General features: G+C 35.1%; 2 protein-coding genes and 1 pseudogene across 2 annotated transcripts; 1 reads left to right on the top strand and 2 right to left on the bottom strand.

The window, feature by feature from the left end:
- Window positions 1–30,209: 30,209 nt before the first annotated feature.
- Window positions 30,210–34,377, bottom strand: LOC149774658 (uncharacterized; annotated as a pseudogene).
- LOC149774656 (uncharacterized) lies at window positions 33,730–70,810 on the bottom strand. Its single transcript, XM_089944751.1, has 7 exons — window positions 69,625–70,810; window positions 67,630–67,839; window positions 65,968–66,081; window positions 59,404–59,502; window positions 49,072–49,177; window positions 43,416–43,591; window positions 33,730–35,326 (listed from the first exon to the last, which is right to left on the bottom strand). The coding sequence occupies exons 2-6, from the start codon at window positions 67,693–67,695 to the stop codon at window positions 43,443–43,445; spliced, it is 534 nt and encodes a 177-aa protein (XP_089800877.1). The 5' UTR covers window positions 67,696–67,839; window positions 69,625–70,810; the 3' UTR covers window positions 33,730–35,326; window positions 43,416–43,442.
- On the top strand, window positions 52,322–53,959 carry LOC149774657 (uncharacterized). Its single transcript, XM_089944755.1, has one exon. It carries the CDS (start codon window positions 52,667–52,669, stop codon window positions 53,633–53,635), a length of 969 nt encoding a protein of 322 aa, XP_089800881.1. The 5' UTR covers window positions 52,322–52,666; the 3' UTR covers window positions 53,636–53,959.
- Window positions 70,811–72,089: the final 1,279 nt, after the last annotated feature.

The raw sequence follows: 72,089 nt of genomic DNA, 5'->3' as shown, positions 1-72,089 counted from the left end.
TACTCATACTAAAATTATATACTCTGCATACATGTAATCATACTAAATGCATATATTGTGGATAAAATGTACTTATGCTAATGCATATACTATTCATATATGCAATGATACTAAATGCATATGCTGTGCATACATGTACATATGCTAAATGCATGTACTGCGCGTACATGTAATTATACTAAATGTATATACTGCACATACATGTAATCATACTAAATACATATACTTTGCATACATGCAATCATCCTAAATGCATATACTTTGCATACATGTAATCATACTAAATACATATACTTTGCATACATGTAGTCATCCTAAATGCATATACTGTGGATACATGTAATCCTACTTATTTCACTTTTAGCATATACAAATCGGATTGTCCTGCTGGGGACTCAACCTGTTTTCATTTAATAGCCATGGTAGATTGCCTGGTGTTTCTGTACTCGAAATGGAAGGTTTTCTCTCGCAAATTGCACAACTCGATGGCTGATAGAGGAGAGCTTGATCACGTGACTGATATAAATCACTTGACTTTAAACAACCTTAGTACTAGCGTCCTCACGTTGCTTGTTTCTTCGCTATGGTACCGATGGTTTTCCAGCGTCTCCAGGTAAATAGGATAATCAGTCTAATTTGTATAGAGAACCAATTATCTATATAATTGATGGTGGGTCGATATCATCTGACTAGTTCTCTACAGTTTTGTTTCCACGCCGTGGCGACGATGACTGACCAGAGAGGCCAGGAAACTCGGGCAGTCGGTTTCATTTGCATAGAGAAAAATCATTTACCACCTTTTGTTATTGCCTACATCGAGATGGGCTCTACATTCTAAAGCCTCGTTACGTTTTAGTGGCATCACAACGTGAACGAATCTTTTTTATTGTGTATCCCATAATACTGGGTTTACTTTGATTGGTAGCATTGACCGGCTTTGCGCTGACCTATTACAATAGCGTGTATGTATTTTGACCTGCACTTTACGTCAGATTCAACGATTTTCACGTTGTCATCGATAAATAACTTGGAAAGAATGAAGAAATTAAAATCAGTAAATGAATACAGGATTATATAAATATAATCCTTGATTCGATGATAAAAAGATAAAGATGATTTAATGGAATTGTGTGTGTGGGAATATGATAATTCAAAGGATCAATTGCACACACACACACACACACACACACACACATAAATAAATATAAAGAGAACAAATCATATGGGGATTAAATGTCCTTTCAAGTGCACTGGATCCCGTTTGTCAGGGATTGATGAAGATAAAGGCAATAAACTTAGTACAAGCAGTACAAGTCTAGTATGTAATTGGCATGAGCGCTTCAGACTGTCAATGAGTCTTTTTCAAAGACAAATGCAAAACATAGACAAGACAAACAAATAAAACGGAAACATCATTGTATTTGCACAACTTTACATGACTTTGACTTGTTGTGGATGCTGGAAGATATTTTATATTGACCCAGAGATCGACATGTTATATTATGTAAATTTATGTATGCGCAAATTATATCCCGGATATTTCATTGTCATAGTAGTAATTATAGGTTATTGGGTGACTAATAAGAAAGTTTAGAGAATTATTTCAAAGAAAATGTGTCGGCTGCAACAAGATAATTTTATTTGTGAGTGGCTGACTTTTTCTAGTCTTCTTGGTTTAAATCGCTTGGTTTCAATGTTCTAAGGCGGCGTATCCAGTAAGATTCCTTTTCATTCCTGGTTTCGGAACTCCAGTTGGAGTTGTGAGCAATTGCAATAAGTGTTATGTCACTGAAAGTGTGGCCACGGGAGGAGAAGTGTTACGCGACTGGTCTTCTATTCAGAATTTTTGTTATCCAATCAGATCTATGAAGGTTGATCCTTTTGTGTAGCTTTTCAGTTTCTCCGACATATTGGATGCTACAAATCTTACATGTAATGACATAAATTGCATTAAACAAAACTTGCAAAACAGAGAATGTAATTTATATCATCACATGTAAGATCTATAGCATCCAGTATGTCGGAAAAACTGAAAAGCTATATGTGCGTCAGTGTGACTATTGTTTCAATTTATTCTCAAGCTCATTGTCAATCAGAAATAATATTTGATTTGGAAGCAATCGCTCACAACCCGCCGCTTGATTGTTTCATCAACATGTGACATTTAGCCACATATTTCAATGATCAGTACACAAAGAATAAGTCGTCACTTATACAGAAGGTCATTTTATATTATAGAAGTACACGCACTTCATTACGTGCCTCTAAGGCTTATAATGAGGCGAAAGATTTTATATGAAAGGATCATATTTCCAGCATAAAAGATTATTGTTCATCCAAACAAAACGGTTGATTTTGAGATTCCTATCTGTTTGATCTGTTAATATGGGTATGTTCGACCCATGGACACTGAAGATCTTATCGCGGATACACGTCGGTGAAGATTATTGTCCTAGGTTATCTTAAAATACTGAAATTTACTTTAATTACATTACTTTGTGTATATTTTGTAAAGATGTTTACATTGTTAGTGTAGTAGGCAAGTACGAAAGAGAGATAGAGATAGGCATTGACTATATATACTATGATATATTTAATGATTTTAGATCTAATCTCTCTCTCTCTCTCTCTCTCTCTCTCTCTCTTGCGTAGACAAACAAGCAGTAAGAAAGAGAAGGAGACAGGGGTAAAGAGATTTATATTCGACAATTTAATACCAGCTTGTACATTTTAAGTATAAACTGTGTTTCATTTATTACATCAATAACACCAAGTACAGTTTCTAATTATAGCGTGCATACGTGTAAGTAAATAACTATACGTAATGGTTCCTATTGAAAGTGTATGTACGGGGACGTCTTGAACAGCAGGTATTGTTTCTGGTTTAAAGTATGTATGCCAATATAGAAATAACACCACGTAAAGGTTCATATTTAAGGTTTCTGTACGAGGACATCAGTAACACCAATTTGTTGTTCCTTTTTAAAGTATCTGTACCGGGACATTAAAAACACCAAATAAACTCTGTGTACCATAACATCAATAACACCGGGTCAATTGTGTGTACGCTGACACCAAGTAGCAGTTCCAGGAAAAGTTTAATATTTGAAGTCTCTGTACGGGGACATCAGTAACACCATATTTTGTAATCCTACTGAAAAGACAAGAGGGTGAAGACAATAAATGGTGTAACGGTTTTGACTGTTTAGTACTTTTTGTCTCGTTCACCCTTTGATGCAACAACCCCAGACACTATTGTCATTTCATTAGTTAAGTTACACATTATGCAATATCCTGGATCAAAAGTATGGCAGGATCAGACCTTTGTATGCCCTATTTCCACATTAATTCAAGATGCAAAATTAAAAGTAAAATATATAGCAGCAAACAGAATATTTTTGTTTCATTTTTCATTTCTCCCGTGAATTTGCAGTTTGTATGGGTGCCACTGATGATTTTGCGACAATATCCTCTCCATGTTGCCTGTTCTCCATTGCTCTTTTGGACTTCTGCAAAGTCCATGCCTGTCCACTATTTGATGTTATCTTCTAATTTCCTCTTCTGTCTGCATTGTTTTCTTTCTCTTCTCAATTTTCCCTTTAGGATTGTATTTGACAGGCTAAATGAGCATGAGACGTGACCATCCGATCCAATTTTGCGTTTCTGAACGGTGGTGAGCTTCATATGGTCTACTTACACCTTGGATTGTAATGGTCATCTCCTCATTAGAGACGTGATCTCAGTACAATGTTTTCCAGGATCCGTCGATAACATAACATCTCATCTCTAAGGCATTCATCCTAGCCACTGCTGTTGTTGTCTGCAAAGTCTTGGTAAGAACCTCAGGCTGTGAACCCACAACAGATGCGATAGCATCTAGGTACTTTAAACTTGTCCCTTACCATGTCAGCTTCTGTCCATTTCCTTTTGGGTGATACTCGGGCTGCTAATCATTAGCTTTGTCTACTCAGCGCTGATCTCCATCCCATGCCTTAGTGATGCATGGTTGACACGGTTCAATAAAAAGTTTCCAGTTATTGTTCATCTTCTGCAAAGACCATCAATATCATCAGCGAAGCGCATGTTGGTTATTCTTCTAACCCCAAGACATATACTGCCCTCAGGGTCTTTCAATGCATCTGGCATGATAATTTCCAGGTGAATGTTGAAGACGGCGGGTGAAAGATGGCACCAGTGTCTGACTGACTGGCTCTGAACCAATTTCCTATCTGGTCAATGACGAGAACTGCACTAGTCACCTTGTCATAAAGGTTTTCAATGCTGATGAAATATTTGCATTTATGTTGTATATCCGCACGGTGGCCATCAAGTCTGCTTGCCATGTCGAAAGCCCCCTTATAGTTAACGAAGACTTGTCTTCATTGACAATAACTAACCTAGGTCTACGGAAATACTTCACGATGTTGGAGATGTGAATTTTGACATTGGGTCTGACATTTCATTTTTTTTTATAGTTGTAGTCTCTAACGTACAGGCTAAGATATCATCAACACGTTGCTATTTGTGTGACTTGAGTCATACCCAGTTTATCATTCCTTAATGTTATTGACAAGATACTCTTTATTCGTTTAGTTGACAATATTGGGGAAGCTCGGGCAGAAAACGACTATATCACTCCAACGTCTTGTAGATACTGTTAACAGTAGTCAGTAGGACTGCGATATGTTAAGGTAGACAACGTGTCTTATGACCTATTCCGATTCATAAAAGAGTTGTGTCCCTTTAAAGGCGTCCTCAACGAATTTCCTTATTGCAGTTTGTTGTCCGGAAGAAAATAACGTTCGCCAGACAAATGCATATAAATTGATCAGATTGTAAGTTTTAGTCCAAGAAAGTGTGAAATTTGAAGATGAATATATAGATTCAATGATATCACATACATTTATAGAACTGAATAAATCTATGTTATAATGAAATAATCATTGTCATCGAATGGTCATACAATCTGTATTAGCAAAAGTGCGGCATGTGAAAAATAGTCTCATTCAATTACGACACACAATTAATATTAATAAAAGCTTGGAATGTTAAGAAAACATGTACTCATTCAATGACCACACACAAATAGTTTTAATTAAAGTGTGGTATGTGAAGAGAAAATGGAGTCATTTAATGCCACACACAAGTAGTGTTAAATAAAGCTTGGAATGTTAAGAGAACACGTACTCATTCAACTGACCACACACAAGTAGTATTATTAAAAGTGTGGTATGTGAAGAGAAAATGGATTCAGTCAGTTGATTAGAAAGAAGCGACATATGGTGAAAGAAACGTCACTAATGATCACCTAAAATAACTTGTATAATTTCCATATATCCCGACACAACAGCGAACTCTTACATATACAGTATACACCTGGGATTTGCAAACAAATCTTCTCAGAAGACACAAACTAAATGTGGAATACATAACTATTTCAAACGCACGAAAATGTGTCCTAGAAGAAATACAGAAGTAAAGAAATTACTGTCAGAATAATACTAGAAATTGACGTTCTGCATTTATGTACTCAAATTATCTTGAAATTCGTTAACTTGCGAACTAGTTACTGCGGAAAAATAATTCTAGAATAATAGCTGAATTAATTATAGAAGTAAGTGATCTAAAATTGAAGTAGATACCCATGTCTTGCAATATTGACTCTTAAACCTGACCGTTGCACACTGCAGTACATACCCAAGGAATCTGGGTTTCAGACGCTCTGTTGTCTTGATGCTTCTGCACCGGTTTGATGGCTACAGATTCGCACTTTCCTGGGCCTTAGCTGGAAAACCGTTGAAAGTTGGAAGACTGTTCGAAAAGCGTTGAATATTTTAGAACTTGGAAATTTGTTGGAAAATCCTAACTCGTCTTTAGGCTAGAAATCAGTACAAAAATAATAATTCTTTGCAACTAAAAATATATATTTACTGAAAATGTATCCAAAATCCGTTGCTGAATCGTAGCGTGGTAATTCAAATCGCCGTATCTGTGTAGTATACTGAACCAGTACTGTGCATGCTCAGTAAGTTATAAACAGCAATTACGGCGAACTACGAAGGCAACACGCAGTCATGGATTAAACGAAGTCCGATATTTTCTATAAGAATACGGTAGATGACATGTATCAAATATCATCTCCGGTAATCAAACATGATCTCCGCAATAGCTTCCAGTCTATAAAACGTCTTCTTATCATGTCAAACTTGCAAATGCGTTCATTGAAATCGTCAGTAGGCCACACGTACGCTGCTGTCGGGCTTTGTTGCGCATCTAAGGTTTCCGTCACCAATATTGGCTCAAAACGTAGACAGAATCGGACTGATTGACGAAAATAAAATATTGCAATGCTTGTCATATGAAAAGCGGCAATTGTCACCAGAACGTTCTGTTCAAAATAATACTAATTTTGGACACATGCGATTCTATCCCTGTGTTTTCATTACTCGCGATACGTCGGCCTATTCTGCGTAGCTTTGAAAAGATGCAATGCTAACGCATCGAGCTATGACAATGAAACTAACTCCTTCTGTCAACATTTCAGCCGAAGAACTAGGTCAATTCAACGTAATAAGGCAACTAAATTACAAGAGATATTAAGCAAACTAAACCGATCTTATAAATCAATTAGTAAAAGTTCAACATTTTATAAAAGACGCTATTATGTTGAAGAGAGACAACAATTAATTGGATGTAATGTGTTAACAATGTCTCGTTTATGGAAAACAAATTACTAAAGAATTTCAAAACAGACTATAAACTCGATAATTTCTTGAGAATCCGTTTTAGAGGCAAGTTGACAAGTTGGATAGCAGACGATAAAGTAGGTGTGGGACAAATTCTTGCAAAATTAGAAACTTGGATTATTATGCAGTATTGCTCTACGGTAAATATTACTCTCTTTTTAATAATGTATTTATTTGTATGATTCTAAAAAATAATTATTAAATAGGTTTTTCTTGGTTACAAGATCATGAAGGTTATGGAGTGGATCTTCATTTTAATATTTAGAGATCACATCTCCATATGCATTTAGAATGGAAATGTGTGATAATGTTTGTACACTTTATGAATATTACTTTCATAATTAAAAGACAATCTTTCTTTCTTGACACAAAATGGAATTTCGATCGAAACAACAAATCGTCCAATGTTTCCAGACATGACGTAGTCTGACACGGTAATACATGTACACATATTGTATGTAATCAACTGATAGTTCCAGTGACCCTTATTAGTCTTAATGGTAACTTGTTTTGAATCCTATCTGAAAAATATATATGCTAAAATCATCTTATGTGTAGTGTACAAATGTGGTGATCTTAAACGTCCTATATTATAGTGTTTCAAGAACTGCCATCAATTACTGTAAAGACTAGAAAAACTTCTTATGTTACAATATTTTGCTTTGTGTCGATTTTAATGCTGCTTTCGAATGCATATGCCAGGCATTTTTCAATCGTATTTAATCACCACTGAAAATCAGACACACAGAATAATGAATGATGCAATACAATGTTGTCATGCTTTTAAATATCCTTAGATGGTCATTTTTTCTTCTTCAAACGCTCATGTTTTGTCACACTGCCGTATGTAAATAAATTCATGTTTTGTCCCACTGCCGTATGTAAATAAATTCATGTTTTGTCTCACTAGCGTATGTATATAATTGAATAGTCGGCCCACCTATATGTTTATTTTAGCAAGTGAAGAAACAAAAATCATAATTCCGATGTTTGTACTTGTATTGAAACTGCCTAAGGCATATTCATTGTTCATTAGTGTGTTTTAAGGTTGACATGCAAACTGTGGTCACTATATTGTACTGTATGACTACAAATAAGCATAGCATTATTTGTACTTTGTAATTCATTGTAACTAGTACCAATACTTCCATTGGTAATTACAGATAGGTACAATATATATAATTAACTGCTACTAGAACAAGCATATTAATTGTTTTAATTCTTCTTGAGTTGCAGGTATTCACCATAATAAAAGTCTTTCTTTTTATAATTCATCCATTAAAGAGGTAGTTATAATGTTATTGTTACTCATCCACAACAACAGAGTATGCTTGGATACAGGTGGTTATAATGTTGAGGTTGTTCATTCAGAAGTTTGAATATGCTTGGATACAGGTGGTTATAATGTTGAGGTTGTTCATTCAGAAGTTTGAGTATGCTTGGATACAGGTGGTTCTAATGTTGAGGTTGTTCATTCAGAAGTTTGAGTATGCTTGGATACAGGTGGTTCTAATGTTGAGGTTGTTCGTTCAGAAGTTTGATTATGCTTGGATACAGGTGGTTATAATGTTGAGGTTATTCATCCAAAACATTAGTATATGTCTGAATAAAGGTGGCTGTACCGTTGATGTTATTCATTCAGAAGTCTGAGTATGTTTGCATACTGGTATTTATAATGTTGAGGTTATTCATCCAAAACATTAGTATATGTCTGAATAAAGGTGGCTGTAACGTTAGTAGTATATGGGGCCACCCTAGCGACAATGGGAATTAGCATTACAGAACCCCTTGGGCCACTCTAGCGACAAGGGAAATTTAACATGGAGAAAAACCCTGGGTCACTCTAGCGACAAGGGGAATTGAACATGGAAATTGAACATGGGAATGTCACCTGGGGATCAGTGGGAATTAAACATTGGTAACGTCATAGGTTTATAGGGTCAAAACCTTTTATAGGGTGAAATGTATTTGTAGGGACAAAGGGTTGATAGGGACAAACATAGACATACAGAAACAAACAAATACACATTGAAACACACAGAAAAGAGGACAGAAATATTCTAAAGAAATACTCACAGATAGAATAGAGACTCGATAAAGAAAAGTCTGTTGTATGGGTTCAAAACATTTATTCAAGTACATATATACATGGGCTCTCTGGCCTGTGCTTTGGTCTAAGCACTATCCATTAAATACATAAACATTTGAACATAAAAGAAACATATTTACTAGTTGTTTAGTTATTGACTCTAGTAAACTAATGTTTAAAATTAACGTTCACTCCTTTCTAAAATCACTTCATATGCAACGAATTTACATTAAATGTTCGTTTATAAGAAAAAGTTAAAACAAAACAAGTAACAAACAATCAAATAAGAGAAAGTTCGTGTTTGTCTCTCTATCCGTTACACACGTTGTTTAAAATCTGGTCAGCTACCACTTGTGTCCCAGCATAGATGTTTCCGATCTCGTATTCCCTGTCAGTTGTAAATCTGCTGTTACGTCCAATGTGCTAGGTACACTTATCGGTAAGCAGATCAAGAGCAGTGATCGTCTTCTTCCCATGGAGGTACAACATATGCCATATGAATAGTCACTTTTCCATCGGTGATGTCAAATTTTTCTCTCACTGACCGCACGTCTTCAATAGCCCTCAAAAGTTTGGAAGAAGTTATTTCTGCAGGTGTGCTAAATCCGAGACATACAGGCGAGTTCAAACTGTCGTGATACATAGATAGGCTCAAACGACCTTCATCTTTGACTTGGCAATGACATTTGAGTTCCTCTAACAGTGAGTCAAGTAGATCCGTAATGAAACCTGATACTTCCTCGGCTGGAACGTCAGACGCGAAGTCTTTAAATTTCACCGTGTAGGTGTAAGTTGTCGTTCTAAATTTTCTCGAGGTCGCTGTCTGGGTCATTTGGATGCTAAAATACTCCTTTAGGTCTATTGAATCCTTTCCCTTCTTGAACGCACTTTGCTGTGATGGTATGGTGGTGAAAGAGGTCAATGATGTTTGTTCCTTCTCTTTTTTCTTCTGCGTAGAATTATTCATCTTTCTCGTCGCTTGTCCTCGCAATGAAGTGTCGTTCTTGGAAGTCGTCCCTTTTTATACTGGGTGATATCAGCATGTCCATAAGGCAAAGTTTTGTGGTCTGGAAGACTCACTGGTTGCACGTAGTTTGTCATGGCATTAGTACATAACAACTAAGATGTGGTATTGCATTGGTGATGTGATCGTGAGGCATAGAATCACACCCGAGTTTCTCGTTGGACTTGAGTCTTACGCTCTATACTTGCTGTTTGAAAGGATTCATTTTTGTCGATTGGTCTTGGTAGTGACAATGAACTATTGGTCTTGGACGTTGTCCCTTTTTATATGCTGACCAATATCGATGTGACCGTACGGCAACGTAAAGTGATTGGGAAGTCTCACTCGCTTCTGGTACACGATTTGATAGATTTCTTCCAGGGGTCGACTGACGATGTGGTGAGTGGGTAAACGTACAATCTTGTTCGGTTGGTGAGTGGTCACTTTAAAGTTTCCATCCTCTCCCGATTGCAAGGCTTCTTTCAATACCCCAAAGTTGACCACTCGACTGGTACGATAATTCAGAGTCAGTCCTTTCACTTTGCACTCCGTGTGCACTTCTCCTTGTTTGTCCCGGTATTGGTAGCCGTAATATTTAGGACCGCCACTCGCGAAACTTAGAATCTTGTCGTCGGGGTGTTCGTCTGTCCAGGCTCCTAAACGGTTTTCTTCGATGTTAGGGTGTTGCTGACCCGGTCGATCGATGTAGATGCAACTGTCCGTGTCAAAGTAGAGGACGCGTTCCCCTAACAGTTCTAAAGCTTCGTACAATTTTAAGCGAGCATGAACTGTCACGTAAGCCGCAATGATGACATTTCCAAAAGGGTCGTCTTGTACAAAGTCCAGATCTTCTTCGTAATTTACCAAGATCAAATTCTCTCGAACGACGTCCACGTGTTTCATGTATTTGGTTTTGTCGTGAATCATCTGGAAGTAGCGGGAAGGTTCTGTCAAATATTCCGTCTTGGGTAAACACGGTCGCTGTGCCATTTTACCCACACAAGCAATTTAACATCACTTTGGCAAACGATCGCCTGCCTTCGTTTTTCTCGATGTGGTCTAAAGAGATGCCTTCTTGTTCATAGTATTTCTCTTTGAATTGTATTTGGTCTTCGGGAGTGTGACACCAGGAAGGATAGCCGCTGGCTTCTTGTTTCAGTTTCAAAAAGGCATCCACGTAGTCAGCGAAAATGCCTTTCTGACTGGGATCACCCTTGTGGTATTGTTGTGTCTTGGGAAAGTGGCAAATTTCGTACACTTCTAACAGTTGGTATCCTATGTCCAGAGCTTTGAACAATTCTACGCTGACCCAGGTTCCCGTCAAGGCACGTTCTTCCTGGGTGTGCTGACAAGGTTGGTCTTGGTTGCACGTTTCGGCACAAGTACGGCACAATGGAAACATCAGTTTGCCTTGACAATGGTGAGGTAAGACGGGATGGTATAGGTTCGTGGGAGGCAAAACTTTACACTTGATCAAGCCTTCGTATTGTCGAATGTTTTTCAGGTCGATGTGTTCCGTCAGCAATTGCGGGTGCCCTACAGGAAAGCGACAATATTTGCACACGTAGGGATACAGCGAACACACGTCCAAGTATTTGATTTCTTCTCCTTTCTCTTCGTCGGCTTGGTACAGCAAACAGGTGGCATTGATCCTTCCTCCTTAAAAACTATCCCTCGGGTTCAGCAGGTCCATAAACTGGTAACTTTCCACGGCACGTTTAAACTCGGGATCGGTTTTCATACGGTGATCGTACTCGTGTTCCCACATTTCCACCACTTGTTATCCTTCCTGTTCCAACTTTAGGCGCCGCTGACAAGTGTCCTGGTACAAGTCTTCCATGGTTCGTTGTAAAAACTGATTTTTAGTGCTACGATCAGGGTAACAGACGGGACATCCGTGAAATAAGCAACCGTTAAACTCGTACACGATCTTTGGGTTTTCTAAGTCCCAGCCATCTACCGAATACGTTCCGATGGTCTTTACACCCCCTCCGTTGCGGGCATGCTGAATCCATTTGTTTTCCTTGTCGCACAAGTATTGTAACCAACGTAGGGCTTTGACCGAGTATTGACGTTTGACAAAGTTGGTCGTTTGAGGGCTGATGACAGCCACGGTGTTTTCAGGCATGAATCGTTGTCGATACACTAAGGAACACGCTTTGGCAATGGTGCAAGCTTCTTTCAAAGGATCGACCACTCCGTGTTCCATGAACAGTTCTCGAAATTTTCCACAGCAACGCCGTAAAATGTCCACGTCGGAACGACAATACGTTAGCATTTCTTCCTGAAAGTCGAAAGGGTCCGAGGCGTGAGCCTGGTACCAAGCGTAGAAAGCTTCTCGTTGTTCGGTACGCATGTTGTCGGGGTCGTAATAGTGAGCCTCAGGTAAATGGGGTAGAACGGCGTGTTGATTGGCTTCCGTATTGAAAAAGTGTGGAAAGTACCCTTTAGCCATTTCTGTCATTCCAAACGTTTTAGGCATTCGACTCAAAGGCATGGCCAAATAGCTCATCGAATCTTTAAACTGTACTTGTGCCACTTGCATGAAAATGATTTTGGCTCCGTTCAAAGTCACTTTAGGACGTTCGGTGCCATGTTCCGTATAGTATCTGAAAAGAAACTGTCCATCGTATCCGGAGAAATTGTGAGCCATCGCCGTGGCATGACGATGACAATCTCCGTAACGTTCGATGTCCTCTTGGCTCCACGTCTTGTCGATGGGGTCTAAGACCCATCGAGCGAAATCGGCTAGCGTGCTCGGTCCTCTAAAGATTTTTTCACGTCCTCCAGGAATCTTGCTGCAGTGAGGGCAATGACTGAAGATAGGTTCTTGAATGCACTTCTCGCACGCTCGATGAGCCACGTAGAAATTAGGAATGTGAATGCCAGTCTCTTGCATGCATTCGAAATCGAAAAAGATGAAATTGATTTTCTTCTTGTGACCATCCTCTTTCTCTGGTTGGGGTTGGTATTTTTGCACGTAGCATTGGTGTTTCAAGTCCACGATGTGATGACAAATGTGACATTTTTTTTCCTGAACGTACGTGTGCCTTGGTACTATTGGTACGTATGCCTTGTCCACACGTAGGGCACAATCTCAGGAGTTGACAAGCACATTTCTGCTGTGAACCTTGCGTCTTCAGATGTTGTTGGTAACAGGCAGGGCTGACAAACGTGCGCAGACAAGCAGGACAATGCAATGGTTTTTGCCCTTCGCTCAGACAGGGTGGAGAGGCCAAACATCCTCGGCATTTCGATCCACAATGTTTGTGTTGCTCTCGATTATTATAACCACGGTCACATTTCTCACAGTAATATCTGTATCCCAGGAATCCGGGGATGGCGGTAATGGTATCGAAATGTTCATCGTGATAATAGACATGAATGTATTTTCCGTCCTTAAAGTCTTGGCCTCGAAACAACAGAGGTCCGCGCACTTCTTGAGGGTGCACTTTCAAGGTGTATCGTGGAGCTAGGGCATCTTGCAATTTTTGCATCTCAGGAATGCCACAGGGTGTGTCTTTGGACAGTCCGGCTTGTTATAACAGGAGTTCTGCTTCATTTCGTTGTTTACTGTGAGAAATGTGACCGTGGTTATAATAATCGAGAATTCGTCTTACACATTAAAATATTTATGTATTTATATTTTGGGGGTACGGAGGTGGATAAGGACTAGACCATAAAGGTCAAGGTTGTTTTCACAGAAAGGATAGAAGATGGCCTGAGTTTCTCGCGACATTTGTCGGTGACGGTAATCTTGAATATATCAGTTTGAAGATTCTACCAGATAACTAATTTGAAAATAAAATGTTAAAGAAGCAGTTTGAATCAACTCAATTTAATGTTGCTATATATTCCATGGACGGGAATCAGCACAAGTTAATATAACTATATATACCATGAAAAGAAATCAACACCATATTGTATTGCCGTATATGCAAAGAAGGGAATCAACACCAACTACTATTGCTATATATGCGATGAATGGAAATAAGCACCAGTTAGTATTGTTAGATATGTCATGAATGGGAATAAACACCAGTTATTATTGTTAGATATGTCATGAATGGGAATAAGCACCAGTTAGTATTGTTAGATATGCCATGAATGGGAATAAACACAGTTATTATTGTTAGATATGTCATGAATGTGAATAAACACCAGAGTGTATTGCTGTATATGCCAAGAAGGGGAGCAAACACAAGCAAATAATGCTTATATTGGTCATGTATGGGAATCAACGCCAGCTACTGTTGCTGTACGTGTCATGAATGGGAATCAATACCAGTTATTGGGCAATGTATGGGCATCAACACCGTATATGCAAAGAATGGGAGCAAACACTATCTACTATTGTTTATATAGGCCAGGTATGGGAATCAACACCAACTACTATTGCTATATATGCGATGAATGGGAATAAACACCAGTTACTATAGTTAGATATGCCATAAATGGGAATAAATGCCAGTTTATATATATATATATGCCATGAATGGAAATAAACACCAATTGCTATTGCTTTATATGCCATCACTGGGAATAAACACCAGTTGTTAACATTTCATTTTATGTTTGAGGCTAACATCTAGACGTAAGATAAAACCAAAAGTAAACAAGAAGGTGCAAAAGTAATGCCTTTAAACCAGGGTTCGTGATGACGGGGATCAAAAGTAATGCCTTTAAACCAGGGTTCGTGATGACGGGGATCAAAAGTAATGCCTTTAAACCAGGGTTCGTGATGACGGGGATCAAAAGTAATGCCTTTAAACCAGGGTTCGTGATGACGGGGATCAAAAGTAATGCCTTTAAACCAGGGTTCGTGATGACGGGGATCAAAAGTAATGCCTTTAAACCAGGGTTCGTGATGAATGGGATCAAAAGTAATGCCTTTAAACCAGGGTTCGTGATGACGGGGATCAAAAGTAATGCCTTTAAACCAGGGTTCGTGATGACGGGGATCAAAAGTAATGCCTTTAAACCAGGGTTCGTGATGACGGAGATCAAAAGTAATGCCTTTAAACCAGGGTTCGTGATGACGGGGATCAAAAGTAAAGCCTTTAAACCAGGGTTCGTGATGACGGGGATCAAAAGTAATGCCTTTAAACCAGGGTTCGTGATGACGGGGATCAAAAGTAATGTATTTAAACCAGGGTTCGTGATGACGGGGATCAAAAGTAATGCCTTTAAACCAGGGTTCGTGATGACGGGGATCAAAAGTAATGCCTTTAAACCAGGGTTCGTGATGACGGGGATCAAAAGTAATGCCTTTAAGGTGGCGCTATACAGTTTCGCATTTTGCATAGGGTTAGGAATTTAAAGAAAAAGAATGTCCCCGGCTTTCCTCACTGGTTATACTGGCTATTTAAAAAAGACCTTTTATATCTTAGGTATAATGCAAAGAACCTTTAATTCCCTTTATTTTGGTGTATGATTGATGGGTGTACTATGGGTTATAGAGTATACAGCTTGGCCTTACTTCAAATGTGCATCTTTCAAAAAAGTGCTAGCTCTACTTGGTCATTTTCACTTCCTGAACTTCAGAGGTCATTTGTATAAAAAAGAGCCGATAACTTTTTTTACATTTTATATATTTGGTAATTCATTCATTGCACTTTCAGAAGGTGGTATTGTCTAGTCTGGCAAAATTTATTTTCCCTATTTTAATAGCTGCTATGTATAGTGTACTTTAGACTAATTCAGACTGATTTTTTAACACAAGGGAGCAGTCATTTTAGTTAGCAGTGTGCTTAAATCATGTAAAATTTCCAAAAGGACAATATCCAAAGAAATATCATCCACATTACATTAATGTAGCATAGAGGTATGCAAACATTCTCTCCACTGTGCATGTTTTAAATGCGAACTACTTCACCTTACATACGTCACTCTCTCAAAAGTACATATTATCTGGTGAGCGCCACCATAAAGAAGATGTAGGTATTATTTTTTATGATTTAATTATGTTTATATGGCTGAAACATTTAAGTCGCAAGTATCAAAACAATCCTTATGAATAATTCTCCTGCTTTTTTCCCCACAGAACAGTATTTATGAGTGTCAGAGTCTCTAACAAGTCCAGCCTCCCCCCCCCCCATGATAAAAGTGAGCTATTTTAAGAATGCATATTACATTTTGTAAACATAGCAACCAATGTTATGCTGAATGACAGGAACATGAAACTAGCCAGAATTATTTCTGAGATATCAACAATGAATTTTACAATTAGAAAAGGGAGGTAACTCATCAGCTTCATAAAGGTCAAAGGTCAAAATGTAAAATATTTGCCTATTGTTTAATATGGAAGAAGCGAATTCACTTTCTCTTCATTTATTTTTTTATTTCATTGCAAATAAATGAAAAGAAACATTTTCAACATATATTTCTGTCACTTATTGCAACAGTTTTAAATTTAAGTTGACTCTATTCCTATATTCTAAGTCTTCTAATTTCCCCATACTTAAGGTCACTACTCACACAAACATACCTCATGGCAAATTATGTAAGCAAGAGAAAAATGATCATAATTAGCTTATTTTCATGCTTAAATGCAATATGAATGTACCATTTTATTCAGAACATCATGCATAATTATATGAAAATAAAAAAAAATAATTACAAACATTTTTTTATTTTCTTTAAGGTGGCGCTATACAGTTTCGCATTTTGCTAAGGGTTAGGAATTTAAAGAAAAAGAATGTCCCCGGCTTTCCTCACTGGTTATACTGGCTATTTAAAAAAGACCTTGTATATCTTAGGTATAATGCAAAGAACCTTTAATTCCCTTTATTTTGGTGTATGATTGATGGGTGTACTATGGGTTATAGAGTATACAGCTTGGCCTTACTTCAAATGTGCACCTTTCAAAAAAGTGCTAGCTCTACTTGGTCATTTTCACTTCCTGAACTTCAGAGGTCATTTGTATAAAAAAGAGCCGATAACTTTTTTCACATTTTATATATTTGGTAATTCATTCATTGTACTTTCAGAAGCTGGTATTGTCTAGTCTGGCAAAATTCATTTTCCCTATTTTAATAGCTGCTATGTATAGTGTACTTTAGACTAATTCAGACTGATTTTTTAACACAAGGGAGCAGTCATTTTAGTTAGCAGTGTGCTTAAATCATGTAAAATTTCCAAAAGTACAATATCCAAAAGAAATATCATCCACATTACATTAATGTAGCATAGAGGTATGCAAACATTCTCTCCACTGTGCATGTTTTAAATGCGAACTACTTCACCTTACATACGTCACTCTCTCAAAAGTACATATTATCTGGTGAGCGCCACCTAAACCAGGGTTCGTGATGACTGGGATCAAAAGTAATGCCTTTAAACGAGGGTTCGTGATGACGGGGATCAAAAGTAATGCCTTTAAACCAGGGTTCGTGATGACGGGGATCAAAAGTAATGCCTTTAAACCAGGGTTCGTGATGACGGGGATGTGAATAAGGTCAATACCTGGGATCACAAAAATTAAACTGTCATTAATATTATGCGAATGAAATCGTTTTGAAAATAAAAATTATACTACGTGAAAATCACTGCGGAACTATTCCGTTAGACTTGTAAATATATGAGAATATTTTCTTAATTTAAACTCTCTGACAGACATTTCTGTCTGCCTATGGCCAAAATGAGTTTTCGAGACATGTATTAGATGCTTTCACTGTATATAGCTGTTTATGAGAACAATATGGGGAGTAAAACATGGACATACAGTTATTTTGGTAACAAAGTTTAAATTAAAGTTTTAATTCGTATAGAAATTTTATTTTAATTTAGAATGGGTGATGATTAAAAGATTAATATAAGAAAAGCTAAAGTTTCCTGAACGACATATCGCTTATGTTTAGTCAATAGAATAAACTTATATTAAAGACAAGGTGCTCTGAATGACTTTTCCATTCTTGTGTAAATTCCATTTCAAAATAGTTTGGCTTTAAATAAATATCATGTTTTTGTTAATTAATTTACCTCAAAACTTGTATTTGTAGAATCGACAGAGATACCCATCTATTAAAAATATTTACTTGGTTCTGAGCAATTTGAGTAGAACAAAAATTCCATCATCTTCCCGTCCACTCAAACTTTGTTTTATTTTTCATTTTTTAAAGGTTGCTTATTGCTAGAAGTATGCCTCAATATTGATTATTGATTGTCAGGTAAACGCTGATATCATGGTGCTCGCAGATGTATATGGAAATTTCATGTACCGTAGTACATGTGTCGTCTATACTCGTCAAACGAATGAAGGTTGCTCAATTGGCTCAGCTGTATCAGTACTCACTCGCACAGTATGAAAATAGCTCAGATATATCTGTACTCACCTATACATAATGAAAGTCACTCGATCATGTCTGTATTCACCCACACAATAAGAATGTGGCTCTCTTATATCTGTACTCACCCACACAATATACGCGTGGCTCAGTTATATCTGTACTCACGCACACAGTATGGATGTGGCTCAATTATATCTGTACTCACCCACACAATATGAATGTGGCTGTTATATCTGTACTCACTCACACAGGACTGAAAACTTGGTTTGGGCGCTGTGTTTTCCATTTCTGCCTTATAATTAATTTTAGAGAAAATTTCTGCCTTGTCATTATCTGAGACAAAATTTCTATATTATTATAATTAGACAATATTTATGCTAGTATGGCCCTGCCATCTGAGCATATTAATAAAATGGCCTAATGTTAATACTGGAAGAGAGATAATCTAAGTTTAAAAAATAGACAAATTTTTTCCTCTCGTGTATAAGTAAATTACTTCTTCATGTGTTACTAATGAAATATTTAGTTTTCGACCTATTTCTTTTTTTTCTGTTCCTTTTATTATCGTTGCTCTCTTCATGGGTATTTTTTCATCAAAAACACAAACATTACCAGTATTTACTGTTGTCTCTATATTAGACGTATTTACTGTTATATGTCTATTAGCACTATGTACTGTTATCTTTGTATTAGCAAATATGTACTGTTATCTTTGTATTAGCAAATATGTACTGTTATCTTTGTATTAGCAAATATGTACTGTTGTCTTTGTATTAGCAAATATGTACTGTTGTCTTTGTATTAGCAAATATGTACTGTTATCTTTGTATTAGCAAATATGTACTGTTATCTTTGTATTAGCAAATATGTACTGTTATCTTTGTATTAGCAAATATGTACTGTTATCTTTGTATTAGCAAATATGTACTGTTGTCTTTGTATTAGCAAATATGTACTGTTGTTTTTGTATTAGCAGCACGAACTGTTGTTATCTTTATATTAGCAGTATACAGGGTTATCTTTGTATTAGCAATATGTACTGCTGCTTGGTGCACTTGCCGCTAATAAAATGCTCCATAATTTTGTTAATTATTTCAGATAAAATCTCAAAAAAATTTACAATAATGTCTTTCTTTCGTTTATAACAGTTTTTATATATCTTAAATCCACTACCAGCTGTTTCAGTTTCTATTTTGATTGATAGAGACTTATTTTTCCATATTCGTGACATGAAATTCTAAATTAGTACGTTTACAGTTTTAATTAAGACTTCGTCAGGAATGATAATTAATCATAACTTGTTTACGTTCAGTCATTTATGTACTATTATCATTTTCTTTGATAAGACTTGTACTATTGCCCCTTTCTTTGGTAAGACTTGTGCTATTGCCCTTTCTTTGATAAGACTTGTACTATTGCCCTTTTTATTTGATAAGACCTGTACTATTGCCCTTTTCTTCGATAAGACCTGTACTATTGCCCTTTTCTTTGATAAGACTTGTACCATTGCCATTTTCTTTGATAAGACTTGTACCATTGCCATTTTCTTTGATAAGACTTGTACTATTGCCCTTTTCTTTGAAAAACGTTTTTAAAAATATTTTCAGGCATATCCTTCAACTCACTAAATGATTCAATTTTATTTTCACCCTTGTTTATACGAAGTCGCATGCTCACTCATAACGTTATGTCTAATTTATTTTCCAAACTTTTTATGAAATGTTAAATTTTATCCTCATCAATATGAATTTTATTTTTGTTTTCTCGTATGATTGTATCGCTACCAAAAACGTATTGTACTTGTCTAACATATTCGCACGCGTATTTTTCTGTCACACTAACCTTGGTCCTAAGTTCTTAAACGCTGTTATTAATCTAATCCTGCTCCAACGATTATCAGCAGAAATTTGATTATCGTTTCCAGTGTTGACGCTACTCCTCTGCCCGGGACCACCATACGAAGATACGAAAAAACAGTTAGCACTCCATAACAAATGTATGCCGCTTTTGAGTAGTAAAATTTTTGTGTGTGATAATTATAATACACCATTAGCTCGTTTCTGCCACGCTCTGGTATAACAAGTGATATATGATTAAAGGCTAACACATTTTTCATTTTCATTATATAGAATGTACTGCAGTAGATTTGAGCTATTTCATAAAGAATTGAGTTATATCTATTTCACTTCTTGTCTCTACTCCTGTGGCGAAGTGGAAATTTTCATGTTTGACTAAAATTCCAGAATGTTTTTGAAATTGGATCATATTTAATATATTTTTCCCTTTCCTCCTTTTTCAAAGTCTCTAACATTTTTAAAAATAATATTATTTCTATTCGTTTTTCTATCCCTGAAAGTTTTCATTTTTTTAAATATGCAGTCAGTTGCAGCCACAAGTTTTGTGACTTTGTCATAATATTTGAATAAATAATATTAATAATATCGGACGTAATACAAATATCTATAAATGCTCTAGATTTAGATTTTTTGTCTTTCATTTATGAATAAAGCTGTTAAAAGCACTCTGGCCAGAACACCTGAATATATTTTTCTTAGGTTTTGCTGGTCAAATTGATCTATGTCTAAAACACATGCAATTCTTTCATTAGTATACTCTTGATTGTTTAGCTTTTTATAACATTTATCATCATCCTTCTGGTCTAGTTCAAATCACCTGCCAGTGATTTCCTTCAGCTCCTTATTAAAACTTATAACTATCCTTCTGACCAATGTCATGTCTGTAATTTTCTTGAGCTCCTTAATAAATCTTATAACTATCCTCCTGACCAATGTCGTGTATGTAATTTTCTTGAGCTCCTTAATACATTTTATAACTATCCTCCTCACCAATGTCATGTCTGTGATTTGCTTTAGCTCCTTTATAAATCTTATAACTATCCTCCTCACCAATGTCATGTCTGTGATCTTCTTGAGCTCCTTCTAAAACATATCATTACCATCCTTGCCAAATTCAAATGTCATACCATTGACTTCCTTTAGATCGTTGTAAAATGTATCATTATATTCCAGGCCCAGTTCAAATGACATGCCATTGACTTCCTTTACATAGATGTAAAAAGTATCATTATATTCCAGGCCCAGTTCAAATGTCATACCATTCACTTCCTTTAGATCGTTGTAAAATTTATCATTACATTCCAGGCCCAGTTCAAATGTCATACCATTGACTTCCTTTAGATCGTTGTAAAATGTATCATTACATTCCAGGCCCAGTTCAAATGTCATACCATTGACTTTCCTTTAGATCGTTGTAAAATGTATCATTACATTCCAGGCCCAGTTCAAATGTCATACCATTGACTTCTTTTAGATTGTTGTAAAATGTATCATTATATTCCAGGACCAGTTCAATCGTCATACCATTGACTTCCATTAGATCGTTGTAAAATGTATCATTATATTCCAGGCCCAGTTCAAATGTCAAACCATTGACTTATTTTTGATCATTGTAAAATGTATCATTATATTCCAGGCCCAATTCAAATGTCATACCATTGACTTCCTTTAGGTCATTGTAAAATGTATCATTAAATTCCAGGCCAGTTCAAATGTCAAACCATTGACTTCCTTTTGATCGTTGTAAAATGTATCATTACATTCCAGGCCCAGTTCAAATGTCATACTATTGCCTTCCTTTAGATCGTTTTCAAATGTATCATTATATCCCAGGCTCAGTTCAAATTCCACACCATTAACTTCCTTTAGATCGTTGTAAAATGTATCATTACATTCCAGGCCCAGTTCAAATGTCATGTCAGTGATTATGTCTACAGCAGCTAGAGCATGTATATGCTTTGCTGTTGTTGTTGTTGTTGTTGTAGTGTTTAACGCCATTTTTAAGCACACGATAGGCTATACATGGCGGCCAGTATTAATGGTGGAGGAAGAACCCGGGAAAACCCGGAAAGAACCACCGACCCACGAGAAGCTACTGGCAAGCTTTCTCACATACCGACAATGGCTGAATCCGAGACTCGAACCCACGCAGGCAGAGGTGAGATGGCAGTGATCCGTAACGGAGAGCGCTTTAGACCACTCGGCCACTCGGGGCCCCTATATGCTTTGCAAAAAGAAATGTTTGGTTTTGATTATAGGCTGAAGAAGGTTGTGGCCAAACTTTTATTATCTTCTGCCTCTTGCTCTACAGTATAAGTAGTTAGGATTTATTGTACTAACGCTGAATCAGTAAACCTGGGACTAACGACGATTCAGATATTCATGCTTGATGATGTAGTATGAACTGAAAAAATGGCGGCAATAGTGAAAATACGGAAAAATCTGTATGAGTTTAGTTTAGACTATATGTCATAACAAGTACAACGACATAATGTACCACGGAGTGGAAGAGGAATAATAATCTAGATGAAAAAAACAGACTGACATTTATAAAATGCTGCAGAGCGAAATTACGTTTCTGTCAGGACAATGGGTAAAGAAAAAACTTTGAGAAAAGTGCGAACACAATCAGTCTTAGCGGATGTTGTAAATATTACAGAGCGATAACAAGTAAAAAGAGGAACTAAGGAAGCTAATTAAAACAATTATTACATAACTGTATATTGTGAAGTATATTGCTGACAGTAACATTTGGTAATGGTGGGCGAGATGAAAAGCATAAAACGATAGCGCAAAGCGACAAGAGCACTCACACGAAGAAAGTCTATTATGGAAACGAGAAACATGTATGTGATAATAATAATAATAATAACGTGGACCTCGTATAGCGCCTAATCTTTAGCAACTCCAAACGCTTTACAATATTAGATGACACATAAAAACATGCAACGCCAAGATTGCAAAAACAAACACCATACAATTACAAAACAGAAACATCCTCACAATAACTAAGGCAGCAAATATTATTAAATCTGTTCTTGTAGTCGAAATAAGTGAGTTTAAGAGCGCTTTTGAATGATATCACATTGTCATTGTGTCAAATATCTATGGGTAATTCGTTGCAGGTAGCTGGGCCCTGGTGCACAAAAAAACGTTGTCCGTATGACTTCTTTTTATTAGTGGGAACAACGAGGAGACGTGTGTCGGGCGAGGTGCATAAGTTGTTAGATGGGGTGTATACATGGGCGAGCTCATATAGGTTTATTGGATTTGAGCAGTGTGCGCAAAAAGCGATATTTATAAAGTCAAAGCACCAGAAGAAATTATACCAGTCAGTAGTTGAAGACAATGATAATAAAGTAATTGTTTTATTGTCCCTTGTCGGTCTTGACATGAAAACATAAGAGCGAGAAGTAATAAGCTTCTTTAACATTCAACTATTATTTTTTTACTTAGAATGCAAAGTGAACAATATGAAACGAACTTAAGGTATTGCGAAATAAATCCCAGATAATCACATAACGTCGAACACAAGTCCTAATGATTTAATTGCAAATACGAGTCTCTATTTACAAAAATGATATTTCTGAGCACTTTTTATTTCCATAGAAGAATACCTTCATTAAATCATTTGAATCAATAAATTTCAGCCAATATGAAATACTGGACACAACAGTAATACAAACGATTCGTCTCAGAGCTTACAGCACAAATGAATGATTTACAGATACATAAGTTTGTTTAGTCCTCTACTTTACATCAGGCCACAATCTGCATTTTCTAAAAGAAACAACAATTACCTAAAGGAAAATTACAATTAAAAGGTATGTTGCTAAAATTATAATTTGAAAGGTAGTAAATGTCAGGAAGACCTAATATTTTATAGGGAATTTCGAATGTTCTGGACTCAGACTCAGACAAGGCCACGTCCCAAATACAATTATCCGTTGCATATAATGAATAATAAATCAAACAAACAATGCAAAATAGGATTCATAACAGCGGTATAAGCTACGTGGAGGTACCTTAAGTAATAAAAATAACCTCGCAATGTTGAATTAACATTGAAAACAATGATGCAAATAATTTTTTTCTAGACTGTGATGTCCATGTTTCATCATTAAAGCCAAAACCGCAACTGATATTTTTAAAAAATATTGATAAAAATGCTTGATGTTGGTAAACTAAAAGTTTGTACATAAAAACTTGATAATCCTAAGTGTGAACAAATTGACAATTAATGGTTTTGGCTTCACCGAAGGTAATAAATTATACCAGGATGTTATTAGTAAAAACGGAAGGTAATAAATATACCAGGATGTTGTTAGTAAAAACGGAAAGTAATAAAGTATACCAGCGTGTAAATAGTAAAAATGGAAGGTAATAAACTATACCAGGATGTTATCAGTTAAAATGAAAGGTAATAAAGTATACCAGGATCTTATTAGTAAAAACGGAAGGTAATAAGCTATACCAGGATGTTGTTAGTAAAAACGGAAGGTAATAAAGTATACCAGAGTGTTATTAGTAAAAAAAACGAAAGGAATAAACTATACCAGCATGTTAAAAGTAAAAATGGAAGGTAATAAAGTATACCAGGATGTTATCAGTAAAAACGGAAGGTAATAAAGTATACCATCATGTTAATAGTGAAAATTTAAGGTAATAAAGTATACCAGGATGTTATCAGTAAAAATGCCAATCAAGCCACAATTTAAATGTTACTTTATAAACAATCGTTTATGTCTGATCAACAATTTTAATATGACAGCCGGAAAATAGCATTATAAAATAAAAATAAAAAGTATTTATATTGCAGATGTATAAATGGCTGCACATCCCTGGCAATAATAGGCAAGCACACTGAGAATTGTTCTGAGATCCAAAACATATCAATGTCAGGTATATTTAATATATTTGTATAGTATTCTGACTAAATCTTCGTTGAAAGTTCCCTTTCTAATCCATGCAGATTTAGAGAGTTTTGCTACAGTCAGTAGAAGGGCCAACATCAAACCCAGACAAATCATCAAGCACATAAAGACAAATAATCAAGCACATAAAGACAAATCATCAATCACATAAAGACAAATCATCAAGCACATAAAGACAAATCATCAAGCACATAAAGACAAAATCGTCCACCGTGCAATGTTGCCTATATAATAGCTTGTATAATGAGCACACAAAATTATGCAGTAGAGAAAATCCCGATAAATGGTTACTACTAAATCTTCGTCAAGAAGCAGAACGCATAGATTAACATTGTCTTCGCGATCGCTTCGAATGTAACCCCGGAAGAACAAATTAAACTTCCTGTTGTGTCAAGTGTCATTTCTTCGGAAAGTAGCTTACAGACGAACATTTGAGCGACCACAGCCATATAACAGGGAAGTACTGTTGTGCCGCTCCTGACAACTGTAATTTACATTATAAGTATCCAAATTTTATTTCAATAGCTTTTTAGAATCCAAGAGGACATGATTCTCATGTTGATTGTAAAGGCACCTTTGACCCTGAAATTGCCTCTAGCATAGGTAAATTTAGGTGTATTGCGAGATAGAGAAATGTAATTTTTGGTGCATATATTATTTCAGACTAAAGGGAATGTATCTATACCAGTGCATGAGTAGCTATGACATATCTAATCAGATTTTTTGGAAACAAAATATGAATTTCACTCATCACCCAGGTTAGAACAAAATCTAAGAGGGCGAATATGATCATGCAGTCCATAGATAGAAAATACTTTCTGCAAAGCAATGTCAGATTATAACCACCTTTACATAAAAACAGAAGTGCTCTTGCTGACTGGTAAGTTTGAATATTTTCGAGTATTACTCACTAGATCATGTGCATTATATTTCTGCTCCAGGCAAGCGACATTAAAGCTAAGTGAAGTTGCGCATTAGCTGCTGACCGATCCTGATATGAGCCATAAACTGGATACAACTATACATACACCTGTAACGGTAAACACCTACAAACTTATAAAAAATGGCAGCCTAACTTTAACTTTCCATAGACACCTATACATTTATCATAAACTGGATACAACTATACACTCTAAGACTCTAAAATATGGAGAAAGTCGCTAACGATCGAACACTAAGCTCTTAAGTAGTATAGTGTGGCCCTGAAATATCAGGGAAATAGCATTAGGCCACCGTGTTTTGAAATATATAGGTGGTAACGTGAATTTAACATTAAATCACTATTTTGTGAAATGTATATGTGCATTTGGGAATTATACTTAAGCTGCCACGCTTTTTAAATCCACAGGCTCTAAGGAATATGCAATTTATATAATGCGCATATGATTAACACGTGTGAAACTCTTTCGAGACAAATATAAATGTAAAATACACAGATTGGCAATCATTGGGTAGCACCTTATTTTATTTGTATTTCTGATGACTGGGTGTTGTATAGTAGACAGTTAGGTATTGGACTGTAATGACTAAGTTGAAGACTATATGATGGTAAGTAGATGACTGTATAAACTGTAAACTTACATTTCATCTCTTCTTCCTATGGATGTTAAAATTACATTTTTTAAATTGCCCATATAATGTCCCGTGATGTTCAACCAATGAACAATTTTAAATATGGCATTTTCCATCTTGTCGCTACAATACTTAACATAGGATTAGTTTGGATTGATTTGTGCATTTAAATTATTCAATAGAACTAAAATGTGCCCAAATGAATTGGACTAAATCATTATTTTGGAATTATTCTGAATTTACTCAAGGATCCTTTTAGATTATATTATTGTGTTTCATCAAAAGATTGTTAACACGTCGCTACATTCCAAGCCAATGGCACATTAACACTTCGAGTCTACATGCATAACAACACATTCAACATTGGAATTTGTTTGGAACACCACTGGAATTCAATTTGAGCTTCATACGATTAGACGTGTGATAGAACTTTATGGAACATGCGTGATTCAATTCACAATACTGTAAATTCTTTTTAAATTTTCGCTTTCCATTCACGGGGAAAACTATTTGTTGAATTTTACATAACTGTTTGGTTTTAACTCTTTTCTGTTGCCTAGTTTAAGACAATAGAGTGGGAACAGTAAACACCTACAAACTTATAAAAATGGCAGCCTAACTTTAAATTTCCATAGACACATATACATTTAGAAAATAACAACCCAATGTTAATTTCCCGTGTCCCCACGTGCAACACTGTCAAGGAATTGTAGATATTTATTGTTTAATCAAAAGAAAAGCAATTTTATATTACTTTTTACAATAATAACTTCCAAATATTTAACATACTTATCCACATGATTTCTCCTCTTATGTCATTTTAATGACTTACTAGTGCACTCACACGACTTTCGTTTATATTATAAATTTAACCTTCACGAAGGGATTTGTACAGGTATTGTGTCATATACCTCATCATTAATGAAAATAATGACTACGGAACATCAACTTTTATCGTTGGAAACAAAATGCTCCTAGCTGATTTCGCGCTATGTAATTTCCGTACGGCAAAGCGGAAGTGACGCAGTTCAGGGAACACGGCTTTCCAATTTGTATTGTAGTTACGTTCTACAAGTGGAGCCGTGTGTGAAAAGAAATGGCAAAAAGGTGTATTTTTGGAGGTTGTAGCAATGCAACATAAGAAGTAGTGCGTTTGCACTCATTTTCTACTAATCCTGTTTCAAGGAAACAATGGATTAAGCAGATACGAATGACAAGAAAAGACTTGACTGAGCCGACTATTGTCAGAATATACGTCCGTTTGTTTGTATCCCCTGCCGATTCCAATAACGGAAAGCAAGAACAAGATCAGAAATGCACATAATTAGTTCATTCATTGATTTATAATTTCTAACCTGATTGCCACCAGGGTGTCAATAACACCGTCATCGTCTGCGAGTTTCATGCTTAACGGAAGTTTTCAATATAATAGGCGGATATGCTCGAGATCCATTTCCAGGAAATGGGTGTGTGCATGACTACAGATGTACTTACATATGTCGTCTGCTTCCGATATGTACAATGTTGAATCAAGCATACGAAAAGAATAACAACAAATTTGCATCTTCCATTGATTTAACACGTGGTTTAATTTCAATGTTCATGTTTGGAAAGTGATATAATTTACGGAATTATCCGGAAGATATCGAACAGGATGAAATACATTACGTTGTCTGATGGAAATAAACTAGCCCATATTGTACGCATTTTGGCGCCGTGTTAGTATGGAAAGTCCGTTAGGCATGAAAGGTAAAGTGGATGCCAGTATTAGTGCCATTCTGGACACAGGTTAGAAATTATAAATCAATGATTCAATTGACTTACTTCTGTACACTTTTTGTCACATTAAACGTTTTCGTTTTTGAAATCGGTGGGGGGTGTACAAACAAACGGGGATGTAAAGTCAGACTATAGTGACAGGCGAGATAGTAAAGTTGTCTGTAGTGACCACTTCAGAGAAGACGATTTCGATCCCGCCTCTAAAATGAAAGTCATTTGGGACTAAGACCAGTAGATGACTCCTGCCAAATGCAGTTCCAAGTGTTTTTTTCTGAAAAGATAAACCAGAGTACATGCACAACAGAGTTAAAAAAATCAAGGGTTACGGCAGGCCTAACAACACGTAGTCCGAGAGGAGCTTTTCAACAACGAGAACGAGCAAGGGTAAAAAGTTTATTCATTTGGGCATGTTATATTACTTGTTGCCAACCCTACACTCTTGCCACAAATATGCATAGCTTACAAGTGATTAATGCGAAAGGGTGGTTGTAGTGGGAGGGTGTTTGCAAATCGTAATAGGTCCACCCTTACCCTCAAAAATATGAACCCTGCTTTATAATGATCTCTATGTGTGTCTGTGTGTGTACAATGGTACAAAGCCTAAATCAAAGGGATATATATATATATATATATATATATATATATATATATATATATATATATATATATATATATCTTGACGCCGCCTCCGCATTGTTAGACCTCAACCTAGAAAAACTTATTGTCGATGCCGTAGCTTGTTTCTTGTTTGTTGCTGATTTCAACAATAATAATAATAATGATATATCACAAGTGTTCTTTTCATGCTTAAATGGTGTGAATAGTTGGCGTATTGATTGTGTTTAATTGCAAAGACTAATTAGTTTTGAGGCTCTGGGAGTAAATTACCTTCCTTGTTTAGATATATACAATTGTGTCAGTGGATCTTGGTCTAGTTCGGATTCACAAGAACTTTACTATCAAATAACAATTAGAGAAAGCAAATTGCATATTAAATAGATCTATTGGGATTCTCAAATGGTTCATCTTTCATTCCAATCAATGCAAAAAAAGCTTGTATAGTACTCTCAGTCTTCCCTATATCAGTTATTCTTCTGATGTTTGATGTAGTCTGTCAAAGACTTATAATGACAGACTTTGCAAAAATAGAAAATCACAATATGCGCATAATTTTAAACTGCCATTACTGTTCTCACATTGATGATGTGCTCAACCAGCTCAATTTTCTAAGTATTTCTAAACCGATTATGACTTGACTACCAATTATTCAACAACTCAATTCACATTAAAGTCTCTTGTGGATTCACACCCACAACCCATTGATTGCAAATGTGAATAGTAGTATTTGTTCAATGTGAAAAGTATATTATTATTATTATTCAGATTGTGTACGGAATCACACAAGGTAATATAAGAATTTAGCATTCATTATTGTTTATGATGTAAATATCTAATTTTGCTCGATTTATTCGTATCTATTTGTTAGGTGTTGAAGGAGATTTTTCAGAACCAGCTTCCAGAAGATAATGTGCAAGAGAGAACCCAAAAGCCACCAATCACACAATCAAGAGTAGATGGTGTGACATATATCCTGGTGTGCATATTGATGTCACCGAGAACATGCCATGCATTTCCAGTGTTCAGATGGTTGGTATAGCTTCATATGATTTCATATGGCCTTATATATGATAGAATACTAGTAAATCAATACAGATTTGTCATTATTTATTGTAGCAAAGCTCTGCAATGTGTTGGTTATATGTCAAACATTATGATCAGCCAAAGTATCTATAAGTAACAAATGAGGTTTGATGCATTTGTCATTTATTGTTCAAACATACATACAATTTAAACTATGATCACCTTATCTAATGCAGAGATATTCACTAGAATTTGCCAAACACATTTTTCATTTATTGCTTTTGTTTCAGAGACTAGACACACCATCATGCAGTATTGCTTTTGAAATGTCAGACTGACAGGATACTTAAGAGATCCAAGTGAATTCAAGCATTAGTGACAGGAAAACAAATTAATTTTGGTAATAATAATACAAATGTAACTAGTTCCATGAATAAATGCTTACTCCACTACGAGATATATCAACTCATCAAGTTTATTAAAAATCATTCTTTCATGCTATGCATTTGTACTGTTGCAATTCAATTATGTAAAGTGACTCAATGTTATAATCTTACCATTAAAAATTAACAAGCAAATGACACAGGTAACATTCTATTACCTAAGTTCAGTATGATCGTGTAAGCTATTGTCTCAGTATACCAAGCACTTGTCCACTTTTTGTTGCTGAACAATAATACATTGTTATTGATAAGCATATTCATGAGAATTACTCATCTGTGTGAAAGCCACGATAAACAGTATATATATTTACTGCTGCAACTTCCACACCTGAATAAATCAATATATGCTCTATCATAATTATTGTGTAAGACAGCAAAATTGTAGCTCTTGCATTATCAAGTGCAAAACATATGTGACAAAAGGTAAGAATTTTGTTGTACCTTTTGTACCACAATACTGAAATGCACATTTAATCAGACATGTATTACATTATTCTCATTATTAGTTTCCCCATAAACCATTATGCATTATTTGCCACTAGTACTGTGCACCTTAACCGACATGAAAAAATATGCTGGCTAAGCATCTATTAATGGGGGATAGAAAAAAGTATATCCATTAGCTGGATTAAAAGGTACAGTCAGGGTCTGCATTTCATCGTGATTTAAAAGAACTTGAGTCATAAAATTAATAATGCATTTATTTATACGCCTCTCACAGTCCGAGTCTTAAGTGTTAAAATGTAAAACCACTAGTTACTGATGAACCAAGGTAAATGAATATCATTCTGAAGACATCCAACAAACTTTTGCTCAAATTCGTTTACTTCTCTTTTCACTATGAAATCTAAATACCATTAAAGAAAGAATAATACGATTAGTAATAATTAGTAATAATTGTAATAATGATAATAGTAATTACCTGAATGTAGAGCCCAAGCGCTGCTCAGTTTGATGATGCACTATGTTCTCTTCAGGGCCTTGATCCTCGTCTCGTTCGGGCTGAAATTGATACGGACTGTCTCACTTCATAGCGAGCAGAATCTTCTTCAGATTCATGAAGTGGGCCATCTTCAAGGGGTTCACCTTCCTCAAACGACAAGATGAGCATGACAAATTTGCCATAAATTTGCTAGTGTCTTCACTGTCATCACATACGCTAAACTTGAGGGACTTCCGACTGTGTGTCACTTTCGGAAATCCGATTTTTCACAGGAAGTGTATAAATGTTTACGGAGCGTTTTCTGTAAAACATCGATGTATACTCAAATAATCTTAACTTTTTCCTCTGCGAGTTAAAACCTACATCTAAAATGCACATTTCTGAGTTATTTAGCAACAAATGAACATTATGATATATCATGTGTATTTGACTCTAGTAGATCTTTAAGTACCCAGCTGCATCCATTTACAGAATGGGTTTTAATCTTGTATACAGTTTACATGTAAAATTCCAGTGTTATACTTGTAATATTTACCTTAATGGTAATAAGTATAAAATAAACAATACAGCGATTGGACAAGAATACTTTTATTTTTAAAATTTTTTTGGTGAGAATATGCTCACTTGGAGTGCTAGCCTAAACAAACAAATAGGCTAAAGTGTTACCTTGACCTTTCAAATAAGCCATCAGTGTGAAATAATACATATCATTATTAAAATCAATGCTACTCATTTGCATGATTAGAATATATCAAATCATAAATATAACTTAATGCACATGCCATATTACTATCCTTGTTTTGCACAATGTAATGTAATGTACACTTTTTATCACTGTTCCTCACAGTGTAATGTAATTCACGGTTTTATTGTTGTTCTTCACAACATAATGTAACGCAGAGTTGTATTCATGTTCCTCATAATGTAATGTAAAGCAGTTTTATCACTGTTCCTCACAATGTAATGCAAAGCACGGTTTTATCCATGTGATTCACAAATCAACTTAAACAGATACTTCATCATTATGTGAAGAATAATAACAATTTATTTTCCTGTCTCATAATCAAAGATAAATTTATGCTTCATAATCTTGTCACGATAAAGATCCATCTGCAGGAGTAAGTGTCTTTTCAAATTTATGAAAGACTCTCCATATGTGTGTCTTATATGGACGAATATCTCTCAGTTCTTTGACAATCATCATCTCTTCTTCAAAGGCCTTCTTTTTCTTATGCAGATGAGCTCGAACACTAACACCAGCAGCATGGTCATACTGTTCTGCAACACATGACATACCAGCTAGAGCTCTTGATTTTCTTGAAACTCAACCCATGATGTTATTAACTCAAACATTGTAACTAGTTTCTTTTAAGTTTCCAGAATATATGTTCCATTTGAAGGTCAGCAGGAATATGTGAATCTATTTTGCCCTCAGTGTTCAAAAATAAACCATACGAAGACTTGTTGGCAGTTTGCAGGCTATATGATGCTTGCTGGTGGCCAAGAAAATGCAGAATTACAAGTGCATATTTACTGTGTGAATTTACTGCCTTAAAAACTGCCATCATGTACTTGAGGGTAGTTAGTAACCCTGTCAAGTACTTGGCTAACATCAAGGAACTGCATATACAGCAGTCCTAGCTGTAGTACATTATGGGCATAATGCTTAACTCTGTCATGGTGAGCCTCAGACAACACTATTAGGTATTGCTCTTTTTGGGATGAAGACTGTTGAGATCGATCCATTTGGTGTAAGAAGTCTTAGCGGAGTTACAATCATCTCTTTTTTGGTGTGAAGACTGTTGAGATTGATCCATTTGGTACAAGAAGTCTTAGCAGAGTTACAATCATCTCTTTTTTGGGATGAAGACTGTTGAGATTGATCCATTTGGTAGTAAAAGTCTTAGCGGTGTTACAATCATATCTTTTTTGGGATGAAGACTGTTGAGATTGATCCATTTGGTGGTAGAAATCTTAGCGGAGTTACAATCATCTCTTTTTTGGGGATGAATACTGTTGAGATTGATCCATCTGGTAGAAGTCTCAGCTGAGACTGTTGAGATTGATCCATTTGGTAATAGAAGTCTTATTGGTGTTATAATCATCCCTTCAGTATCCAACTGTATCATCAATGAATTTGTCCATAGTATCATTCAACCAGGATTCCATTTCCACCATGCATGCATCTTCTGATGGAAGGTGGTTGATCGGGGTATCTGTCAAAGTCTCTAGGCTAAATGATCACAGAGAGCCTTAACAATGTACTTGAACAAATTCTTTCTGCATTCATTTTTCCTTTGCCAATTGACAAGCACTTAAACATTACAGCCAAAAAATTCACGGCAGTATGCCACATTTCAAATGTAATAGGGTACAGGTGATTCGGTTTCTCTATTTCGGTGAAGCAACCAGATCTAAGTCTTTTGCCACCATTAAATCACTCTCTGATAAGCTAATCACCCCCAATGTTTACTGGCAATTTCTAATTACCAGCAACCGTATATATTTCTTTCACTGCTGATTCATACTTGTCCAAAATAGAAACATCTGCATACTTTTGCTCATTCAGCAGAAGAACCTCTAAAGGCACCACTACATTCTTCTTTGTCAGCTCCTCACTGTATGTACCCAATATATGAGTGGGCTGGGTCTTGTAGAGAAAGTCCAACTGGGGAAGGAACTCCTTAGCTACCCTTGATATGCAAACCCTGTAATCATTCTTTAATCTTCTTTCATCCTTGCCAGAAGGAATAAAGTGATAAAACTGTAAATTTTAAGTCTGTCCCTGATTTTCCTATGGCATTTCATCAAAAGACTTTGTAATATGGCAGCTGACCCAAACCAGTGTAACATTCCATAATGGTGATCAGTTCTTTCATGTTTGACCACTTCAGAAGCACTAATATTATCCCCCAATAATCCTGAAAGGCTGGCCATTTCTGACTCCTTCCACAATATCATTGTAACAATGCTTCCCAATATAATCTAAAATGTGGTTGTTAGTAGGAAATAGTCACACCTACAACCTGAAGATGGTCAAAGACCTGGTTTAAAAATATTACAGTAATCATTACACTGATCATCATATACATAATATGTGATTGCCAAATTATGTTCTGTATTTACTTGATTACAAGTTGAGTCCAACTGCACAGACCCAGGTCTGCTGTTGCATAATGTGCAGAAAGATATTGCTTTATGAAGTCCGTTATGAGTTACCTGTAGAACTAAAATAGATCTTGATCTACAGGTTCATTTTGCAATGGCAAATTGGGTTCTGTGTTGCAGATGGAATATACTTCCAAGTGAGTATATACGGTATAGGATCAATGCGTCAATATGGGTTTATTCCTTATCAATAAATTTGCCTGTCATATAGGTTCCTGGAAGACAAAACATGACTTCCAATGAACTCTTATAATGTTAAGTTATAATGAGTGTTGATAGTACAAGGAATGAATCTATAATATTTTTTCAAACATTAAGTAAAACAAAGTTTTATCCCGGAGAAAGGAGTAAAATATGTTAGCATGTCCAATATGAAGTTTGCAGTCTTTTGATCTGTAATAAGAAGCAAAATATACTCTGTGTCAAAAACAATACTTGCATCACATAATGTTACTGTTATCAATCATGTATGAAGAAAATATGTTTGACATGCTAAATAATATTTAAAATTTCACTCAGTTACTCAAGGGTAACATTTTTTTTATCAAAGTAAAAGCCGTCCAGTCATTTTGCCTATTTAACCAAACAAACATATATTTATAAAGACCTATCATGTCTCATCAACCTGTAATCATTATTTCATCTGTAAAATAATGAAGTGTTGCTTTACAAGAACCTTCTGTTAGTAGCCAAACATCAATTTGTAATGCCAAGCAGGACTCTGCATCCATTGACATCAAAATTGTGACATCTTTGTACAAAATTAGTATGCCAATGAAATGTGGAAAATTAAACCAGCACTTTCCAAAGGCAAAATACTCTTGTCAAACAGGGCAATGGGAACGTCTGTGATATCGAAGAAAACTAAAAAGAAAAGAATTGACAGAAACAATAAATAAATATAAATGAAAATGTTTTCACATGAAGTTATTTCAACATTTCCTGCCTTTTAATAGGCAGACTTAAATGATAACTTCACAAAACAATAAAAACAGGTATAGAAATAATGATCTTGTAATTTTACTGCAAATATTTCAAAACAGAAGCTGTTTTAATACTGATTTAAATTACCAACCACTAAAATTAACTTTAACAATGAAATGCCTAGGTTCCTAAAGGACACACGGTACTAATAATACGGAAGAACTGTGAACCAGTCTAGAAATGGGTGAAGAAATAATAGAGTATTTACAGGTTTGGTGGTCCATAATTGGTTTATAATGAAAATTAAAATTTTAGGAAAAATATCTTTTGAGAGCTTATCCTATATGTAATGTAAAAAAAATATTGACAAATTTCTACTGATGCAATTTTAGCATTTTTACAGGCTTGACTCAGGAGTACTCAATACTGAAAGTAGCCCCTGATTCATTTGGTGCAGAATCAATAACATGTGTTTCATGCACATGTATGTAAACAAATTGCCGCGGGTCATATGGTGTTCTCCACACATAAGCTTGCACCAAGGTTAGATGTGCACGAAAAATTATAGGTGTCATTATCAGCACCCACAAATTTTAAGTTATTGAATTTTGAATATGATAGTGTTTCCATATGTTTACCATTAGAATGGAATTAGTACCGTGAGTCCTAAAGCCACTACTTAAATTCATCATATTAGCAAGTCCCAATTTGAGTTTAAAGCCACGACTTAAATTTATCGTACTATATAAGCAAGTCCCAATTTGAATTTAAAGCCAGGACTTAAATTAATCGTACTACATAAGCAAGTCCCAATCTGAGTTTAAAGCCACGAGTTAAATTCTTCAAACTATATAAGCAAGTCCCAATTTGAATTTAAAGCCATGACTTAAATTCATCGTACTATATAAGCAAGTCCCAATTTGAATTTAAAGCACCTACCTAAATTCATCGTACTATAAAAGCAAGTCCCAATTTGAGCTTCAAGCCACGACTTAAATTCATCATACTATATAGGCAAGTCCCAATTTGAGTTTAAAGCCACAGCTTAAACTCTCGAACTATAAAAGCAAGTCCCAATTTGAGTTTAAAGCCACGACTTAAATTCATCGTACTATATAAGCAAGTCCCAATTTGAATTTAAAGCACCTACCTAAATTCATCGTACTATAAAAGCAAGTCCCAATTTGAGCTTCAAGCCACGACTTAAATTCATCATACTATATAAGCAAGTCCCAATTTGAGTTTAAAGCCACAACTTAAATTCTCGAACTATAAAAGCAAGTCCCAATTTGAGTTTAAAGCCACGACTTTGTACTATATAAGCAAGTCCCAATTTGAATTTAAAGCCACAAGTTATATTCATCAAACTATATAAGCAAGTCCCAATTTGAGTTTAAAGCCACTAATTAAATTCATCATACTATATAAGCAAGTCCCAATTTGAATTTAAAGCCATGACTTAAATTCATCATACTATATAATCAAGTCCCAATTTGAATTTAAAGCCATGACTTAAATTCATCATACTATATAAGCAAGTCCCAATTCGAGTTTAAAGCCACAACTTAAATTATCGAACTATAAAAGCAAGTCCCAATTTGAGTTTAAAGCCACAACTTTGTACTATATAAGCAAGTCCCAATTTGAATTTAAAGCCACGAGTTAATTTCATCATACTATATAAGCAAGTCCCAATTTGAGTTGAAAGCCACGACTTAAATTCATCATACTATATAATCAAGTCCCAATTTGAATTTAAAGCCATGACTTAAATTCATCATACTATATAATCATGTCCCAATTTGAATTAAAAGCCATGACTTAAATTCATCATACTATAAACGCATTTCCCAATTTGAATTTAAAGCCACGACTTAAATTCATCATAATATAAAAGCAAGTCCCAATCTGAATTTAAAGCCACAACTTTGTACTATATAAGCAAGTCCCAATTTGAATTTAAAGCCACGTGTTATATTCATCATACTATATAAGCAAGTCCCAATTTGAGTTTAAAGCCACTAATTAAATTCGTCATACTATACAAGCAAGTCCCAATTTGTATTTAAAGCCACGACTTAAATTCATCACACTATATAAGCAAGTCCCAATTTGAGCTTAAAGGCACTACTTATATTCATCAAACTATATAAGCAAGTCCCAATTTGAATTGAAAGCCACGACTTAAATTCATCAAATGATATAAGTCCCAATTTGAATTTAAAGCCACGACTTAAATTCATCATACTGTATAAGCAAGTCCCAATTTGAGTTTAAAGGCACTACTTAAATTCATCATACTATATAATCAAGTCCCAATTTGAATTTAAAGCCACGACTTAAATTCATCATACTATATAAGCAAGTCCCAATTTGGGTTTAAAGGCACTACTTATATTCATCATACTATATAATCAAGTCCCAATTTGAGTTTAAAGCCACTAATTAAATTCATCATGCTATAAAATCAAGTCCCAATTTGAGTTTAAAGGCACTACTTAAATTCATCATACTATAAAATCAAGTCCCAATTTGAGTTTAAAGCCACTACGTAAATTCATCGTACTATATAAGCAGGTCCCAATTTGAATTTAAAGCCACGACTTAAATTCATCATACTATATAAGCAAGTCCCAATTTGAATTTAAAGCCACGACTTAAATTCATCATACTATAAAAGCAAGTCCCAATTTGAGGTTAAAGGCACTACTTAAATTCATCATACTATATAAGCAAGTCCCAATTTGAGTTTAAAGGCACTACTTAAATTCATCATACTATAAAATCAAGTCCCAATTTGAGTTTAAAGGCACTACTTAAATTCATCATACTATATAAGCAAGTCCCAATTTGAGTTTAAAGGCACTACTTAAATTCATCATACTATAAAATCAAGTCCCAATTTGAGTTTAAAGGTACTACTTAAATTCATCATACTATATAAGCAAGTCCCAATTTGAGTTTAAAGGCACTACTTAAATTCATCATACTATAAAATCAAGTCCCAATTTGAGTTTAAAGGCACTACTTAAATTCATCATACTATAAAATCAAGTCCCAATTTGAGTTTAAAGGCACTACTTAAATTCATCATACTATATAAGCAAGTCCCAATTTGAGTTTAAAGCCACTACTTAAATTCATAATACTATATAAGCAAGTCCCAATTTGAATTTAAAGGCACTAATTAAATTCATCATACTATTTAATCAAGTCCCAATTTGAGTTTAAAGCCACTATGTAAATTCATCATACTATGTAAGGAAGTCCCAATTTGAGTTTAAAGGCACTAATTAAATTCATCATACTATAAAATCAAGTACCAATTTGAGTTTAAGGGCACTACTTAAATTCATCATACTATATAAGCAAGTCCCAATTTGAGTTTAAAGGCACTACTTAATTTCATCATACTATAAAATCAAGTCCCAATTTGAGTTTAAAGGCACTACTTAAATTCATCATACTATATAAGCAAGTCCCAATTTGAGTTTAAAGGCAGTACTTAAATTCATGATACTATATAAGCAAGTCCCAATTTGAGTTTAAAGGCACTACCTAAATTCATCATACTATATAAGCAAGTCCCAATTTGAGTTTAAAGGCACTATTTAAATTCATCATGCTATAAAATCAAGACCCAATTTGAGTTTAAAGCCACTACTTAAATTCATCATACTATATATCAAGTCCCAACTTGAGTTTAAAGCCACGACTTAAATTCATCGTACTATATAAGCAATTCCCAATTTGAGTTTAAATATTTCTGTTTTATTTTGCAATTATTTGTAGAATAAAATATATACATCATGATTATGTGATTTTTTTCCTAACATTGGTTAAAATTAATTCTGAAGCAAATAATTATCAAAGTACAATAATAAAAAGGTCACACAAATATTGCAAGTATGACAGGGAAAAAATGGAACTGTAGTTGTATAAGAATACAATTTTCTTTTTCTTTATTTACTGTGAAAAGAAGAAAGCCAATAGCACTATTTGTTACATAATTACAGTTACAAGCATTACTAAGAGCAAAAATGTTAATCAAGATTAAATAGAACAGTGAAGATAAAATTATTCAAAGTGATCAATTCAGACCGAACTAATTACTTTTATTTAATTAGAAATATATATATGAAGTAAATGTTAAAATGGTACCAAATAATACTTGTTTTTGATTGGTCAACACATGTTTTGTTAATACACATGTTAATGTACAACACCGGAAAAATCTGTACGTGCAAACAAGGGGAATCGCAAAAAGGTATGCAACATTTAACACTAAGAATTTAAATAACAAACTTTTTAGGAAAATTGGAACAAGTAAACAATACTAAAAAGATAATCACATTTTCATGAACACATTGATCCAGTAGGACAACTGTCAGTACCCTTTGAAGTCTAGACAGTTCAAGAAATCTGTTGGACATTAGAAGGCTGTAAGCAAGTCCAAGGCATGTAATCAGGTCTTGTATTAATTTAATGCTACCAACTCTGCTTATTCACACTGAAACAGCCAGAAGGCTCTTCAGAAGTAATGGCTGACATGTTGTTATTTTGGCCACTAATTTGTGAAGATCAAACTCTTTTAAATTTGGATAGTCGTTTTGAAATAGATAACTGTTGTCACACTTTTTCGATACCCATTCAAATGGAATTCTTTACTGCCATTTGGATATTTCTGATTTGCAGTATTGTGTCAGCAATTTTGGCTGCATAAGTATATATCACACAGTGCAATAATTCTACTCTGTCTTGGTATGAAATATCCCCAGGAACAAATCTTTGTCTTAAAACAACATCAATCAGTTTTTCCGCACCTGACTGCTACTCCATGGTACTATATGGGATATTAATAAAACTCTATGATACAATGTGTAATATTAATACAACTCTATGGTACTGTGAGGAATATCAATAAAACTCCGCAGCACTGTGTGGAATATTAATACAACTCTATGGTACGGTGTGAGATATTAATAAAACTCCATGCTACTATGTGGGATATTAATACAACTCCATGGTACTGTGTGGGATATTAATACAACTCTATGGTACTGTGTGGGATATTAATACAACTCTATGGTACTGTGTGGGATGTTAATACAACTCGATGGTACTGTGTGGGATATTAATACAACTCGATGGTACTGTGTGGGATATTAATACAACTCTATGGTACTGTGTGGGATATTAATACAACTCTATGGTACTGTGTGGGATGTTAATACAACTCTATGGTACTGTGTGGGATATTAATACAACTCTATGGTACTGTGTGGGATATTAATACAACTCGATGGTACTGTGTGGGATATTAATACAACTCGATGGTACTGTGTGGGATATTAATACAACTCGATGGTACTGTGTGGGATATTAATACAACTCTATGGTACTGTGTGGGATATTAATACAACTCGATGGTACTGTGTGGGATATTAATACAACTCCATGGTACTGTGTGGGATATTAATACAACTCGATGGTACTGTGTGGGATATTAATACAACTCGATGGTACTGTGTGGGATATTAATACAACTCGATGGTACTGTGTGGGATATTAATACAACTCGATGGTACTGTGTGGGATATTAATACAACTCCATGGTACTGTGTGGGATATTAATAAAACTCTATGGTACTGTGTGGGATATTAATAAAATTCTATGGTACTGTGTGGGATATTAATACAACTCGATGGTACTGTGTGGGATATTAATACAACTCTATTGTACTGTGTGGGATATTAATACAACTCGATAGTACTGTATGGGATATTAATACAACTCCATGGTACTGTGTGGGATATTAATAAAACTCTATGGTACTGTGTGGGATATTAATACAACTCGATGGTACTGTGTGGGATATTAATACAACTCGATGGTACTGTGTGGGATATTAATACAACTCGATGGTACTGTGTGGGATATTAATACAACTCGATGGTACTTTGTGGGATATTAATACAACTCTATGGTACTGTGTGGGATATTAATACAACTCGATAGTACTGTATGGGATATTAATACAACTCCATGGTACTGTGTGGGATATTAATAAAACTCTATGGTACTGTATGGGATATTAATACAACTCGATAGTACTGTATGGGATATTAATACAACTCCATGGTACTGTGTGGGATATTAATAAAACTCTATGGTACTGTGTGGGATATTAATACAACTCGATAGTACTGTGTGGAATATCAATAAAACTCCACGGTACTGTGTGGGATATTAATACAAGTCTATGGTACTGTGTGGAATATTAATAAAACTCCAGTAATGAAAAGAAGACCTATAAAAAAAATTGGATTGCATTATTGAAAATGAATTGGGGTTTATTTTACAAAGGCTTCAAAGAAATTGCATATCACTTGCCATTTGCTTATCAGAAATATTTATTTTAAAAGTGTATGTGTTTGTGTGTTGGGATTTGGAATGCAGCTTTGACAATTGTAGTCATATCGCTACGATGTCTGCAGTGTGGCAGTTTATAGTGATGTCTAGCACTGTGGCATCATGCTGCAGACATGCAGCATCATGTCCCGCCCTGTCACATTATCCTGACACCAGACCAACCAGTCCTAACACTAACAACTTAATACTGTGCACAAAATGAGGCAGCTGTTAATACCATTGTTATAAGTCTTTCGTATGACTCGGCCAGGGTTTAGTACCCGCAACCTCCTGCATCCAAGGTGGACACTCTAACCTCTAGGCTACCAGAATGGTCCCATTATTAAAAGTGACTGTGACCTTGACCAAGGGAGGCAGGTGACTGGATGTGTAAGCTATTGAAATGACACTTAATAATGATGTTAATGACCAAATGTTGTAACTATCCCTCAATGTTTAATGCACTCATCATCATGCAGAAAAACTGAAACTAAAACCTTCAGCAAAATGCTGACAGTAGTCCAACTGCTGACGGACAAAACAAGTAACATACATCTCCCCTACCAATGCAGGTGAGGCAATGAAATGTCAAAATAGGGACCAAATTATGTTCAATAATGCAAAAGATTTGTTTGATAGCTTTGTTTTTAGTAATAACAGCCATTTGTGAGGGCTGATAGCAAGCATTTGATTAAATTGTAAAGTGCTTGTAGTCATAATGCTTCAGAGTCTGTTCATATTCTGTTCCTTATTTTGAGGACAATAAGCAAAATAAAGATTTGTGTTTATATTTCTGGTAACAGTATCCATGCATTTTGATTCATAACGGTCATTTACACTTCATGCCATCCATATATTTATAAAGATTAGAACTTGCCAAATACATTGTGAACAGTGGATGATAGCAATTTTCATGCATGGGGTGACAAGAGATGGTGCATGATGTATACAGTCTCAAACCGCAATTTCACTATTCATGTGATCTGAAAGGAAAATAGTCTGAGACAAATTAGCAATGAAATTTAGTATGGATAAAAAGCCCATCATGTTTGCATTATGTTTGTCAATGGCTGTGTGTGTGTGTGTGTTTGTGTGTGATTTAGGTTTTCAACGTAGCTTTAACATTTTTTTCAGTCATATCGCACGATATCTGCAGTGTGACACACTATAGTGATGTATAGCACTCGGGCATCATGCCGCAGACATGTAGCATTATGTCACACTCAGTCACATTATCCTGACGCCAGGCCAACCAGCCCTAATGCTAACCTCTCAATGCTGAGCACCTGGCGAGGCCGCTGTTCGTATCATTTTTTTTAACTCTTTGGTATGAATTGGTCAGGGTTCTAACCCGGGACCTTCTGCACCCGAGGCAGACGCTCAAACCACCAGGCCACCGGAGCGGTTCTCATTGGATCTTTGATGTTGCTATATTCAGGTTCACATTTTAAACACACACACACAAACACATGCACTGAAATTATTTTACTAAGTAACAAAGGAGCAAACTATTATAGAATTGCATATGTTTTAATAAAAAATAAAATGTAATTTTTCCACAAAATTAGAGCAAAAAATGGTTAATATTTTGGTAAAGTGCTTTGACTAAAAACTTACTGCTTTTCAATAACTAGGAGAGCAGGATCAGTTTGTATCTCTTTTGTCAAGGAAAAAGTCTCTGTCTGTATTCCTTGTGTGGTTCCTACTGGAAAAAGTCTCTATCTGTATTCCTTGCGTGATTCCAACTGGAAAAAGATTCTTTCTTTTTTGGTATCTGCTGCAACACATCACACCTGAAATACAGTAATGAATTCGAATAATAAATTACTACTGTTCAATAATTTTCATGTAATCTGCACAGGCTGTCATAATGTTTTTACTCAAACATGTTATTAAAAGTAACATACTTTAGGCAATCACTGATTTCCAATATTCTTTCAACATCACAATTACCTAGTATGGAAAAATGTACCATTCTTACGACACCTGTCTTTTATGATGAGGTCTGAATATTATAATACAATATATATCCATGTTCTACCATATAAAACCATAGTCATACTCCACTCACCTCTATTTAAAATTATTTAATATGTATGTTAGAATACTACACACACACATTTATAGATATATAATTTGTTCATATTATCACATGACATGAGAACAAAAGGAAAATAATTATGAGGATTTTCAGCATAGTTTAACCTAGTTGGCTATATGTATAAACAAAGTTGTTGTTGTTATTGCTGTGGGGTTTAACGCCATTTTTCAGCACACAATAGGCTATGCATAGCGGCCAATATTAATGGTGGAGGAAGAACCTGGGAAAACCCTGGGAAGAACCACCGACTCACGAGAAGTTACTGGCAAGCTTTCTCACATACCCACATTGGCTGAATCCTAGACTTGAACCCACACAGACAGAAGTGAGATGGCAGTGATCCGTAATGGAGAGCACTTTAGACCACTCGGGGCCCATGTAAACAAAGAAGCATAGAACTTACAAACCAATAAAAATATAAATAAAGATGGCAATTAAATTAAACCATTGATAATTTAAAAGTAAGCAGTCATCTCAGAATATGTATTCAGAATACTCAATAGTTATCTGACAATAAGTAAACAACATCAAGACTCTACCATTGTGTGAAGAACCACAGTGTTTATATAGCTCGTTAGTACAATCATTCCAAAATGGATTTACTCTACTGGTTGGTATTCCTCCTGCTTCTAAAACATGTGCTCAGGAAATCGTTTTCTTCCTCTGACCAATGTTTTCTCGATAAGGTAGGATCCTGAATAAAATCAAATACCAGCATGTGTACATAATATTAAAATTACTTTTAAGACTGCATGTTGACATGTTATGCAATTGTCTCTGTGTGTCTGCATTGAAATGTAAATAATATGCATAAAGCTAGGGGTGCAAACATTGACAGCTACAGAAAGAGCAAGACAATATATTCTGGTCACCATTTTGGTCCCATATGTAGAAAGTTAAGTCCGAAATATGCAACTTTGTCAAGATGTAAACAGTTATCACATTAAGGTACAAAACACAGTTACCTCCCTCTCCAAAGAGCATTACATGCAACACAAAGTGACATATGGAGAGAGGAGTGAAATATAATGAAGCTAATCAGTGTATCCACCAAGGGATGTAAAATTGAAGGTTAAAAACAACCTTTGGTGTCAGAACTGGGGGTCAAATAAAAAATGTGGGGGTAAAAATAGTACAGACAGATTTTCCTCTGATCCGTACTTTTTCAGCTTGAAGTAGGATATTGCAACTTGCACAACATACTCTCTCTCTCTAAAAATACAAATAAAAAACAGGCACAATTAATAAACAAATGCATTGTACATACAAATAATAAATTTATTCATTTTTTGTTTAGTTTAAAGTCGTATGTTTAACAGTCTCCGTATTATCTTTTTTTGTAGCAACATATAAACCAATACAAAAAGCCAAATAAATCTTTTTAACCAAACAGCAGTTAATTTACTGCCTGTCATAAAATGTGTACTCTCATCGGTTTCATTGTACTTTATCCTAGAACACATTGATCCAAAATTTAAGAGGCTAATGATTCATCTTCTTTCTAATAAGTTACATTTGAACTTTAAGATCTTTTATTGCAGCAAATTTAAAAGCCACCAAATCTGCATTGACCCACTGACTTTGTAATCCGAAAAACGCATTTGTCTTGGCAAGTTAACTGATTTCTTTGAGGTGAAAGAATGTCTTGGCTGATAATGTGTTTTCAAGATATCTTGTGGTGAACGAGGGCAGATTTTTTAACATTCTTAAACCCTGTCATGAAAGGATTATTCACTTTTGCAGTGTCTTTGCAATCAGGCACACCGCTAATACTGATGGATGTGCCGTATTACAGTCAAGGGAATTATTTTCTCCATCTTTCATTAAAGTTAGATTTACAGTTACTATTTTCTGTTCTGCTTCTTTCACTTTCTTCGCTAATGCTTCTTAGTGCACGCCGTTTTAATCTGGAGATCACTTTCTAGTGGACCAAGGACTGAGGTTAAGGTCGCACTAGACAATTTGGTAAATTTTCATCCTATTGCAGAAAAATGATAATAATTTTACACTTAAGATACAAATGAAAACTAATGATTTTTGTAGAAATTATGCATGTGAGATTTTGACTGTGGCAATCAGGTTAATTACTGATACAACTGGTGGCTTTTATACTGAACCAACACTGCCACCAACACCTAAATTTTAGTCATTTTTGACAGCAAAGAGCTATTTTGAATACTTTTTTGTGACGAGGCAGCTAAAAGAATTAGTATGTGCCTTATGCAGGAATAAAATTCACTAGTGCTATAACAAATTGGCATACTTTTCATCACCCCTCAACCATCTCGATTTTTTAGATATTTACCTCTGCAGCAGACATATGTAAATACGTAAGCCAAATCGGCTGTTCATTTGCAGCCCAAGTTATGCATTTGATCTCCAGTGCTAGTCTAACTGTGACAGGCAGTCACCAAACAAGCCAACCAATTTTCAGGCCTAACGCAAAGTAAATCTAAACCACATTACATGTTAAGCTTCTGTGTGAATTTATATAATTTAGATTCATGCCTTCTATGTTAAAATTAGGGAGGTGTCAAAGTACGAAACTATCCAGTGAGACCTAAACATCAGGATGACATCTTGCTGAACTCGATGGAAATCGCATGAGAGTTAGCGAGATTAGGGGAAGCTACTCTGTCATAACAATGCCTATGCTAGTCTGGTTCCCTGTTTCGTATGCTCCCTGTGTTACACTTCGCTATACGAATAGCAGAGTGCAACGCAGGAAGCATACATATCTGGGAACCAGTGTATGCCTCTGCTGGAAGTATACTCAATGCCATCCCTCATCCAAATCATTGGATATTAAATAAATCCTGATCAGATTATGCGAATCCTTTGCATCACAAAAACGCACAGCAACAAAATGGGTGCATCAATGTTCTCCAGCGGGCGTCCCTGGCACACAAATGTGCATAAAGGGAAACACTGAGCCAATGCATAAAAGTTATTTAAATATACACAAAGAAACAGAAAAGTATAATAGATGTGGCTGACTGCACCAATAAATATGTTCAGTTTTCCTTAAGAACTTGGCTGAAAATGGTTTATGTCAAACGTTGGGCACATCTCACATATTTAGACACTATCTATTAAAATGGTATAAAGAAAACCTTGTGCGCAAACTAAAAATGTTATTACACTTTAGAAAAGTGACTACTTTGCGGCAAAAAGCACTGCATTATTTACATTGGGGGTTATGATTGACTGCGTTTCATGAAAGATTTCAAATTGTTTGCAACCTACAAAGATTTTGGTCTTTGTTTACCACCATAGCATCAGGACAGAATCAAAATCCTTTTACAATGTTTCATGAATGTCAAGATGAGATTTGTAAGTTATAAATTTTAAGAGGGAATGACAGAAATGCCATGTTAGTTGTTAGTGGCAGAAGTGAAAAGTTTCTATAAACTCTTCCAGCAATCTTAAAGAAATCAGAAATTTAAGTAAATCATGAGCTTTAGAAATACTATTAGACTGATATAAAAGAAGCAGTTCTAACCTTTCATTATAATTCTGGAGATGCTAATAGCAGCAATCATGTTGTGTGGGTGTTTAGCTAATCTGGAGAGATCAAAGTTTGATCAATTAACATTGGACCATGCTGGAATATTCATATACTGATGTGCGGGGCCCTGTTAAACTTACGAAGTAACATATCAAATAAATTCATTGATACACAGCCACAGAAACTGACCACACATATACAATTACTCAATACAATTTAACAGACATTTCTTCTCAGACACAATTCACTTACAACTAACTTTAATGATTTCTAGAAATAATAAGATATGATATAGAACAAATATTTACAGTGGAAAAGTCCAAAAAGTAGGAGAACTGAAATGTCGAGTACATTTTAGATGGTTCAGCTTAATAAAAGTAAACATTTTAACAGTCCTGTCTTCCACTATTTATTCTTACTGTGAATATAAGGACAAGTGGGTCTTTTATACAGACAAGTCAACTTTTTAATTTACTGGCCAACTTAATCTTAACAAAATTTTCTGTCTAAGTTTTCTCTCTCTGCCAATAGTAAATTCTGTATTAAATTTAGAATTTTATGTATTGGTGTTAACCACTATTTCCTGTATGGCAATGTTCACTTATAATGTGCTGTGATGTAGTCAGTGGGATGGATCCCAGACCCACTGCTACCTGTGTATGGGTAATGATAATAAAGAAAATAAATAAAGAAAATAAATATAAATATAAAAAAATATTAACAGAACTATTAAACGGACAAACAAAGAAATGTGATGCTCTTATCATTAAACAGTGACAATAGTATTCCACTGTTAAATATGTCTAATGTGTTAAAAACCTGAAAACTAATTTAATATACACATAAGGAAGATATTGTCACAATTACAAATAAATCTTATCTAATTTTAAGTAAGGTAAATATGAAAACTCCCTCAGTACAATCTGGAAATGTGGATATATTGATAGCAGAATCCTCAAAAAGTTGAAGCTGCTTGTTCTTTGAATCCATGAAATGGCACTCTATAAACTGAGTGGTAATGTCATGTTCAAAACTGGTATTGTCCTAAATTGGTTGTAAACACAGTTGTTGCAATGCTAACTTTGACAAATCAAATTTGCTTTATAGTTGTGTTGTTACTATCTGGAGGATGTAATGAGGTTTCCTGCAGTAAAGAACTGGATATGGGAGATAGAACAGGTCTTAGAAATTAACTTAAAAAATGTGCAATTGAATAGTTAAGTAGGGTTTTCAGTAAAAATAGCAAACCAATGAAGTAGTACAAGTCTTCCTCATTCACAACTTTTGATGACAGCCATAACCCAAGGACCCAAAAAAATTATTTTTAGTTCACATATTTATGTCACACACACACACACACACACACACACACACACACACATATATAACACTGATATGGTGTTGTTTTAAAATTAATAATTCACATTCTATTAAAAAAAAGTTTACATGGAGAAAACAAAGAGCTGATTAGTACTATAAGAAAAAACAATACGTTTGTACTTATACTCAAAAATGCAACCAATAAAACTTTGTAGCACAGAAAAACAGTGGATATATAATTCAATGGATTGTAATGCATTTATGTTGCCCAGAAGAAGCAAATTAATAGGGCTCATTTTGAACAGCGATTTCAGATTTTGGCATAAATGCTTCAAGAAACATACACATGATCTCCATTTTCATTCTATAAGGAACATGTCTGCACAAGTAATGGTTCAAAATAAAGTCTTCCTTAGTGAATTTCACAGGACACCCACAACAACAGAATACCTAAAATGAAAGAACAGTTTCAACAGTTATAATGTTATGCAAAAGGAAAAGTATATACATATTACCCATGCTGCATTTTTAACAAATAATAGCTTATTATTTATAATATTTCTAGCATAAGGATGGAAAATTGATCAAATCTAAATATCAGATTTTACCTTCACTGGTCAACGGAAAAAGCAGTACCCTCAAACATGGTTCCCATTATTTTCTAAAGATAAATTTCCAGGTCATTTCCAGAGGCTTTCCAGTATGAAATTAATTTTTTCAAAGTTCACATGTGACCATTACTGAACGGAATTAATGAATATTCTGGATTATAAAACATGCATTTTCTAAATCTAAAGATGTTTCTCTTTCAAGACTCTCCAAAACATGTAAGTCAGAAAGATGACCATGTGCAAAACCATAAAATGTTTCACATGAAACAAGTTTGACTATACTTCTATAAACTGGCATGTAATGTCATTTCAATGTACAGAATAAAAATTCTCATTTTACCTTGCTGACCTGCATTATATTGCTATGTGGAAACAACATAATGAACATAAATTAGCTTTGCTTCTTTTCAAACCTTTAATTCTAAAGAATTATATAGCAATATATGCAGGTTATACAATGTAAACATCTCATATCACAGCAGGAAAATAAAATAACGCTAAGTATTAGAATTTTTTCTTCAAACGAAAACAGTTTAACTCTGAATTTATCTGTACCAATAAAAACCCAAACAAAATGTTTCAAACAATCTAAGCTCATTAAGATGACTTGGTTAAACATCAATCATTTAAAAACATTTACAAAAAGGGTTGATTTGAATTCTGACGAAAACGCCTTCAAAATTATAACTGCTGCATAAACAACAACTGAATTTCTTAAAATCAAATTGTCTTTTTGTAATTGATAAACCAGTCCCCACACCTGTACTGATACAGGGGCTCGTACTGCATTTGAATATATAATAAATGGGATGACAATTTCCCATTTCTCCTGCATTCTATTTAAGATCTGAAACCAATGCCTCAAGCTACATGCCACTGTATAATAGTTTCACACCAAAGTTCAGCTAAGCGATTCAACATTTTGGACAACAAATTTGGCCTAAAATGAATAGCAGCCCATTTTCTAATCCGGGTTTCCTATGAATATTCCAAATCCATTTTTCACATTTGGACTTTTAAGTTCGGGTGTGAAGTCAGAGCAACTGCATATCGAAAATTTGGAATTTGCTGCCTCTGTGTGATAGTGGCATATGGTAGTCACTTACCAGTTGGCCTAGCAAATTTAAACTATGTTATATCAAATTATACCTGCATAAAAACGGTAGGTAAATGATTTATTTTCTCAAAAATGGCAAGTACTATAATCATTATGTCTTTATTCCGCTGACTAGACAAAACTACACCATAGATGAAACCTGACCCTGTACTTGCCATTTGTGTTACTAGTCAGATGACTTCTCAACTCCAACAACGATATTAAGTCCAACAGTATTGTGATATCAGCAACCAACTCCTTTTTAATGTTGTACACAAATCCAATAATATTAAATGAAAAACAGATACCTTTTGTAGAAACCAGAAAGAACATAATTTTCAACATATATATTTCAAGAACCATGACAAGAATCCCATCAGTTTTGCAGCAATCAGGCCAGTCTGATACATCAAGCATATGTCAACGTGAGAGTCATGTGATACAGCAAACTCTAGAAGTTGTTCTCGGAATAAATATAGAAATTTTTGTGTTCTTTTCTTCTTTTATTACAACCAGTATATGACTTTCATTTAATATGTTTTAACTTTTTTCTACAACATTTGTAAATGTCAGTTGTGAGATTTGTATGCTTGTATGACAATTTAGCAATAAAATCTGCATGCATAGTTTTATTTCATCTTTCAAAAGATTAAAGACATAACAATTTAATACTAGCAATTTCTGAGAAAATAAATAATTTTCACATTGATTTCATGCGTTCAGTTTAGCAATGTTTAAGTCTGTCAGGCCAGCTGCTAAGCGGCTACACTTTGCCGCCACCATGATGGCCTCTTGTGAAGTTAGGCTGGTTTTCATACCTTCCCTGTCAGGAAAGATATGAATATCGAGCTGTCGGTGAAGAAAAATATCTGCTAGATGAATCTAATCCACAGAGTGTTTGGATTGTTTCTACTAACATGTTAATCGCAAGCACCCAAATGATCCATACTGCAACCTCATAATATTCTGATTAGACCTTGATAAATCTAACTTGCTATCAGTTCAGTTCTGACTCAATTACGTAATTGTTTCGGGTGTCAAGTGGTGGTGAAAATGTCCCAGAACTTACGATGAAACTTCTTTTCACATAGGTCATCTGTCCCAACACTTAAGAAATGAAATAAATTTGTGTTGAATTTGCACACACAGCCCACTACTGCATGTTGCAATAACATAGACGAACAAAAAGCTTATTTGATGATTAAATGAACGAAACTAGCATTATATTATCGTCTATTCCTCTTTGATCATCATGAGCGATTTATTAAAGAAAACACATTTATCCACGAACTCTGTATATGTCGCATATGCATACTGCAGCATGTATTGTTTATGTCAGATAACACACAACACAATGTTCATTTATGTGGATAAAGATAAATGAATTGTGTTTGTTTTTTCTCCAAGACATGAACATGTTATCAGACCGAAAACTGGATCCAACAAACTTGGGAATGAGAGAGCAAGAGAAAGAGAGAAAGGGGAAAATATCAACCAATTGCTTGAGTTACCTGCCATTCATGCATGACTCAGTGAAAAGTGTAAACTAATCAACATTGTATTATATCCCGGTTTCTATGTGACAGTATCTGACAAATAGAAAAAATTATTTGAACACAAATTGACTGTGAATGTAAATGACAATCTCTCACAAGCATGGCCTACAAAAGTATTGTAATGGGAAGGAAATCTAGCCTCTAATTTTGTTTAAAACAGTTACAAATCAATTTCATTCGTCGCAAAGGTTTCGGTGGTAAAGCAGCATGAGTGGTAGTACTAATACTAGTGTCCCTAATTCGTAGATGGCGTTATGTCGTCGTAGCTAGGTGGGTGGGTGTTGTCATCATTGATGGACAATATTAATTTATTCATTAATACCTTGTAACATTATACATGTGTAACTGACCAATCAGAACCCTCTGTGCATGAGTCATAGCTCCACTGGTACTATCTACAGGCGTCTGCCTCTTTGATAGCACTCTGTATTAAGACCTCACAGTAGTCACTTGTATATATTAAAGTATTGATAGTTAGAACACGACGTCTCATCTTATGTATTAACACAATAACCCAACATGGTGTCAGAAGTGGGATACTAATTATAACTGGAATAGCACATGGATCGTAAATGGATATTTTGAAACAATAACTTTACAATCCACGGAAGATTTTGCACGAATTTAAAACCTTAAAAACGTTGAAATTTCTGCATACGAACTTAATACCTTCGAGATGGATCTTTCCGGCGTGCCAACCCCTACCATGGACTGGGACAATTCCAACCTTACCAACTCATGGGCTAAATTCCAACAACACTGTGAATTAATATTTAATGGACCGATGAGCAGAAGAAGTGATGCGGTCAAAGCCAACTACATTCTACTTTGGGTAGGCGACACAGGTAGAGATATTTTCAACACATGGACTCTGACGGATGAAGATAAAAAGGACCCATCAACGCTCTTCACAAAATTCAAACATCACGTGCAACCAAAATTAAATCCGGTCTTTGCCAGATTCAAGTTTAACAATGAAATTCAAGGCTCCAGGACAATAGACCAATATGTGACTTCACTGAAACTTTTGGCCAAGGACTGTCTCTTCAAAGACGAAGACGACATGATTCGTGATAGAATTGTCTTCGGGGTATCGTCACCAAGGATACGAGAAAAACTTATCAACGAAGGTGAAAAGTTGACCTTGGAAAAGGCTATTAACATCAGTCAAAGCCATGAATATGCCCAGGAGCAGCTCCAGACCATGTCTGCATCAGCCAGACCGGAAGTACATGCGACAATTCAACGACAGGCCAAGACAAAAGAACTACAGCCAAAGAAGAAATGGACCACATCTTCCAGACGGAGCGTCAACGCGACCTGTGGACACTGCGGATACAAGTCACATTCAAGCCAGGACAAGTGCCCTGCAAAAGGAAAGACTTGCAATAAATGTCATAAACTCAATCACTTTGAGAAAGTGTGCAGATCAAAAACGGTCAGTGTGATTTGCAATGAACATAAAAACGAGGATTTATATATTGACAGTGTAAAAAGGGATATAATTGCCAATGGCCAGGCGTATGCGGCGATAGAGGTAGGACCTAATTTAGTTTCTACTGATTTTAAATTGGATACTGGCTCTCAAGTTAACATCATACCATCGCATATATTCAAAAAGCTAGGCATTAAACATCCACTTTAACCTACATTAAGCACATTATCCGCATATGACGGCAAATTATTGAGCACAATGGGTACAGTCAATCTCACGTGTAAGCGCACTGAATGTACACATGAACTCGAGTTCTACATTGTTAAAACGAAAGCACCACCTATTCTTGGTTTACAATCTTGTATGGAGTTAGGCTTAGTTAAATTTACATACTCCGTTCAGACACAGATGTCAAATTTACAATGTAACAAGAGTACGCCCCTCACTAATGCAGTTGTTCTCAAGGAATATGCCGAAGTCTTCAACGGCATTGGTCTTTTCCCTGGGGAATGTACCATACACATCGACCCCAAGGCTACACCTGTAGTGCACCCTCCGCGGCGAGTACCTGTCGCACTTCAAGACAGACTCAAAACTGAGCTTGATCGCATGGAAAACGAAAATATCATTGCCCCGGTTACATCACCTACAGCATGGGTAAATTCTATGGTTGTCGTAGAAAAGCAATTGGGTAAACTAAGGGTATGTCTCGACCCACAAGATCTTAATAAAGCAATTTTGCGTCCCCATTACCCTATGCGCACACTAGACGATATCCTACCCCAATTATCAGGTGCAAAATACTTCACCAAATTGGATGCACGGTCAGGATATTGGGCAATAAAACTGTCACGTGACTCATCATACCTCACAACTTTCAACACCCCTTACGGCCGTTACCGTTTCTTGCGTGTCCCATTTGGTTTGAAATCATCTCAGGATGAATTCCAAAGGCAGATCGATGAGAGCTTTGAAGGTTCAAATGGTATTGTTTCGATTTGCGACGATATACTAGTTTTCGGACGCACACGCGACGAACATTATACAAATTTGAGAAATGTTCTCAAACGTTCCCTCGAAAAAGGAATCCGGCTTAATGAGGAAAAACTAGAAGTAGGTGTTACAGAAGTACAGTACTTCGGGCACATTCTGTCAGCAGAAGGTCTCAAACCCAACCCTGCCAAAGTATCAGCGGTCAGAGAAATGGAACCCCCTCGTAACCGCGCAGAGTTAGAAACCATTCTTGGCATGGTTAACTACTTGTCCAAATTTGCCCCAAATTTGGCTTGGGTCACCAGTCCGTTAAGACAACTGTTAGCGAAAGACGTAGAGTTTTCATGGGACTCTCCGCAAGTAGACGCATTTCAAAAGGTCAAAGACATAATTACTATAAGCCCGGGACCTGTTCTGTCCTACTTTGACCCTAAGAAACCACTGACTTTGCAAGTTGATGCGTCAAAATATGGGCTCAGTGCCGCCCTAATGCAAGATGATAAGCCCGTGGCTTATGCATCAAAATCCTTGACTACAACTGAAATTAATTATGCTCAGATAGAGAAAGAAATGTTTGCTATACTGTTTGGATGCAAACGGTTCCATCAATATGTATACGCGAGAATGGTACACGTTCAAACTGATCACCTTCTACTTGTCGCTATAATGAAAAAGCCCCTCTACGCAGCCCCACCGAGACTACAACGCATGCTTTTGCAGCTGCAGCGTTATGACCTAGAGGTAAAACATTACCAAGGTAAGAACATACCCGTAGCAGACACACTCTCCCGTAAGTTTTTATCTGATACAATCCCCACCTTATCTGAAGGTATAGATATGCATGTGCATATGGTGTTATCAGCATTACCTATATCTGATCGTAAGAAGGAAGAAATTCAATCTCTCACTGAACAAGACCCCCAGCTGGTCATACTGAAACAGGTCATAATTGAAGGGTGGCCTGAAAAGAGGTCAAGCTGTCAATCAGAGATAATTGACTATTGGAATTATAGAGATACACTTTCGGTTGTAGATGGGTTAATTTTGAAAGGTCAAAAAAGAGTCATACCACAAGTCCTCAGGCAGAAAATGCTAGAAACTGTACATTCGGGACATTTAGGTATTGAGAAGTGTCTGAAAAGAGCCAGAGATGTCTTGTTCTGGCCAACAATCTCAGTTGACATTTCCGATGTAGTGTCAAAATGCTCTATCTGCTTGGAGCGCAGAAGTTCTAACCAAAAGGAACCTCTCATCCCCCATGACGTCCCTGAATATCCATGGCAAAAAGTCGCCACAGACCTATTTACATGGGATAATAAAGATTACATTGTTGTAGTAGATTATTTCAGTCGCTACTTTGAAGTTAAGGCACTCACAAGCCCAAAAAGTTGCACTGTTATTAATCACATGAAAAGCATATTCGCGCGCTTCGGAATACCGGAAGTCGTTGTCAGCGACAATCAAACATGCTATTCTTCCCGAGAGTTCGCAAGCTTCGCGAAAGAATGGGACTTTAAACATGTTACATCGAGTCCCACATACCCTCAGTCGAACGGCCTAGAGGAGAAAACAGTTCAAACTGTAAAGATAATTCTCTCAAAAGCAAAAGCCGATGGCAGAGAACCGCTTATAGGCATATTAGAATATCGAGCCACTGCTCTTGATATCGGGTTCTCACCAGCACAATTGTTGATGGGGAGACAACTCAGATCAATTCTCCCAACAACCCGCGAAAAGCTAATTCCCAAAACACCCATCACCGCTGAGGTCAAAAAGAAAATTACACTTCGCAAGAAGAAAACAAAGAACTATTATGATAAAAGTGCAAAACCACTAAAACCACTTAAGGAAGGGGAATCAGTCAGAGTTCAATTCAAAGGTCAAAACTGGGAACCTGCCATTATATTAAGAAAACTCGACGAAAGGTCATACTCAGTTCGCACCAAAGATGGTACCATTTATCGTCGCAATAGACGTCAGCTCATGAAAACTAATGAAACACACCCCCTACAATGTAATATAAATGCGCCCTTCTCTCAGATTGAAAACACACTGTGTACAGCAGTAACACTTCCCGCAAATGCCAGTAAACCAATTTCACAATCAGTGGAATCTCAATGTTTCAGCCGAAGTACGCCTGAGCCTGCCGCAAGAAACCCACAAGATTGTCAGCAAAGCGGATACTACACACGTTCTGGTAGGCTAGTAAAACCAAAAATAATAGAGTCAGTGTAATATCAGTTCCTAAAACCTGTACATATCCTGGATAAGAAACAGTTAGGAAATCCTGTACTCACAGATAAGAGAGACTCAGCTAACAGAACAGTCATTAGTGTAGCACAGTGTATGGTTTTGTTGATAAACACAGACGGTGATTCAAGATAAGGACCAGCTGTGTACATTAAATAGCAATCAAACAAGCGGCAGGATATTTAAAAGAAATATACAATGCATTCTCAGTCTGTCACAGACATTTATTCGTTAATCATTGTAAGCATTGCTATCAAAGACGAACTTGATTTTGATATATTAGTTATAATGGTTCATGATTCATTTAGACAGTTTATAAAAGTTAATCAAACCTTTTCTTTGTAAGAAGAGAGATGTAACATTATACATGTGTAACTGACCAATCAGAACCCTCTGTGCATGAGTCATAGCTCCACTGGTACTATCTACAGGCGTCTGCCTCTTTGATAGCACTCTGTATGAAGACCTCACAGTAGTCACTTGTATATATTAAAGTATTGATAGTTAGAACACGACGTCTCATCTTATGTTTTAACACAATAACCCAACATACCTACTGTGTTATTCAATACCAAACGACGATTGGTATGATTCTCTGGTATATTTCATATTCCCACATAAATTGTTAATAAATCACCCATTTAACTCTTTCATTTCACGATGTTATTATGCCAGGAATGCATGTGCAACTTTCCTAGGTATCAGCCTCGTTTCCAATTTTGGGCACATTTGGAGTACTCCCGTTGTTATCTTGCATAATAGTTAAGGTCGCTTACGCCATCACTAATTTTTAAAGCTAAAACATTTATTCGTACTGCAAATTTTGACCACTGAGGAATAAATTGGTTGTATGCACACTTTACTAACACTCTGGGTTATATAGGTTTTCAATTACAATTTTTAATTTAGGTGTAGTTTTGTTGCTATCGGTAGCAGAGTACGGTTGCCCCTGCAAGCAAGCGCTCACAGAATTTTCTTTGCGGTTGCTACCCAGCGAACGGCAGAATTTTCCCTGCCAAGCGCTTAATTCTGCAGAATTCCGCGGGAGGTATAAAAGGCTTGTCAGCGTCTCCACCAGGACCTGTTCGGGTTTCCAAGGGTCACGTTACGAGCTCCGTACGTACAGAAAGAGCGTGGGAAAATATTTTACTATTATTTTACTACGAATACCATATAAGAAAGTACGCAAAGATAAGGTAACTCTTTTGTTTATTATTTTCTGCGAATCAGAATTTATAGTTATTTCACAATATCTACCTAAATAAATGCAAAGAAAATAATGTTTCTTTGATAGAACATTTTGGATAGATCTAAAACTAAATTTTGAAATCTACATTTGTGTACAAAATACCTTTATTCATTCATTGTCATGTTTTAAATCAGCAACTTCAGCTTACGTATCTGCTTATCAGTTAAATAGTATTCAGACAGTATTTTTATGATCCTGTGAGGTCAAGTCAAGGGTTTCATGCAGACCTTGTTTGAGTTATTATTTGAATTGATGTACCTGATGTTTGAGTCGTAAACTTTTAATACAAGTCTGTGACTTAATAAATCACATGAAACTTAAATCTGAGTCTGCATTTCATCCCATTCGTATTGTAAAGATTCCCCACTTCATCAGAGAATCAGAAACCTCTTGTAGTTAAGGTCTAAGTTCACTGGGCCTTTACTCTAATGAGAGCTTATCAGCCATAGAGAACACAGGCCATAGGGAGTCATTCAGGAGTCACAGAAAGTTTAATAGCCAATGCTACCCGTTAACAGTATTATTAAAGCAAGTTATTGCTGTGCATATCACTTACACTGTAAACGTCAATGGCCATTTGTAACAGTTATTACAGAATTACAATCAAGTAGAAGCCAGGGCAGTGAATAAACACAACTGGCTGAGATGCAATAAACTCATTGTTTAAGCTTACTGAATGGATATGTTTCATAACAAAGCAAGCCCAACCTCAGAAGATGCCTTCAGATTCTTTTAAGTGTGCTAATATTTTAACAAAAATATAAAGTCGTCCAATATAGAAAAATAAAATTTGGTTCGTTTTACTGTTATTTACATGAATTGTAAAATAAATTGAAACAATGGAACAGTTCTTAAGTGACACAATCTAGTGCTTCGTGCAATCAATGACCCAGCATTTCCCACAAGATTTTGAAGAGAAAATAAAAATGATATCATTCGATGATTTTGTGAAGACCAGAAGAGAAGATGATTTTGATCATTAACATGGATGACACTCTCGTATACCTTGATCTCATTCCTGGATGGACTGTTGATAAGAAAATGGTTAAGTGTAAAACTTTGCATGTGTCTTATTTTAGTCTTTGCAATTTCCACTTCAGTAGATGAGTTGTCTCCAGTGGTAATTGTTAACAGCATGAGGAAGCTAATACATATTCATGCACCAAACGCATGGATCATATGTGTGCAGGAGAAAGATTCTGCAGTGGATTAAATAGTTTTCTTTCAAGAACACGCTTTAATACATTTTAAATTTGAGTGCATTTGCTGAATGATTTAAAAGGTGTCCAACAACCTAAAAGTCGTAAAAACAGACAGTTCACCAAACCATTTTAAAAATTAATTGCAACTGTCCCAATATATACTGTAATTACAGTGTATACAATGTTTTTAAAAAGAATAAGAAAAGGAAATAAAACTATCATTTTAATAAAGTGAGATCCAAGACCATTAAAATACAATTATTGTTGATAGGTTTTTCACTAACCTGCCATGACAGAACTTTAAATCCACTTGCAGATTCAGCACAATGGTGGACACTGTCAGCCCAGCTGACATTCTCCCAAAACAAACTGCCAGTGTTCAGCTAAAGAAAAGTTTTAATACATGAACATCTTGATCATTAATGGCGAAAAGCGATACATACATTGCCCATCTTATAGTTAAATTAATGTATGGCCACAATATTGATGCCATGACTGATATCTGGATAGGTTGAAAAAGGAATGCATAACTAATATTGCTATATTATACATATTTATGTTTATTCACCAAGGCTATTCACAAATTTTCTGTGCATATTAATTGAAAACAAAATTCACACCTAATTTAGAAAGTCTTTTGAATTGGCCACCAAGTATATAATTTACGTAAGGCTATTTGTATGGCTGCCACATACCTGATCTGTGAAATATACTAATTGTTGCAAAAGATTACCTTTACAGCTACACTTTTCCTTATCTAAGAAATCCCTTTTTATAATCATAATATTCAATAGTTGTGTTTCTATCTCTAAAGACATACAGTAATACTGCAAGACACAAACTTTGAAGTTTAACAGGAAACATGATTAAGCTATATATAATTAACATCTATAAAAATGTGCATTACAATGGACAATTGATTTGATAGAACATATACCTCTGGTTAAGGCTATACTGTTACACGTTGCTAATGGAAAAAGGCAGACTTCATAAGTAGTTTTGTAGCATGATCATTTCAGTAATGTGATTATCCAAATACTAAATGCTAAATTCGGACCTATCTAAGCTTCTGCCCACTACATCTGGATGATCATGAAACCGGCTTAATTGCTTAAGCATGTTAGTCTTTCAGGTTTCTGCAGGTCACTGTTGTTAAAACTTGCACAATGTTACAGTCCTTTATCTCCTCCAGAAATAGACATTTAAAATAGATATTGAGTAAATATAATGGATGACATCGAATCAATGATTGTTTTTGTTCTTCAAAACAAATCTTATTATGTTATGCTCAAACTAGCTGGCTAAAAAAACTGTATTAGAAGTCTGAAAAGTCGATTTCTTACATAATGTCACGTGTTTACTGTTTAGTTCCTGCAGTGTTTTGTGTACATGTACGCAGTATCATTGACTGTCTTAACTTTGCGCCAGTCCGTGATTTGTGACCCATGTCCCTCCAAACCTTGCATGCCCATTTCAAAAGCATTATGTCACCAACTAGATCAATACCATTTTTATAGTGATAGTAAGCTTTCATTAAGAAATATTTGATGAAATAAAATATAAATATATACCACGATTACAATAATAGAAAACAAAATGGAAATGTCCAGTTTAAATAATGCCATATTTGCTACAAGTTTGTTGCTCTGGAGCTAGTGTTGGCTGTTTAAGTCAGGGATTCTGGTCATGTTGGTTTTCTTTATCTTTTTATTGGAGGAAAGCCAAAACAGATATTGTTATGAAGGCAAATGCAATGAAAAACATGGTTACTATAACACACACTTTTTATACCGTGGTATAGTATTCTCGCACCATCCCATTTGTTTGTACCCCCTTTCAATTTTAACAACAGTGGCATCAAAGATATAAAAAAATGCAGAAAACCTAGCCATCTCATTCATTGATTTATAATTTTAACCTGATTGTCGCTAGGGGTTCCCAAACGGTTAACTTATTGGCATTTTGAATCTCTTGCAACATGGTTACCATATCTCCTTAGGCCAGTCTATCTTCACAAGTAATGTATGTGATGTAGTTCGTCCTCTTTGAAATCTGAATAATTCCATAAATATTGGATTTACATCTTTTTGAACACATTTATACAAGAATTCATCCCTTTTTTATTTGTTCAGTTTGTTTTAGAAATATTAAAACTAGAAATTACACATATTAGATATAGACACAGATTTGGCTGAAATAAGACTATTCTAGAAATAAGAAACCGACAGTGAGCAGTCTGTTTGTTTACATCAAAAGCTTCTGTCTGCATTGAAATACCAATAATTGGACACTGTTAGGGACCCCTTGGTGTCAATCAGGTTAGAAATTATAAAACATTGAATGAAATGACAAATTTTTGTGAATTTGTTTATATCATTGATGCTTTTTGTTTTAAAAATTGGTAGGTTACAAACAAATGGGTAAAGATGCTTACGGGTACCCAGGTACTCACCCATTTATAATAACCCGGGTAATATAATTTAAAACCAGGTACCCATTAACAAATTTAAGTTTTCCAAGTTCAGATCGAGACACAGAATAATGATTACAGTATGAAGATTGTGTTGTGTGCTCATTTATTCATCATCAAAGTGGCTCGTATGGTTGCTTACAATTTACTTGTCATACATGTACTATATAATAATACAAGGGAGGACACTTCTCTCCTTTCTTGTGCGACCTATTTAAGAATCAACGCTGATATTTCAGATTGTGTGCCATTTTTCTCACAACCTAAATGCGCTTGTTTTGAGATCCAGATGACATTAACAAGGTCAATACCTTTCGTCAACAGCAACAGTAAGTACTGATTAAGAAATATTTGACGAAGTAAAATTAAAATACGTACTACAATTCAAATAAAAGAAAGCACAATAGAAATGTCCAGTTTAACTAATGTCATTATTGCCTCAAGTTTGTGGTCCTGGAGCGAGTGTTAGCTGTTTAAGTCAGGGATGCTGCTCACATATTTACTGGACCTTTTTTATTAGCAGGAAACCTAAGTCAGGTATTTTATGCCACAAAAATGCAACACATAAACGTGGTTACCATAATATACACTTCTTATGCCATGTTAGGAAACAAATGAACAAAATGGACAACTATACAGAATGAAATTTTTCACTGAAATATTTAAACATAAGAAAAAAATTGTTATTTTATAACACTGAAAATAATCAAATAAAAATTTACATGTGTAAATGTGTAATTTTTGCGTGATTTTTTTTACATGAAACTGTTTCAAGAAAACAGACGGGTTTCTTGAATCTGAAACAACTTGTCACATATTCATTCTATTTTTATACTACATACATAGCGGACCAGTCTAGATTTAAAATAAATGGCGCCAGATATTAATTTTTAAAAAAAACTCGGGATGTATAGATGTGACTGATAGATGTTATATGACTGAAAAATGTTAGAGAGGGATTTTATCAAACTTAAAAAGATGTTGCACTGGACCGTCATTGAGGGACGAACAATGGCAGATCGAGTATATTACAACAACCATCATCTGTGGACTTTACGACTATTCATGAAAGTTACAGTTGTCATGTATACTAGTCGTCCAAAGACATATTAAATTCTTTAATTAGGTGTCCAAAAACAAAAAGGGGAAGATAAATGTGTGCCCCACCCCCATAACGAAATTACCTTTAGCTCACATGACAACGTGCTGCCATAAAGAGAAATAAGTATTTTGTCTAATACCACAGATAGGATAACAATTAAAAAAACAGGCATTACGTGCCTGTTTTGTCTATTTGATACATGTACATCCACCAGAAAGTGCAGCCAGACATGTATTAGAGCCACTATTGTGTGCGTATTTACTAAAAGAACTGCCATATTAGTAATCTTGCAATCCACAGTTTAACCCTCTGCTAATCAGTCATCATTAAAATCTATATAACAAATGCACACAAGCTTTATTTCTGTGTAACTAAGATATTAATGCAAACTAAATAAAAAGAGTTTGGAATTATCATTCTGAAGATATTTATAACAGAAACATTTTAGTATTGAGAGTAGAAATACTGGTACAAGTATGATAGCTTATCTTTGAGCACCAAGGGTGAGATACTCCATAAGGGTTGAGTGTTGTACGCACGTCTAGGAAGGGTTAATATAAACAAGCAAGTTGCAATATACAAGTCAGTGTGATTAATATGTTGGTATTTGTTTAAATAAAGATGATCTATTTTTTGTGGTTCTTTCTCCTTTTTTTCCACCTTGCCGAAGGTAGGTTCAAAATGAGCAGAGCTTGTCGACTCAAAACAATCAACTGCTCAAGGATTGTTTTGATGCATGTCAGAGATTTCAAGGTGTTTAGGTGATAATTGTTAATAGTATAATCTGTGGGATTTCTTTGACAGATGTGTTCGGAAATAAAAGGCAGCCATCTGGATTTCATCAAATGAGCACACGGTGTACCGAACATGTAGCACCCACAATCAATATTTATCATCTACAAAGAGATTTATTACCTGTAGAACAATAACTGTTTAAACCATGGTACATAACGCCTCAGGGATAAGGGGCTTGTTTTGTTGCATGATTAACTTCAAACACGCTGTGAATTTTACTTTAACATAACGCAGCAGATCTTCTTAGACTGTGTCCAAAAACATAAGTTGTAGAAATTATTTTAGTGGAGCAATGTCTGAAAATTACAAGGCAAATAAATATTATATTTGCCCCTCCCCCCAACGGTATTCGTAAACAAACCGTGTCCAAAAAAAATACCATAAATACAATAACTATTAATCCACATGAATTTAGCTGATTTGAAACTTTTAATTGTAGATCCAGGTAAGTAGCAAGCCTGCTTATAACACCGGGTCCATTGTAGAGCCCATTTATTTTTACCAGAAAGTACCAAAAATCTGACCCCTATTTGTTGAACATGAAGAAAATCGTGATCAAAATTGGTAATTGAAACCGTTATATATTGCTTGCTTTATTGTCGAAAACAGTTCATATGACCTGGAAATTTGAATCAGCATTATCAAATTATCAACTTTAAATACGATGGCATGTATTTTGTTAAACTTTCTTTCCAAACAAGATTCTTGGTACACCGTAAATAACCGTATGCAACACAATTTTGATTATGAAAATGTCATTTACTTAAGGCAACACAATAATAAATAAATACCAAGTAAACAAGTTTTTTATCAAGCGAAATGCATGTTTTAGTTAGATTTTTAGTTCAGTTGAAATGCAATTATCATAAATATTACATGCTCATAGTATTCAAACGTGAACTATGTCAATTACCATAACAACTATGTCCATGAGCGTTTCTGTGAGAACCTAATTCAATCTTGATGGTGTTTTTGATGCCTAATTTGCGTAAGTGTTTGCTGTATTGCTACGTCAATTAGATATTTTATCAAATAAAGGGGGTAGAAATAAATAATTTTTTTTTTATAAGTTATGCAAATCCAACCTGTTAAGAAATAGCGGCCCCGGTTTAGTGTCTGATCAACTTATTTCAAATGATGAATCGAACACTGTTACAATTTTTGGGGGTGAATGTAAATTATATAATTAAACTAACTTTAATTAGCATATTCATTCATAAATGTAGCCAAAGAGAGAAAGAGAACCAAGTGAATCCCTGATGACATCAAATTGTTTCAGATACGTTTTATTAGTGAGAAGCTAGTTTCAGAGTATGTAATTATTGAATTGGCACTCTGAGATTTCCTCATGGATGAGAAGTTTCACTATTACATACAATCAAATCATGGCATCAATATTTTACTAATTGTCAAAGATAATGGCTGCTTCACGAACTAAATGTTCTGTTTTTTTTTTAAAATAAAAGGAATCATGTTTGATTGTGAATTTGAACACATAAACTAGTCTGGTTCCCTGCTTAGTATTGCATCGCATTCCACTTTAGTAGAGTACAACAGGGAATATACGGTTAAAGGAACCAGACTACTAAACAACAACATAAAACAGTAATGTAACAAACAATGTTTTCACATACAGGTGACCGTTGTTGAATCCTGTTGGAATTGTTATCAATCTCTCAATGGTTGGGCATTTTGAAAATAAAGGTAGTGTTTACATAAAAGTGAATAACTTAGTTAGCAAAAGAACTTTACTGTCAATTATTCCCAACTAGATTTTAAAATGAGTATTCAGCCATTAAACAGACCAGCTAGCCCTACCCCCCCGCCCCCCCCACCCCCCCCGTTTGAAGTTTTCACAGTGTCAAGCAAGGATGGCATCATTTCATATAGTTATGGAGGTCCCTCGATAAGTTACAACCTTGCCTATAGTGCGGTTTATGTTTTTGGGCCCGAGTTATCAATGGATTGGTGTATATCGCTCTTGTTATGCTCAAATTATGATTTTTTTGCCACTAATATTAGAAATAATTATATTTATACTTTTACAGATTTTTAGCACATGTGAACCAACAAGAAAGCAGTTCAGGTTCACATTTAATATCATTTTAATTTGATCGGGTACCTAGGTAATCTATCGTTAGGACTGACAGGTACCTGGTAGAAATTTCCGGAAATTTTGACATCTCTTCATATGGGCGAATATGCAAATCGTTTAGGAATAACTAATCTAACTGAAAACTATACAGAATGAAATATTTCATTTAAATATCTTAATCTAAGGGGAAAACATCTCTGTTGTAACATAACAAATCTTTAAAAAAAATTGACTAAGCTATATGTATCATAATTTTGGGGGGTTAATTTTTGTCACTATTACTTATAAGTGTATTACTGCAGGTAATATGCGCTTGAAGGAAATAAAATAAATTACAGATGCAAATATTAATACTACAGGGACATAAAAACAATTCATTTATATACCCTGCACGAAATGTCGCATCTTATGTCATGTGGCATGTGCATGCATTTGGCAAATGGAGAACTTGCCTTGGGAAAACTCGCCCTAGGGTGGTTGGTGACTTCGCTCCAGGCTGACTGAGGAAAGAGAGATAAAGTGAGAGCACTTCTCTTGAGAAGTGAGAGAGCTAACCTGTATATTGATTTCCACTCTCAAATTTATACCTTAAGTGTTAACAAAGAAATCAATCAGTTATCATTAATAATATCAATTCTCAAAGAAAACGAAATTGTCAATAAATACTGGCATAGTTATCACCAATTTGCTTCATGTACTAATTGCATAAGTTCCAGCAGGAGGAGCTTACGATATAGGTAACATTGCATGAAGAAATAAACACTAAAGCACTGGCTTTTACACCTCAAAAAGCATCTTACATAGTTGATTGAGGGAGTAGAGGTGGACTAACAGACGGAGTGAAGCCTTCAGATAATCCCAACATATTTAAGTTATTCTAAGCCAGGTTTGTTTCTATTAAAAGGGGCATTTGGTGATATAATTTCGATATTACTAAAAATACTAGGCAAATATTAAAAATTCCAATGAAAATAATTGGGATCATTTAAAATAAATAATTAAATAGACAGTTACAATGTTTTCTTGGGATGGAGGCAAAGCTTATGATGTAAGTTAGGAAACCTTAAAATATCAGATATATGCTGAAATAAATGAGGCTGCACTTAAGTTGTTACTATCTAGGATACCACAAAGATTATTATGTCATCTTGTTTTTGGTAAGTTTCAAACAAACAAGTCTGATATAAAGGCATAACACCACACAATGGTGACATTACTATAGTACAAGTCACAAGGGTCATGTATGCACATTTATTCAGTTTAATTAAATATAAATTGTTCTTTAAAAATTTAACACTAATTGTATTTAACCAAAGTCTATTCAATCCCGATTACTGAATGCTCAGTACCTTAACTGTCTCCAAGAAACTTCCAGACAAATATTATCTACTGCTATGGGCTTTTACAACGGTGGCCATCTACTAAACTTGGATCAAAAAAACTAAATTTGCTATATCTTCCTTAATTATAGAAATTTTTCAATGTAGTAAAAACCTAACTGTCATTCAAGAAAAAGCCTGTCTGAAAATATGTTTGAAATTTAAAAAATATTTAATTAAATTTAATGGAAATTTAATGATAAATTAAATTTGATGGAATTTTAATTAAACATTTAATTTTTAAAAACTAAATTTTATTGACAAATTAAATTTTCATACAAGTTTTAAAACTCAGTTTGACAAATTTTAGACAGCAAGGTTGACTAATGAATGATTTTTAAAAAATGGTAGTTTGGGTCTGTACAACTGATAACATTTTTCCCAGGGGTAGTGAAGCAACATAGCTCATAGTGATTTTGGCAGAAAATCGCAATATGCCTGTCCAGATTCATATAGGTGTACACGCTAAAGAAACAAGGACAGATGCTATGTTCCGCATTTATTGTGTCAGGTACTTAGGCAGTTGTTTCTGTAACTAATAGCACATTCAGATTTAAAGTTCTCATGGGGCCACTGCCACGTTTTATAGTAAAAATGCATTCCATTTCAATGTCAATAACTACAAATAGTGGCAATGGGATATGAAAACAGTTTCTAGGGAGGCTCTACCTTTCTGAAAAATGGTGCTGACCTCTCTCGTGAAGACCTAAGCCATATCTTTGAGGTGCTATACATCAGTGTGGTGATATGAACTAATCTTGGTCACTTATGGCAGTACATTGCACATGCCCTTATGAAACCTTGCTATCATCACCGCACTACTGGAGAGCTTTCAAGCTGATCCAACTCTAACACTCTGTTCCAGATACCAGGCTAGACCTGAAAAGATACAATATGTTTCACTTAATTTTAGAAAACAGTATGATCTATGTAAATGAAGTTAAAATGTGTTAGATATGGTAATTTCAAAATAACATTAAGGTTGCAAGCATGGGGGAAAATATTAAACTTGACTGAGTGACATTCAGAAATGTGAAGCAGTGGCCATGTATTAAAGTAATAAATTCATCCTAAAAATGTATAAGGTTTCTAGAAGCACATTTAGCCATTTACAAGTTAAATAACTAATCAGGTAGACTATGTATCATAAAAGTTTAAGGCAATGTTGGGGCGGTGAGGTCTGATCATTGGTGCAAACATTAGTACATACAAATATCCAGGCAAGTCAAGCAACAATGTACTAAATTAAAATATATTACTATAAGCAATCTTATTCATGAGGGAAATTACAACTATAGGTACCAATAAATCATATATCAATTAAATGTGAAATTCTGATTCCCAAAACATGTAAACAAAGATGGAAATTTGCATATGCTGGACATATACAATGTACTTGTTAAGATCAAATGTGCAAACATAATTCATATGATCTGTTTGAATATTTATAGTGTATTTATAAGAGTGTTGGTTACTAATTATTAAGCTCAATGATTCAATGGAATCAGACATCAGACATATTAATGATGAAAATAACATTTTGGGATATTTTCAGTGCGCACAGCCAGAAATGTGCCTTACAGATTCACTATAGGTACAATGTCAGCCTATATGATGTACTGAATGTGAACTTTTGATCCCAAACATTCTAAAATGGATGGATATTTGTTCATATGGGATATGTAACCATGTTAAGATCAGTTGTACAAAGTTAATTCAAATAATCTGTTTGAATATTTCTTATGTAATCTTTAAAGCATCAGTTAACAAATATTATTAGTAATTAATAATGCACAAAGCAAGAGGGACCATTAGAATTCCCATAACATCATATAGGCCACAATGCCGCACTACACCAATCAATATCTAAACCAAACTGAGTAACATGGACTGCATTTTGTGTTCAACTTACATCATTTTGCTGTTTTCTTACATCCAAGGGTAAATATACCTTGGGAAAGTATATTTTATCCCTTTGACCTGTATTTCATTCTCGGACGTTTAAAATGATTTAGTAGAGAACTTGAGTAGGTTCTAGTATAAAGTTTTTATCGCTGTCCTCTCACTAAATACCTTATAACTGTTTATAAACAATTACTGAAGGCTATACAAGCAGATGTGTTACTCAGGAAGTGACCCCATCATAAACACATAAATAAACTGCTTGTACCCCTAATAAATAGTTTGAATGACCAATACAAAATAGGAATTTGTCTTCCTGTATTTAAATGAAGGTCTCATTTTGACTTACAAATGTTTTTTTCTCTGACAAAATTTGACAAATATCCAACACTGGAGCTTGTATATGGTGTAGGAATATATACATGCTGATATCATTTAATATCATTCCCCAAAAATATTATATATGTGCATTTTGGGGACAAATTTTTTAATGTTTAAATTTCATTTAAATTTTTAAAATAAAAATTAAGTTGTTTTTTTAATTTCATTCTTATACTTCAAAGTCAATATACATAACATTCAAATTTCATGTGTCTATCATTAATAATAAAGATTTTATACCAATTTAAACTTTACTCAAATACTGCACTGACAGGCCATAGAACACAATTAATTTTACTATATGTTCTCTACATTTGTTTCTCAGTACTGACCTTTCGACTGTGTGACAATCAATACAAATCATATGTTAATCTAAAATACCTTCAAAGATGACTTCACGTTGAAGTTATTGTCAAAGGTTGACCCGATCTTTCTTTGAGATGCTGGACTGTCAACAGAGCAGCAGGTAAACAGAATGCAGATTTCACTTCCGGATCATCACCAAGGCCTTATTACTCACTGTGCACTGTCGCCAAAATACACACAGACAACCACACATTGAGCTCTTATTCTCAAGAATAAACAATTACCTTTAAATCCCTACCAAACATGCATAAATAAAACTTTTCTATCACCACCAAAATGAGAGGGAAAAAATGATTCCATGTGCGTAGCTTTCATTGTGACATCACAGTACACAACATTCAATCCAGATTGTACTGGATCAAACCTTTAGGTTCATTTCGTCAAAATGTCTACGTACTTTAATACTGATGTATAAGAATCCAAATGATATGAATACTTGCTACTTAAATGTATGTAGAATGAAATTATCAGATATGACACCCATTACTGCACTAGTTGGTGCTGAATGCCTACATGTCCCGTGTGACTTGTACTATAAACATAATCAACAACAGCCAGAAATCGATTCTGCAATGACCAGCAATAATGGTCCAACATACACAGGGCCTAAGTAAACACTTGCTATAGAAATGAGCAAGTGAGAAGGATGTCTGAATTTAAGTATGATTAAGTCCTAATTGAAACAGATCATATATTAAAGAAATACTTCAAGGAAATTACACATTAAGTTCCCGTCTACCATCGCGATATTTTAGACTCGAGTATCGATGACTCAATTCACTATTGTTTTGCATAAAAATGATTATAGATGTTAAGTTATGAAGCACAATCTCAGTTATTCGGTAACTGAATGATTCAAGAGGCGATCATATAAAGCGTCAGATAAAGCGGTATCCATCATGGGGCGACACCTCCAAATTAGTATCTATGATCTTTGGGGCGACTTTTCCTGACACCTGGAATGATAATTTATCCAAGGGGCAAGTTCTCCATGGGGCGAGTGATCCCAAGGCGAGTTCACCACTATTCAAGTTGAAACTCGGGTCAAAGCTAGGATCTGAACTCAGCCTATCAATTATTGCTTCAAATAAATACGTTCATACACCATGCTCCTGAATATGCGCTCTGTTTGGTGAAATTCGAAAGTCTTCTCTTGTCGTCGTCTAAGCCCCAGCAAGTAACAATATTTATCTGGTAAGTTACTATCCATCTTCGGTAATACATTCAAATTCTACGATTGATCATAGTCGACAGACGCTTACAAAACATAACATTACAATGACCGGTCCCTAGCTGGAGAAACTGAAAACAATAAATTTGATAAATAGCTTTTACATTTACTAAAATAATAATAATAATATTATTAATCCTTTCATGTGACTTATTGACATCAATTTTTACATACTACTTTTCGTATTCAATGGATTATTTGAGTCTGAGGTAAATTAAGTAAGGTTGATAAGCAAGGCTCATCGCCGTTTCCAGTGACTGTGTACGCAGAGGGTAAAACCGACCGTATAGCTTATTCCGACCTCTGATATGTGTAATTGCGACCACCATATATGGACCGTACATATACAAGTTTCATCTATAAAATACAAAGATTATGTCTATCTTGACAGATTTAAAAGCTTTAAATTTTTTATATTTATTTTTTTAAGATAGAGAGATAGCAGATAGAAAGCGATATTGTTTTATAGATAATTGTGGACATTGTTATAGAGATAATTGTGGAGAGAAGTAACATTTTATTTTTGTTTGATACCTACAGGGCCGGCGCTACAATATAGGCAAACTAGGCAGCCGCCTAGGGCGCTGATTTCAGGGGGCGGATTTTTAATTTTTAAAAAATTGTTTATACATTTTGAAATTGTTATTTTCCGGGGGGGGGGGGCGCCAGAATCTAACCTTTCCTAGGGCGCCAGATAGTCTGGCCGGGTCTGGCGCCTGCCGTGGATTCATCCCTTTCATTTTTTTTTTTTTTTTTTTTTAAATATTTTTAATTACATATTTATTCCTGGGATTTTTGTCTTCAAAGTTCAGTACAAACTAATCATAATTCTACATTTTCTTAAAGCTTGCGTTCTTGGTCGGAATTGCCCTCTTATGATAAAGAACCTGGGGTAAATCCGACCACTATACATACCATTGCATGCTATTGTTATTTGTTATAAATCTAGTGCAATCTTTACTTTTTTAGCGAGACAAAGCATTATTGTAAAGCTACGATAACATAATTATTATGTTATTGAAGGCTTTACAAATCTTGGATTGATGCCTGACTAGGTTCCTGAATAAAATTCTTTATGAATGCTGCTTCTGAACTTGCGCGGAAGAGAGAAGACTGTGGCGATTACGTCATTTTGTCACGCGATGCCCTCATCGCCTGGAAAAAATCTTTACTAATTTGCATACGTAAAACAAAGAGCACAGCAATTAATTCGCATATTTTCATTGTAAACAGCAGGACGTACATGCAC

Source organism: Sinohyriopsis cumingii, unplaced genomic scaffold (genome assembly GCF_028554795.1).
Source record: "Sinohyriopsis cumingii isolate HCF-2022 unplaced genomic scaffold, ASM2855479v2 utg000160l, whole genome shotgun sequence".
Taxonomy (NCBI): Eukaryota; Metazoa; Mollusca; class Bivalvia; order Unionida; family Unionidae; genus Sinohyriopsis; species Sinohyriopsis cumingii.
This window is presented reverse-complemented; position numbering and strand designations above follow the sequence as displayed.

Bases quoted from the DNA above. Each gene is read 5' to 3' on its own strand.
- LOC149774657 (XM_089944755.1), top strand. From the start codon at position 52,667: ATGGATCTTTCCGGCGTGCCAACCCCTACCATGGACTGGGACAATTCC.
- LOC149774656 (XM_089944751.1), bottom strand. From the start codon at position 67,695: ATGTATAGCACCTCAAAGATATGGCTTAGGTCTTCACGAGAGAGGTCA. The intron at 66,082-67,629 runs GTAGAGCCTCCC...CTCTTTCCTCAG, and splicing joins CAGCACCATTTTTCAGAAAG to TCAGCCTGGAGCGAAGTCAC. The intron at 43,592-49,071 runs GTATGTTTCTTG...ACTGTATTTCAG, and splicing joins AATGAAAATGGAGATCATGT to GTGTGATGTGTTGCAGCAGA.